Source organism: Diprion similis, chromosome 14 (assembly GCF_021155765.1).
Source record: "Diprion similis isolate iyDipSimi1 chromosome 14, iyDipSimi1.1, whole genome shotgun sequence".
NCBI classification, from domain to species: Eukaryota; Metazoa; Arthropoda; class Insecta; order Hymenoptera; family Diprionidae; genus Diprion; species Diprion similis.
The window spans coordinates 9,369,660-9,441,748 of record NC_060118.1 but is presented as its reverse complement, the minus strand read 5'-3'; the positions used below and the strand labels follow the sequence as shown (position 1 = coordinate 9,441,748).

General features: G+C 38.5%; 1 protein-coding gene across 1 annotated transcript; it reads right to left on the bottom strand.

Moving 5' to 3' along the window:
• Positions 1 to 24,340: 24,340 nt before the first annotated feature.
• Positions 24,341 to 62,559, bottom strand: LOC124414784. Its single transcript, XM_046895858.1, has 15 exons — positions 62,034 to 62,559; positions 60,409 to 60,558; positions 48,446 to 48,785; positions 39,942 to 39,995; positions 37,505 to 37,633; positions 30,770 to 30,904; positions 29,389 to 29,517; positions 28,115 to 28,299; positions 27,938 to 28,046; positions 27,289 to 27,489; positions 26,194 to 26,414; positions 25,882 to 26,089; positions 25,224 to 25,410; positions 25,056 to 25,158; positions 24,341 to 24,865 (listed from the first exon to the last, which is right to left on the bottom strand). Exons 1-15 carry the CDS (start codon positions 62,292 to 62,294, stop codon positions 24,698 to 24,700), a joined length of 2,580 nt encoding a protein of 859 aa, XP_046751814.1. The 5' UTR covers positions 62,295 to 62,559; the 3' UTR covers positions 24,341 to 24,697.
• Positions 62,560 to 72,089: the final 9,530 nt, after the last annotated feature.

Sequence of the window (72,089 nt, the reverse complement as noted above, 5' to 3'; positions counted from 1 at the left end):
ACTGCAGATTTCCATCGTCATTTCTCCGCTGCTGGTCCTAGGCTATTTTTAATGTGTTTTCTGAGTTCCTGGGCGTCGAATTAGTCTGAAAAGCGTCATACGGATCGATTCCCAGACAAAAGATTTTTCGGCCAAAAAAAATCCAAGGCTAACCCCTTTGCATTTTTGGCGAAAATTTCGACGACTTTGAAAAGTGCTGCAATTAATTCTTTGGGGTACTATTCCGACGTGATTTTGCGAGAGGAATCGATTAATCGCAGTCCCGATACGCTGCGAGCAACACCTGCAAAGTTACAGCCGAAAAACTGCAGATTTTCATCGTCATTTCTCCGCTGCTGGTCCTAGGCTATTTTTCATGTGTTTTCTGAGTTCCTGGGCGTCGAATTAGTCTAAAAAGCGTCATACGGATCGATTCCCAGACAAAAGATTTTTCGGCCAAAAAAAATCCAAGGCTAACCCCTTTGCATTTTTGGCGAAAATTTCGACGACTTTGAAAAGTGCTGCAATTAATTCTTTGGGGTACTATTCCGACGTGATTTTGCGAGAGGAATCGATTAATCGCAGTCCCGATACGCTGCGAGCAACACCTGCAAAGTTACAGCCGAAAAACTGCAGATTTTCATCGTCATTTCTCCGCTGCTGGTCCTAGGCTATTTTTCATGTGTTTTCTGAGTTCCTGGGCGTCGAATTAGTCTAAAAAGCGTCATACGGATCGATTCCCAGACAAAAGATTTTTCGGCCAAAAAAAATCCAAGGCTAACCCCTTTGCATTTTTGGCGAAAATTTCGACGACTTTGAAAAGTGCTGCAATTAATTCTTTGGGGTACTATTCCGACGTGATTTTGCGAGAGGAATCGATTAATCGCAGTCCCGATACGCTGCGAGCAACACCTGCAAAGTTACAGCCGAAAAACTGCAGATTTTCATCGTCATTTCTCCGCTGCTGGTCCTAGGCTATTTTTCATGTGTTTTCTGAGTTCCTGGGCGTCGAATTAGTCTAAAAAGCGTCATACGGATCGATTCCCAGACAAAAGATTTTTCGGCCAAAAAAAATCCAAGGCTAACCCCTTTGCATTTTTGGCGAAAATTTCGACGACTTTGAAAAGTGCTGCAATTAATTCTTTGGGGTACTATTCCGACGTGATTTTGCGAGAGGAATCGATTAATCGCAGTCCCGATACGCTGCGAGCAACACCTGCAAAGTTACAGCCGAAAAACTGCAGATTTTCATCGTCATTTCTCCGCTGCTGGTCCTAGGCTATTTTTCATGTGTTTTCTGAGTTCCTGGGCGTCGAATTAGTCTAAAAAGCGTCATACGGATCGATTCCCAGACAAAAGATTTTTCGGCCAAAAAAAATCCAAGGCTAACCCCTTTGCATTTTTGGCGAAAATTTCGACGACTTTGAAAAGTGCTGCAATTAATTCTTTGGGGTACTATTCCGACGTGATTTTGCGAGAGGAATCGATTAATCGCAGTCCCGATACGCTGCGAGCAACACCTGCAAAGTTACAGCCGAAAAACTGCAGATTTTCATCGTCATTTCTCCGCTGCTGGTCCTAGGCTATTTTTCATGTGTTTTCTGAGTTCCTGGGCGTCGAATTAGTCTAAAAAGCGTCATACGGATCGATTCCCCGACAAAAGATTTTTCGGCCAAAAAAAATCCAAGGCTAACCCCTTTGCATTTTTGGCGAAAATTTCGACGACTTTGAAAAGTGCTGCAATTAATTCTTTGGGGTACTATTCCGACGCGATTTTGCGAGAGGAATCGATTAATCGCGGTCACGATACGCTGCGAGCAACACCTGCAAAGTTACAGCCGAAAAACTGCAGATTTTCATCGTCATTTCTCCGCTGCTGGTCCTAGGCTATTTTTCATGTGTTTTCTGAGTTCCTGGGCGTCGAATTAGTCTAAAAAGCGTCATACGGATCGATTCCCAGACAAAAGATTTTTCGGCCAAAAAAAATCCAAGGCTTTGCATTTTTGGCGAAAATTTCGACGACTTTGAAAAGTGCTGCAATTAATTCTTTGGGGTACTATTCCGACGTGATTTTGCGAGAGGAATCGATTAATCGCAGTCCTGATACGCTGCGAGCAACACCTGCAAAGTTACAGCCGAAAAACTGCAGATTTTCATCGTCATTTCTCCGCTGCTGGTCCTAGGCTATTTTTCATGTGTTTTCTGAGTTCCTGGGCGTCGAATTAGTCTAAAAAGCGTCATACGGATCGATTCCCAGACAAAAGATTTTTCGGCCAAAAAAAATCCAAGGCTAACCCCTTTGCATTTTTGGCGAAAATTTCGACGACTTTGAAAAGTGCTGCAATTAATTCTTTGGGGTACTATTCCGACGTGATTTTGCGAGAGGAATCGATTAATCGCAGTCCCGATACGCTGCGAGCAACACCTGCAAAGTTACAGCCGAAAAACTGCAGATTTTCATCGTCATTTCTCCGCTGCTGGTCCTAGGCTATTTTTCATGTGTTTTCTGAGTTCCTGGGCGTCGAATTAGTCTAAAAAGCGTCATACGGATCGATTCCCAGACAAAAGATTTTTCGGCCAAAAAAAATCCAAGGCTAACCCCTTTGCATTTTTGGCGAAAATTTCGACGACTTTGAAAAGTGCTGCAATTAATTCTTTGGGGTACTATTCCGACGTGATTTTGCGAGAGGAATCGATTAATCGCAGTCCCGATACGCTGCGAGCAACACCTGCAAAGTTACAGCCGAAAAACTGCAGATTTTCATCGTCATTTCTCCGCTGCTGGTCCTAGGCTATTTTTCATGTGTTTTCTGAGTTCCTGGGCGTCGAATTAGTCTAAAAAGCGTCATACGGATCGATTCCCAGACAAAAGATTTTTCGGCCAAAAAAAATCCAAGGCTAACCCCTTTGCATTTTTGGCGAAAATTTCGACGACTTTGAAAAGTGCTGCAATTAATTTTTTGGGGTACTATTCCGACGCGATTTTGCGAGAGGAATCGATTCATCGCGGTCACGATACGCTGCGAGCAACACCTGCAAAGTTACAGCCGAAAAACTGCAGATTTTCATCGTCATTTCTCCGCTGCTGGTCCTAGGCTATTTTTCATGTGTTTTCTGAGTTCCTGGGCGTCGAATTAGTCTAAAAAGCGTCATACGGATCGATTCCCAGACAAAAGATTTTTCGGCCAAAAAAAATCCAAGGCTAACCCCTTTGCATTTTTGGCGAAAATTTCGACGACTTTGAAAAGTGCTGCAATTAATTCTTTGGGGTACTATTCCGACGTGATTTTGCGAGAGGAATCGATTAATCGCAGTCCCGATACGCTGCGAGCAACACCTGCAAAGTTACAGCCGAAAAACTGCAGATTTTCACCGTCATTTCTCCGCTGCTGGTCCTAGGCTATTTTTCATGTGTTTTCTGAGTTCCTGGGCGTCGAATTAGTCTAAAAAGCGGCATACGGATCGATTCCCAGACAAAAGATTTTTCGGCCAAAAAAAATCCAAGGCTAACCCCTTTGCATTTTTGGCGAAAATTTCGACGACTTTGAAAAGTGCTGCAATTAATTCTTTGGGGTACTATTCCGACGTAATTTTGCGAGAGGAATCGATTGATCGCAGTCCCGATACGCTGCGAGCAACACCTGCAAAGTTACAGCCGAAAAACTGCAGATTTTCATCGTCATTTCTCCGCTGCTGGTCCTAGGCTATTTTTCATGTGTTTTCTGAGTTCCTGGGCGTCAAATTAGTCTAAAAAGCGTCATACGGATCGATTCCCAGACAAAAGATTTTTCGGCCAAAAAAAATCCAAGGCTAACCCCTTTGCATTTTTGGCGAAAATTTCGACGACTTTGAAAAGTGCTGCAATTAATTCTTTGGGGTACTATTCCGACGTGATTTTGCGAGAGGAATCGATTAATCGCAGTCCCGATACGCTGCGAGCAACACCTGCAAAGTTACAGCCGAAAAACTGCAGATTTTCATCGTCATTTCTCCGCTGCTGGTCCTAGGCTATTTTTCATGTGTTTTCTGAGTTCCTGGGCGTCGAATTAGTCTAAAAAGCGTCATACGGATCGATTCCCAGACAAAAGATTTTTCGGCCAAAAAAAATCCAAGGCTAACCCCTTTGCATTTTTGGCGAAAATTTCGACGACTTTGAAAAGTGCTGCAATTAATTCTTTGGGGTACTATTCCGACGTGATTTTGCGAGAGGAATCGATTAATCGCAGTCCCGATACGCTGCGAGCAACACCTGCAAAGTTACAGCCGAAAAACTGCAGATTTTCATCGTCATTTCTCCGCTGCTGGTCCTAGGCTATTTTTCATGTGTTTTCTGAGTTCCTGGGCGTCGAATTAGTCTAAAAAGCGTCATACGGATCGATTCCCAGACAAAAGATTTTTCGGCCAAAAAAAATCCAAGGCTAACCCCTTTGCATTTTTGGCGAAAATTTCGACGACTTTGAAAAGTGCTGCAATTAATTCTTTGGGGTACTATTCCGACGCGATTTTGCGAGAGGAATCGATTAATCGCGGTCACGATACGCTGCGAGCAACACCTGCAAAGTTACAGCCGAAAAACTGCAGATTTTCATCGTCATTTCTCCGCTGCTGGTCCTAGGCTATTTTTCATGTGTTTTCTGAGTTCCTGGGCGTCGAATTAGTCTAAAAAGCGTCATACGGATCGATTCCCAGACAAAAGATTTTTCGGCCAAAAAAAATCCAAGGCTAACCCCTTTGCATTTTTGGCGAAAATTTCGACGACTTTGAAAAGTGCTGCAATTAATTCTTTGGGGTACTATTCCGACGTGATTTTGCGAGAGGAATCGATTAATCGCAGTCCTGATACGCTGCGAGCAACACCTGCAAAGTTACAGCCGAAAAACTGCAGATTTTCATCGTCATTTCTCCGCTGCTGGTCCTAGGCTATTTTTCATGTGTTTTCTGAGTTCCTGGGCGTCGAATTAGTCTAAAAAGCGTCATACGGATCGATTCCCAGACAAAAGATTTTTCGGCCAAAAAAAATCCAAGGCTAACCCCTTTGCATTTTTGGCGAAAATTTCGACGACTTTGAAAAGTGCTGCAATTAATTCTTTGGGGTACTATTCCGACGTGATTTTGCGAGAGGAATCGATTAATCGCAGTCCCGATACGCTGCGAGCAACACCTGCAAAGTTACAGCCGAAAAACTGCAGATTTTCATCGTCATTTCTCCGCTGCTGGTCCTAGGCTATTTTTCATGTGTTTTCTGAGTTCCTGGGCGTCGAATTAGTCTAAAAAGCGTCATACGGATCGATTCCCAGACAAAAGATTTTTCGGCCAAAAAAAATCCAAGGCTAACCCCTTTGCATTTTTGGCGAAAATTTCGACGACTTTGAAAAGTGCTGCAATTAATTCTTTGGGGTACTATTCCGACGTGATTTTGCGAGAGGAATCGATTAATCGCAGTCCCGATACGCTGCGAGCAACACCTGCAAAGTTACAGCCGAAAAACTGCAGATTTTCATCGTCATTTCTCCGCTGCTGGTCCTAGGCTATTTTTCATGTGTTTTCTGAGTTCCTGGGCGTCGAATTAGTCTAAAAAGCGTCATACGGATCGATTCCCAGACAAAAGATTTTTCGGCCAAAAAAAATCCAAGGCTAACCCCTTTGCATTTTTGGCGAGAATTTCGACGACTTTGAAAAGTGCTGCAATTAATTCTTTGGGGTACTATTCCGACGTGATTTTGCGAGAGGAATCGATTAATCGCAGTCCCGATACGCTGCGAGCAACACCTGCAAAGTTACAGCCGAAAAACTGCAGATTTTCATCGTCATTTCTCCGCTGCTGGTCCTAGGCTATTTTTCATGTGTTTTCTGAGTTCCTGGGCGTTGAATTAGTCTAAAAAGCGTCATACGGATCGATTCCCAGACAAAAGATTTTTCGGCCAAAAAAAATCCAAGGCTAACCCCTTTGCATTTTTGGCGAAAATTTCGACCACTTTGAAAAGTGCTGCAATTAATTCTTTGGGGTACTATTCCGACGTGATTTTGCGAGAGGAATCGATTAATCGCAGTCCCGATACGCTGCGAGCAACACCTGCAAAGTTACAGCCGAAAAACTGCAGATTTTCATCGTCATTTCTCCGCTGCTGGTCCTAGGCTATTTTTCATGTGTTTTCTGAGTTCCTGGGCGTCGAATTAGTCTAAAAAGCGTCATACGGATCGATTCCCAGACAAAAGATTTTTCGGCCAAAAAAAATCCAAGGCTAACCCCTTTGCATTTTTGGCGAGAATTTCGACGACTTTGAAAAGTGCTGCAATTAATTCTTTGGGGTACTATTCCGACGTGATTTTGCGAGAGGAATCGATTAATCGCAGTCCCGATACGCTGCGAGCAACACCTGCAAAGTTACAGCCGAAAAACTGCAGATTTTCATCGTCATTTCTCCGCTGCTGGTCCTAGGCTATTTTTCATGTGTTTTCTGAGTTCCTGGGCGTTGAATTAGTCTAAAAAGCGTCATACGGATCGATTCCCAGACAAAAGATTTTTCGGCCAAAAAAAATCCAAGGCTAACCCCTTTGCATTTTTGGCGAAAATTTCGACGACTTTGAAAAGTGCTGCAATTAATTCTTTGGGGTACTATTCCGACGTGATTTTGCGAGAGGAATCGATTAATCGCAGTCCCGATACGCTGCGAGCAACACCTGCAAAGTTACAGCCGAAAAACTGCAGATTTTCATCGTCATTTCTCCGCTGCTGGTCCTAGGCTATTTTTCATGTGTTTTCTGAGTTCCTGGGCGTCGAATTAGTCTAAAAAGCGTCATACGGATCGATTCCCAGACAAAAGATTTTTCGGCCAAAAAAAATCCAAGGCTAACCCCTTTGCATTTTTGGCGAAAATTTCGACGACTTTGAAAAGTGCTGCAATTAATTCTTTGGGGTACTATTCCGACGCGATTTTGCGAGAGGAATCGATTCATCGCGGTCACGATACGCTGCGAGCAACACCTGCAAAGTTACAGCCGAAAAACTGCAGATTTTCATCGTCATTTCTCCGCTGCTGGTCCTAGGCTATTTTTCATGTGTTTTCTGAGTTCCTGGGCGTCGAATTAGTCTAAAAAGCGTCATACGGATCGATTCCCAGACAAAAGATTTTTCGGCCAAAAAAAATCCAAGGCTAACCCCTTTGCATTTTTGGCGAAAATTTCGACGACTTTGAAAAGTGCTGCAATTAATTCTTTGGGGTACTATTCCGACGTGATTTTGCGAGAGGAATCGATTAATCGCAGTCCCGATACGCTGCGAGCAACACCTGCAAAGTTACAGCCGAAAAACTGCAGATTTTCATCGTCATTTCTCCGCTGCTGGTCCTAGGCTATTTTTCATGTGTTTTCTGAGTTCCTGGGCGTCGAATTAGTCTAAAAAGCGGCATACGGATCGATTCCCAGACAAAAGATTTTTCGGCCAAAAAAAATCCAAGGCTAACCCCTTTGCATTTTTGGCGAAAATTTCGACGACTTTGAAAAGTGCTGCAATTAATTCTTTGGGGTACTATTCCGACGTAATTTTGCGAGAGGAATCGATTGATCGCAGTCCCGATACGCTGCGAGCAACACCTGCAAAGTTACAGCCGAAAAACTGCAGATTTTCATCGTCATTTCTCCGCTGCTGGTCCTAGGCTATTTTTCATGTGTTTTCTGAGTTCCTGGGCGTCGAATTAGTCTAAAAAGCGTCATACGGATCGATTCCCAGACAAAAGATTTTTCGGCCAAAAAAAATCCAAGGCTAACCCCTTTGCATTTTTGGCGAAAATTTCGACGACTTTGAAAAGTGCTGCAATTAATTCTTTGGGGTGCTATTCCGACGTGATTTTGCGAGAGGAATCGATTAATCGCAGTCCCGATACGCTGCGAGCAACACCTGCAAAGTTACAGCCGAAAAACTGCAGATTTTCATCGTCATTTCTCCGCTGCTGGTCCTAGGCTATTTTTCATGTGTTTTCTGAGTTCCTGGGCGTCGAATTAGTCTAAAAAGCGTCATACGGATCGATTCCCAGACAAAAGATTTTTCGGCCAAAAAAAATCCAAGGCTAACCCCTTTGCATTTTTGGCGAAAATTTCGACGACTTTGAAAAGTGCTGCAATTAATTCTTTGGGGTACTATTCCGACGTAATTTTGCGAGAGGAATCGATTGATCGCAGTCCCGATACGCTGCGAGCAACACCTGCAAAGTTACAGCCGAAAAACTGCAGATTTTCATCGTCATTTCTCCGCTGCTGGTCCTAGGCTATTTTTCATGTGTTTTCTGAGTTCCTGGGCGTCGAATTAGTCTAAAAAGCGTCATACGGATCGATTCCCAGACAAAAGATTTTTCGGCCAAAAAAAATCCAAGGCTAACCCCTTTGCATTCTTGGCGAAAATTTCGACGACTTTGAAAAGTGCTGCAATTAATTCTTTGGGGTACTATTCCAACGTGATTTTGCGAGAGGAATCGATTAATCGCAGTCCCGATACGCTGCGAGCAACACCTGCAAAGTTACAGCCGAAAAACTGCAGATTTTCATCGTCATTTCTCCGCTGCTGGTCCTAGGCTATTTTTCATGTGTTTTCTGAGTTCCTGGGCGTCGAATTAGTCTAAAAAGCGTCATACGGATCGATTCCCAGACAAAAGATTTTTCGGCCAAAAAAAATCCAAGGCTAACCCCTTTGCATTTTTGGCGAAAATTTCGACGACTTTGAAAAGTGCTGCAATTAATTCTTTGGGGTACTATTCCGACGTGATTTTGCGAGAGGAATCGATTAATCGCAGTCCCGATACGCTGCGAGCAACACCTGCAAAGTTACAGCCGAAAAACTGCAGATTTTCATCGTCATTTCTCCGCTGCTGGTCCTAGGCTATTTTTCATGTGTTTTCTGAGTTCCTGGTCGTCGAATTAGTCTAAAAAGCGTCATACGGATCGATTCCCAGACAAAAGATTTTTCGGCCAAAAAAAATCCAAGGCTAACCCCTTTGCATTTTTGGCGAAAATTTCGACGACTTTGAAAAGTGCTGCAATTAATTCTTTGGGGTACTATTCCGACGTGATTTTGCGAGAGGAATCGATTAATCGCAGTCCCGATACGCTGCGAGCAACACCTGCAAAGTTACAGCCGAAAAACTGCAGATTTTCATCGTCATTTCTCCGCTGCTGGTCCTAGGCTATTTTTCATGTGTTTTCTGAGTTCCTGGGCGTCGAATTAGTCTAAAAAGCGTCATACGGATCGATTCCCAGACAAAAGATTTTTCGGCCAAAAAAAATCCAAGGCTAACCCCTTTGCATTTTTGGCGAAAATTTCGACGACTTTGAAAAGTGCTGCAATTAATTCTTTGGGGTACTATTCCGACGTGATTTTGCGAGAGGAATCGATTAATCGCAGTCCCGATACGCTGCGAGCAACACCTGCAAAGTTACAGCCGAAAAACTGCAGATTTTCATCGTCATTTCTCCGCTGCTGGTCCTAGGCTATTTTTCATGTGTTTTCTGAGTTCCTGGGCGTCGAATTAGTCTAAAAAGCGTCATACGGATCGATTCCCAGACAAAAGATTTTTCGGCCAAAAAAAATCCAAGGCTAACCCCTTTGCATTTTTGGCGAAAATTTCGACGACTTTGAAAAGTGCTGCAATTAATTCTTTGGGGTACTATTCCGACGTGATTTTGCGAGAGGAATCGATTAATCGCAGTCCCGATACGCTGCGAGCAACACCTGCAAAGTTACAGCCGAAAAACTGCAGATTTTCATCGTCATTTCTCCGCTGCTGGTCCTAGGCTATTTTTCATGTGTTTTCTGAGTTCCTGGGCGTCGAATTAGTCTAAAAAGCGTCATACGGATCGATTCCCAGACAAAAGATTTTTCGGCCAAAAAAAATCCAAGGCTAACCCCGTCTCATTTTTGGTGAAAATTTCGACGACTTTGAAGAGTGCTTCCAATGATTCTGTTGGGCACTATTTCGACGTGATTTTGCGAGAGAAATCGATAGAGCGAATCCATTTTCATTACGCTGCAAGCAACGGTGCGAGATTCACAATTCAGAAAAACATCAGTTTCGCCTTCAGTTTTTGAAGTGAAGTGGACGGAAAACATAAACACATACCCATGAGAATCCAGTCACATTTTAGTGTTAGTTTATTGAGGAAGACCTAACCCTAGTACAAGTGTTTGATTCTCAGTACATACTTATCTCATAAGCCGCTCAATAGTGCGGAATCCAAAGATCAAACGAAATACAAAATTATGTCCGAAAATAACATAATCCATTTCAGGAGGCAACGGAAATTCAATATACACAACTTGACGCAGAGCATACAAAATTTGATTCGAACTAGGTACTTCAAATTAAAACTCATCAAAGCGTCAAAGTAGTCGGTTATCGTATTTTCAGATTTTACATGCTCTCACTAGTATGACTTCTTGTTTTTTTCATGTTATATAATATCTTTCAAAGAATAAACAAATGCATTCTATCACACTCTTTCTACAATTCTTCAACGTTGATCCAACGATGCTCTGAATGTCTTCACCGCAGTCCTTGTGGTCGAATTGGTTTAGAAAAACTCGTTTGTCTCGGATCTGAGATGAAAAGATTCTCACACGCAATAAACGATGATTATTAGATACGAATTTTTCTATTTCACCTCTGGTGGACTCAATTGAAAAAACATTCTATTTTCTGACAGGTTTTTCATACATCCATTTATCCATTCATTCATCAGTCATTTTTAGTCATTCTCAACAGCTGTTCCGATGATTCTTTTCAGGCCTATCCTGCAATCGTTGCGGTTCAAGTAGTCCGATAAGGGTCCTCCGAATCAATTCTATGAGGACAAATTCTTGGCTCAGAAAATCATCCAAAAAGCGATTTTGTCCTTCTTGGACTTCTCAGTCGGGATTTGTCCGGTTTTAAATACTTTACAATTTATTTTTTTCATACAGTACATTACCGTTATTTTGCAAACTGATCTGATTGCGGAATCTAAGGATCAAAAGTAACAGATGAAAAATAAGAAATATTCCGGTATTTTTTTCGTATCTTCCTAGTCGTTAATTCCCTGATGTTCTATACATCTTTTTCAACTTACTGATGGTCTCATTAGATTCATAATGGAAGGTCCTTTGATTCCGTTTCAAGAGGTTAAACCTTTCACTTTCAAAATCGCACGACAAGCAGGGCTTAACCCTTTCGGATTCTCCATCTCCGTAAATGCAATTCACCATTTCATTCAAACTGTATTTCACAAATATTGTTTGTTGCATTCATTGATACATCCATCCTTACAATAGCTTCAAAAATCCGACTCATACAATTTAAACAACTATGTACTTGGTAAGTCAATCATTTTTGTCAGATCAATCATTTTCGGATGATTTCATCATCGCGCGGGGTCACAAAGTAACTATCAATCACAATCGAGGATCAATCGATCAGCTATTCCCGTATTTAAAGTTAGCTCATCAAACCGCATGACGAATGTTAACAGAGACTTTTATCGAGATGAAAATACTTTCGCAATATCCGGGTCACCTTCGAATCGGCATCTCATTAATAAAGTTTTTAGTTAAGGAATATTGGTTAACAGGAAAAGAATTTAATATTCCAAAACTCGAGAATTTCTGCAAATCCAATTAACGCCTTTCTCATCCCCTCATGCGCTCAGGGCTTACTTCGTCAAGTCTTTATCTCCCTTCTCCGCTTTCTGCGAAGAATGAAAATTATAAGTATGAGACAATTTCACGGACAGCGTCTCCAACTCATAATTTCATAAGATTAAAAGTTTTCTCAGCAATTTGAGTGAGCCATTTCCCAAACAAAATATCACCCCGTTTTTACTTACCGACGATTTTCTTCAGCAACGTCGAAAACACAGTTGCATTAGCAACATTTTCAAAGAATCCAGATTCCCGATTCAGTCACATTTCATAAAAATCCGCACCGTACCTCGCTTTCTAAAACAAAAATCTACTCATTTTATCGGCTATTTTTCACACTCAGATTTGACATCATGTCTGACCAAATCTGGCTATCACACCTATGCTGGTATTTGATCTTAAACAGTCTTTAGATCTCTCTGTGATAAAATCTTTAATGACAAAATGGCGGCATGACGTATATAAGTAGCAAACGATATGCCCCATGCCGTAATTTTGCTATAAATTTGTACGAAAAAAATTCTAAAATATTTTTCAATCCATAAATAATAAAGCCCTCAACTTAAAATTGCTCTTTGTGTTTTCATTTCCTTAAAATAACAAAATAAATAAAAAAAAATACTCCTGAAAACAGCTATATCTTAGACCGTCCAAGCTGCCCCCTCCCTTAAAAAATTATTCTTACTATATTTTCATTAAGGAGCATGAGATATATTATAACTATACATGATAATAAAAAGTAGAAGTGAAAAAAAAATTTTTTTTTTTCCATAATAGTCTTACTAGTCCAGAGATTCTCGCTTGGAGAAATCAGAATCGAAACTAGGCAAGCCGCGTGGCATACAAACCCATACCGACCACTAAGCTCAGCGATGCCCGCAAAATCGTTCATTAGATTACAGGCCACGTTTATTCTGGTTTCTCGAGTAGGTATCTACCTGCTTTACCGTGAGGAAGAGAGAGACAGAACGAGCTAGAGAGGGGTGGGGGGAGGGTTTCCGAGCCATCTCCCGTTTCTTGCGGTCCTCAGGGATCCGGGGCGATCCCATCCCCTAGCAATTATTTGCCCTGGACGAGGTTCACCCAGGCATTGGTAATGGCGAAGGCGGCAGTGCATCCATACAAGGGTGAGGAGGGAAATTCATTTCAATGATGAATCGAGCTGCAGATAAGCGTGGCTTGGCCTTTTGGGGAGTCATAGATTAAACAGTATTAAACACTGTAATGAGCTTGTTACTTTACTAAAGTAATGCGCGTAAAAAGTGATTCATATTATTCACATTCCTCTGTGATAATTATTTATTTATTTATTTCGCATCAATTTTCTCCCCTCATAATTCATGTAACAATTTATTATATTTCATTATCTTAAGATTTACTACAATATTATTGAAATACTAAATTACTACAGTTATATTAAGAACTTATTTTAGATCGAGATGGGGTTAAAAATGGCTAAAATCGTTCTTACGTAATTAACTAATACTTCGATCTTTCCATTCTTGATAAAATACATTCCCTAAAGAGTTTGTTTTTATTTTCTCATCTTTTTTTTCATCTCTCATCCCCCGCCCGTGTGACGGTATGCGTGATGCGAATGAAACCCTCGGAAATGAATTTGTAACGAGGTTCTCAGATCCCCGCATCAAACTTGGATATTTTTCCCCGCTTCACTAGCCCATTCATACAAAATCCATGCCTTTCAGAGCGTGGCCATCACTTTAGCTCAGAATCATCCCTCGCCTTGAGAACCTCGAGCAATACCTCATCCATCCTCAACGGTTTATGCCTACATATCCTCTCTCCCTACGCTTTTTATCCACATGGTGAAAAAAAAAATCCGCTTAATGCGATTTACGATTTCAGTACAACCGGATCATCAAGGAGATCAGAGAAAACTGCTTGTATTCGACTCAATGTTTTCACTTCAAAATAAGTGAGAAATAATAAGTTTCATGTCTTAAAATTTACTCACCCCTAAGTGCATACGTCTGAGAATTTCACCCCCACTGCTCAATACAATTTCACGTAAGCACCCCGTGTTCGGGGTGTCGAAAGAATCCCTTATTTACAGACTAGACGTCGAAACCTGACCACCCTTGTAATATTTATTTGAATTTATAAATCAAATTCAAAGGTGAAATGAAAAAAAATATAACATACAAGTATTATATGTCATGAAATTGAAAAATGAAATTTGTTTTATTTATTTGAGTCTACGATCATCTGGTCAATTTAACTTGTGACGTTATAAACTCATTCATCCATCCGCTCGCTCATTCGTTCATTCGATACAAATTGTATATAATAAAACGTATGTAAATATAAAATTGTTGTACATGTGTAAATCGTTTTCTCGTGTATAAATTATAAATTTGAAAATGTCTTTATCCAACTAAGGGAATTCTTATGAATTGTCGCTCGTTTCTCAAATTATCAATTTCTATATAGTTTTCAATTATCGTTGCTCTCAATCACAAAATTTATCTATTAATTTTCTTGTCTTTTAAATGTTCTTCTATTTTCACCAGCGTGTCGATTACATATATTTTATATTTTGAAGCGCAATTCTGTCGAAGGTTTTTAATAGCTACACGCCCGTTGTATCATAGATTTCCAATTTAATCGTGATGAAATTTTATTATTTTAAACGTATAATTCTTCTTGATTCGTATAGTTTTGGTTGAACTTCGTTGCATAAATGTTATTTATCCGACAAATTCGGGTAGATTACTTACATAGTAATAATAAAAATTTAACAGAACGTGGAAACTTGTAGACGAACACTTAAAAAATATTGTTCCAACGAAAGGTGAGTGACGAGAGAGAGCTAAACGGATTAACTTTCTGGATTAACGAGCCGATAGTAGTTTTTGAGCAGATACCCATCATTCGTTGATACCCATCACGTGACACACTGCTGGTCAAATCCGTTCTATGGTTCTTATTTTGGTTTTTATTTCTGGGAGATTTGAACCGTTACACCCTCCTGCAGTCGGCATCCACATCCACATCCACGCCACCCTTAATCCATGATCCAACTTCGATGCAATTTGCATTTCTATCTATGATCCCCAGCGTATATCTTTCACCCAGTGAAAATCCCGCATGGAACCAACCGGATTTCTGAATCTATCGTTTCGTCCTTCGCACGAGAGCTCAGGTGCCGAATGGTGATGTGTTTCGATTTAACTTTGAGACGCGCATCATTTTCCTTTATTTCTTCTCAGCAAGTCCCTTTCTTTCAAAAATTATTCACTTTCAGAGGCATTTTCTTTTCTTCTGTTTATTTTTTCTTTCTTTTTCTCTTTGCCATTACTTTCGGTCTCTGCTCGAAGGTGACAGTTCGGAATGAATAAAGCGGTCGATTTACCCCCTGATATCTCATTCCAACCCTTTTTTCTTGCTGCTTTGAACTCCACGGATGAAAGATTTCTGTTTCCATTTTTACTTGGGAAAAATTTTGTCAATAGTAGAAAAATTCTATTGCATATAATGTCGTTGGTGTTGTTGTTGTTGCTGTTGAATCTTGTTCGTTGAATCTCTTGCCAATGTATGTGGAAGAAAAAAAATTCGTATAGCATCGATTCGAAGGAATTCGAAAGGGTTTGCTGGTAAATAGTTTTTAACATCTACTATAAAAAATTGTTACAATAATAGGACTGTTGTGGGTGAAATTCGCGCATTTCTAACTTAGTTACAGGTTATGAAAATATTAGTGAATGTAGACTAGCGGGCTGTGTGATTGATCGATTGATCAGCCTGTTCATTTAATCGTTTTTTTTTTATTATTTGATTAGCAGGCCCTTTCAGAGATACGTTTCGTGAAACATTTTAGGATTCGATTATGTAATAAGGCATTTCAAAAATCATTTTTTCTACCAATCAATTCGAATCCACCCTTTGAATTAATAATTCTTTTTGTTAGATCGATTTATTTTAGATGCAATTAATGGAAGTCTGCGATAAATCAATTAACCGTAAAGCCCTGATTTAGACCTGATTAGATAGCCTTGAGTTAAGATCTTCTGACCCAGATTCTGACAGGTTTTTGTCCCGATAGTATAGAAGGCATTCCACACCAAACCGACCTACGCGTGACTTGAATCATCGGCGATTTATTTTACTTTCAAGTATGATGTGGAGTGTAAGAAAAAACATCTTTCAACGAGTTTCAGATTGTTTAAACCACGGGTTTGATTTTTGTTGTTCCTAAAATTGTGTAAACCTAATTTTCGAATGATTAGCCCCGATTGATTTCCTTGAAACTTTTCTCATAAATTCTTTGGTGAAAAAGAAAAAAAAACCTGTTTACCCTGTACTAGCTTCTAAACCAAAAGCCTGCCAACTTCCATCTTGGTCTGAAAATTTTCGCTTTTCAACCAAGATTCTATGAGAAAAATTTAAAGCCAATCTATCAGGATTATTCAATAAAAAATTGGGTTTTCGTGTTTCCAGGAGCAGTAGAAGTCAAACTTGTGGTCAAAAAAATCTAAAACTCAGTAAAAGACGATTTTTTTCTATACACTCTACACCATACCTAAAAATTAATAATATTGCCGATGGTGAGGGACAGAGGTGGGTCGGTTTGGGGCAGGATTTCGAGCGAAATGACAACCCCATAAACGTTCTGCCGACTCGGAATCTGGCCCAGTTGTACATCTGACAAGGCGTCATGGCGATGATTAGAAATTTAGCCAACTCGGGCGAAGCGGCGTCGAGTCAAGGGATCGCGAGATGAGCGAGGAGAGGAGAGGAGAGGAGAGGAGAGGAGAGGATATGTGCCTGTTGTAGGTGACAGGGTACATCCATCATCGCCGAACCCGGACCCCGTCTCATATCCCGCTCGTGCAGTCCGTTAGCCCGAATTCCCCGGATTCAAATGAACCGTTCGAAATCCGTTTCGCACCCCTTCGAGCGCATTCAGACTGCACGTACAGAAATGGATCGCGGAATACGTAGAGAAGATAGATGTATAGTACCTACAGGATATTGAAATTCATGAGTTATGGTTCTCCACCTGGCCGATTTGGACAGGCAGGTAAAAACCGCCCGGAATTGTCCCGCTCCTTTTCTAATGCCCCGGAAAATTAAGGGGCTGAGAATTTTTTTTTAATTATCGAAATTTCAATGAAAAACTGGAAAAAAATTATCAAATTCGATCGGTGTGTGTGACTGTCTTTTTATTTCTTTGTTTGTTGCTTCTTCTTTTTTTTTTTTTTTTTTTCTTTTTATTCAAAAATACGTAGACCGAACCTGGTCAGAATATACATTATTTTTTGTTTATTTATTTATTTTTTTTTTTCAAATTAAAACATTTTATTAATTATAAAGATATTTTAAATTAATTTATTTTGCTCGATCAGATATTTTTGCAGCGATAAAGATGTATCACAAAAACAGAGAAAATTCTTGTATCGTTTGTCCTCTTTGTCACGACCAGAACTGATTGTTTTTCTACTTTTTTTTACTTCTCGTTTTTTATGTATGTATACAATATACATGTATGTGCGAAAAAAAACAATCTAAAAATATTCAGATCTTGGTAGAAATTAGTAGGCAAAAGTTTTTTGGGTCACCGATAACAATCTCGAGGTCAATATTTTGTTTCAAAATTTCAAAATTTGCAATAGTGGATCCATTATAGTGGTTCAAAATAAAAAATCATAATATTTTCATACAATATGGTATCCACGGGTTTTGAATCCTTAATCACGAATCTGAATTTTGAAGTTTGAAATTCGAATAGAATATTAAAATTTTTCTATGTTCCTTGAACTTGGAACCATGCGGTGTAAAAACGTGAAGTTTATGGGCTGGCTCATAATAGCTTGTTTTTCATCGCATTCAATTTACCGTCGAGAAAATTTACCACTTATTTATTTAATTAACAAAAAAAAAAATATGATAGTTGTAGTCATAAAACAAAAAAAAAAACAGCGTCATATATACTTTCCAAAAATATTGTTCTTCCCACTCACTGTTCCCATCAGCCATTGCGTCTTGCGGTTACATAAACGTCCCGGTGGTGCATAAAGAGGACTGCAAAGCTTTTAACAACGAGGATATCGACAGGGATGAGAAAGGAGAGAGTAAATCAGTTTCTCCTCTCGAAGCTCTACATCGCCGAGTTAACGCAGTATCATCGACCGGAAACGTCACTCGGTTATGTATATCCGGAAAATGGAGAGGAGCTGAACGCTGCTCAACTCGGTTTGCAAATGTATACCACAACCTACTGGAAACGCAATTTATTATGCAAAGTTACGTTTCAACCGCATCTGAATGCGCGTATTCATCTCGAGCAAAAACGTCAAGAGAGAGAGAGACGTGAGAAGTACGGAAAATGGGTGCTATGGAAACGGCAATTTTGTTCTCCAGATGCGCACCAGCGTTAATTGAAATTGTTGTCACGAATGAAACCATTGTAATGATATGTAAACAACTGATTTTGCAACTCACCCGATTGTCCACCTGCGAGGTGAGGAACATTAAATGAAACCGTTTCAGATCCGTTTCACCTTCCCACAGTGTCTCGCCGGATGAAAAAAGGGCGGAATTTCCAAAATCCGTTTCAGATTCGTAATCAGCGATCGTAAAAACTTACGACTTATGTAAAACATGTATATATATGGAAATGAATTATTCCTAAAATTTTCACGATTGATATTTTTTTTTTCTTTTCTTCAATCAATTTCTTTTCAACAATAATAATTTACATTGTATCGTAATAATAACTCTCGAGTATTGAAAACCTACTTAACTATACTGTCAGAAATAGCGGAAGAAGCGCGAAGAAATATGTATTCGAAGTTCTCTGAAGGTACAAAAAATGGATATAAAATAGGTGGTAAGAATACTTACGAATGTGGGGGTTACGACAAAGGGGGTCGAATTTATAAATCGGCAACATGAAATTATTTTCATTAAAAACTTACCTAAAACGAGAGCTTTTCTTGTGAGTAAAATTGGCTTCATCATCTTCAGGAATAATTTTGAATCCCCTAATTGAATCAATGAAGCCAATCACAGTCGACAGACTGATCATTAATTTGATAATCAAGAAAGGGATGCTTGATATAATATCTTCGGGATATTCGAGTCGATTCACCGCAAGATTTCCAAAGTGCTATAAAAAAATTTCCATTTTTTTTTTTTTTTTGTTTTTTGTTTTTTGTACACGATGCGTGGGCGCATCGCCGGGCATATTGAGTGGCTATTATGGCGATATTTATCGAAAGGTTTTCGGGGGTACGTTTATGGGGACGTGAAGAGGTTGGCGTGATGGGTAGAAGATCCGACACTCGAAAGCCGAGGGGAACAGAGAGAGAGAAAGAGAGAGGGAGGGAGGGAGGGAAAATCTTTTTTCCTCCCTTTAAAAATCATATAACCTCCCGGTAGTCCGAAGAAGAAGAATCTGCGGAGGGTGGGAAATGGGGTGGTTAAACGGAAGGAGAGGGGACGTTGCGGGTCATGAAGAGCGGCGTTTCCTTTTTTCCTTCCTTCTTTCTTTCTTTCATTTTTTTTTGTTTTTCTCTTTTCCTTTTCTCCTTATTCTTTCGTGCTGATGGGAAATACGATGAATAATGTATCCGTGCGGAACGGTAAACTGTTTCCTTTTTCGCAAACTCGTTCGCGAAGCGATTTAGGTAGAGAAAAAAGTAAAATAAACAACAACGAGAGGAAACCAAAAAAAAATAACAATAATAAAAACAAAAAAAAAGAAAAATAACTTCTCAAAATATGAGTATAAATCAAGCGGCTAACGGAACTCCAACACTCGAAACTCTTTACACTTCCTCGGATTTCGACTCGCAGCTGCTGCGCCATGGTGTCCCATGCACTCGAGCTACCCCGATCAAACGGGGGTTGTGAAACGAGCTGCGAAAACATTTCGATAAACGTCGCGCTTCTGATATTCTTTTTTTTTTTTTCCTTGACCTAAACGTATGCAGAGATAAAAATGTATAAATATAAATGTATAGAGTGCATGTCGGGTTGGTAAAAATTGAGGGTATGAAATGGGGATACGTGTGTATTTTTCCCAACATTCAACAGCATATATGTACGGGGCTTCGATTTATTTTTTGCGTTGTGCGGTATTAGCTGTCGGCAACAGATTCCGCATCACCGGCTCTCTAGACTGCAAATAATGGTGCATAGACGACGGATGCATCTCTCTATCTGCACAAGCTCCCCCCTTTTGGAAAATGAAAAAAGTCAGGGGTGGTAAAAAACGTGGGAAGTATCGGAGAATAGGGAGAGAGTGAGAGAGAGAGAGAGAGAGTAGGAATGTCGAATCTTCAGTCTTACGGATTTTAGAAATTTATAAACTTGAAATTTGGAAAGACGTGATATTTTACAAACGACAGAATTATCAAGAGTAGATACAGCAGAAATTTCGATATCTTTAGTTTCGTTTTGTCTATTATATTCTGTGAAATTTTTGAAAATCGGACACCCTGTAGATGATAAACGGAATTATGGATTTGATCACATTAATCTCCGTCAAAGGTTCGTTCATAAAATGAGATGATATCCAAAGTTTGTAATTATTCAAATACGTTATACCTAATTTGGTATTTGTGGTGACGGATGGGAGTCTAAATAAGAAAAAACGGTCATAAATTAGAAGCTGGTTCATGATAATGAATTTGAAAATACGCAGGAACGTGGTTAAAAAAATTCAGAGAATGTCAAAAATCCAACGATTCCATGAATGCTTCGGATTTTTGTATTCCATACTACGAGTTACGAAGTTTCTTTCACTAAAACCATCACGAGAATAACAAGCTTAAGAATAACCAAAAATAAAAAAATTTCTCTCCACCATTAAACAGTCCGCCAGAATAAAATTTCCCCAAAAATCGATCCACCCTCGTCGCAAGATTCTGTTGTAATCGAGAGCTTGAGCTTTCGATTTAAACCAGATCGTATCTCGCGGTTTCGCGAGCGAGTTTCTTATTTATCGTGACTTTGGGAGAGGAAGCTTCGCGGTCAGTTCCGGCGCCATTTCTCTCGCCACTAATGCACCATAGAATTCCAGAGAAATCATTCGGATCCCGAAGCGTTCCCGGAGCTTTCAACCAGGTATGCCCTATACATATATGGGAAGGTATCACGTAACGAAGAAAGCTTTGAATCGATGTATCCACGCTCGTTCCTCCCGAATCGACTAAGTCCCGAGGGAGCGATACAATCGAAGGCCATCCCCAATCCAAAGGGGTGAACAAATGACCCCACTCGACTGCTACGTCTTTCTCGATCTGTCAAGCACCATTCTGATATATAAAACAAATGACGGGTCGCTCGGTAACAAATCGGGAAAACTTTTGAACTGGAAACTACTATCCATTCTCTCCCCCACCCCTAAAAGCTAATCGGGTTACGCTAGCGTGATTTTCCCAATGAAATATAGGGAGGTTTGATCGATTTTCTTATTTCATAATACATGCGAGTGTTTCTATGGTTTCGATAAATCTAGTTAATTCTGATCATCTGCGTTTCGTATTTCATTTGAAAAATTTCATTCGTTATTATCTCGCTTAAATTGCATAATATATTTATTGTTATTACATAGATTTTGTAAGGAAAATAATAAAAATACAACCTATATTAATTGTGTTGAAAAATATACTAAAATTCGGAATCCTTTGAAAAATTTTATTTATATCGTGGTTTTTCAACGTTGTATTTCAATCTTGTTAATGAGAAGTAGAAAAAAAAAAAAAAAAAAGAATCACCAGTTTTCACCCCCGCTTCGAAACGGTTAGGTATTAAATTTATTTCGCAATGTCTAAACGATCATTTCCGATGTTGAATACATAATTTTTTTATCCTGCACGAAGTATCAGTTTCTTCCTCGCCGTTCCTTTTTTTTTTTTTTACTTTACTTTCACTCTAAAACGCGAATTGAGACAGCGAGGAAACGGGAGAAAAATAAATTGCTGGGGGGGAAAACGATCGTAAACGCTTGGTAGAAGTAACGAAAGCAACGAATAAAAGGCGTCGAGGGTTGATCATTCGCGGGAACAACAAAAAAAAAAAACACACACACACACACTCAATCAATCCATATCTCCCTTATTTTTCTTCACCTAATTTATTCACAGTTCGTATTTTCTCTTCATGGACTCGTAATCGTAGTGAATACCGAAAAGTTTATCGGAGAATCCTTCCTCCTCGTCCTTATTCGAGGGATGACTCGCGTCGTACGCCATTCTAGCCTGATTCAACATCAGTTCGTGAGAATCATCCGGCTTCTCTCGATACTCGTAAGGGTACGGAATTGTGCCGAAGGGTGCTTGAACCAGGCCAAAGGTCTCGTCCTTCTCACCTGACTTTGGCATGCATTTACTCAGGATCCCGTGATTTTTTACCATCAAGTAACCAAGGACGAATCCCCCCAGAAATACCTGCCGTGTTGAAAACGGAATTCAGAGGAAATGACAAAATAAGGAAATAGAAAAAAATCCTCCCCCTCCCTTTCTTTTTTTCTTGTTTTGTTTTTTTATTTTTTATTTATCAATTGACCTACCTTCTGCGGATGAGTTACGCAGAAAAACTTTTCCTTAGGCATGCACATATTATTTGGACAGATTCGAGGTTAATTTGATCAGGCATTAAAGTCTTTTTATTCTTTAGTTATTGATATCAGCGAAATTGATTTTAAATTTTGTTAAATAATTCATGATAAATTGTACATTTTTTTTTTTTTTGTTTTTCTTGTTATGGTATGAAAATTAGAAGAATAATTTTGACCGCATGATTGCGGAATTTTTTAATAAATTTCTCATTACATATCCGAAATGGTTGACTGACGTGAAAAACAAAAACGGAAGGATGAGGTTCCGTTGGGGAATCGTGCTGCTCACTTCTAGTGGATAATTGTGTAAAGTGTAAAGATCGATCGAGTCAATTTAGGTGATTGACTTTTAATTTTTTTTTCTTTTTTTTTCGAGACAAAAATGACGATCGAGTGTCGAATGAATCCTCGGACTGATTTGATAAATCAATTAATAGATCGCTAATGAGCGTGGTACACGTATAAGGATATTAATTAATTATAATTTACATGTCTCGATACACTTCTGGATTCCCATTAGCGTTGAAAATTGGTCGGAACACCAATTCTCCCCTCGGTTTCTGGGAGGCTATTACCGTTGTCTCCCGAGTTAACGAAGTGCCCAACCCACCCTCTGCACCGCACCCCACCGCCAGCTATAATTTATTAAAAGAGTTTCGAAAGCCGGTGTTCTCGCAGCGGCGATATTATAGATACGATTGTATTCCGCGAAAGAGACTCGACGACGAGCCCTTCTCGTCTTGATAACGAGTGAAAAGGGAAGGGTGGAGGGTAAGAAACAAACCCGTTTCGCAACGGGGAACAATTTTATGCAATTTTGTCGCGGTTCGTTTAAATGATTATCAGAAGAATTGAACGGAATTCGCTTTTCGCAAAGGATACAGTAAATGGCGAGGGTTGATACGCGGAATCGATGATTCGCGTGTCGCGTAAATAAAGGGGTGCGGGTTATAAAAATTCTAGTTTTGATTACTCAGGGTCGCCACGCGTGTGGAAAATCTGGAAGACATGGAAATGTCAGGGAATCTTAACGGGGCAATAAAAACCTGGAATTATCCGGGGATTTTTAATTTCGTTGTGGAAACAACTGAATTTATCAGTTTTTCTAGGCATTTCATGGATTTTTTTTCCCCAAAAATTTGCCACGAAAAAAATTTTGTCATTCGCTTTGACCAAAATGGAGATTATTTTAACTTGAAATTCGATCATTTGTAGAAAAAATTAAGCAACTTTAGTATTTGATTAACAAAAAGAAAAGAGAAGAAATAAATGATATGTTAATTGAAAGAAAATTTAAACCATCTAATGGCTGAAATTATTGCCAACAAAAATGCTTCTTGTTAATTTATTCTACAAAAAAAAAAAAATACGTACCACATTTTTTGTAATGCTAACAATATTCAAATACCATTGTCACATAGAAAACACAGCGTAGTGAATACTTCGAACTTCCTTATTAGTCCTGGAAATCCTGGACTTTCTCTCCCTTTCTCTGTGATAGTCTCGATTTCAAGTGAAGTCAATCGAGCTGCGCGTTATTTTTTCTTCCCCTTTTTACGTTCGTTTTTCATATAAAACCCATCCGAGAGTGGCTAATTATTGCTGCCAATTTCTAGCAGCGATATTTCCTCTTTGACGTCGACTAATTGGCCACGAGAACGCTGGTCTTGAGAAGAGTTCTTGCTTCGCCGAAATACGAGGGGAGAATTTCTTCTTCAACAATTCTCCCCTGTTCCAATTTCAAGGGTTTCTGCTAGCGGGGATCCGGCAAAAGGTTAAATTATAGAAGAGCGAAGGTGTTCATTTGGATTGCTGATCAATTCTCAATGTGAGAGAAAATAAGAGAAAAAAAACCCGCACAAATTTCACCATCATATTCAGTCTCATTTGGTTTGTTAATTTCGTTTCTTTTTTTATTTTATTTTATATACAATTTAGAATTAGTATTACATTTTTAATATCGATCTTACGGACAGATCTCTTTAATGGCGGATATAGAAAACGGTGCATTTGCCTTAAAAATCAATCTTACATCACTATTATTATCATTATTGTTGTTGTTATTATTACTATTATATATTACTGTGACCATTAAATGCTATGATACATTGTTATTTATACATAATTATACATATAGGCGACAGTACATCGTCGCATTTCTCATATATACATGTATATATATATATATATATATATATATATGAGATATGTATATTATATACACGTTTAATAAAATAATATCTTTCTTTAGTACAAAATTATCCTCACGATGAATAGATTACATAGAATCATTATACTGCATATATCGATATAGATAGATATTTTATATTATTTTATGGATGTGCAGACGACGATATATAATAACAACGACTTAGCTGCACAATTTATACCACGAGATCCTGCGATTCGTGGTGCACGAGTACAAAATTCCCGTTCGATAATGTAGGTACCTATATCACCTCGAGCTATGTTCAGGAAGCATAATAATCGGATTGGGGTTTATCTTTCCACCCCTCGTACGCGGTGCGTCTCTCTGCCAAGGGTTTGTCCTTGATTTCCTCACTGGCAACGGTGGACCCGAGTTCATGGTACCTTATGGGATAGGTCAGTTGGTTCCCCTTATCCCACGTGAAGAGTTCCTGAAACGTTGAGCAACGGCGTTAGTCACTGAAAAATTCTCTAAAACTTAGTAGATATCGTTAAAAAATTTCGTACAATCAAAAGTTGAATCAAACGTCATAAAAAGAAAATAAAAAAAAATGAGAAAAACTGAAAACCATCAATCGGAAGTTAGATACTCTCGGTGATGGAATTTGAAAACCGGATTACCTTATTCCTGTGATTGTAACCGATCATCGTTGTCTTTCGGAAGGGATTCGTAAAGGCGAGATTTACGTCCAACGTCTCGTTCTTGTAGAGATCCAAGGCGAGGCTGATATTAAGGAAGGAAAAGATGAGGCATTGATTCTCGACTCTGAAATTATTCCAACCGCTTACCTTATCTTGGTTGACCTCTCGGTCACACTTTTCACCCCGTAAAGAACACCGCAGACGATGAACATCTCGCCGAAAGTGTGGTGGTCGACGGTGATGTTCCAAGAATGCTGGGGCTTCATTGTCTGGGCTTCTACCTTCATGACAATCGTGTTGTTCGATGATCGACAGGCGTATATCACCCACAGACCTGATTAGGAAATGATCGATCATCGGTCGAAGGAGGTTTCGTGGATGTTTTTCAAGTGTGTTCGAGGTGAAAAATCACTTCGGCAATGACTTTTTCTTGACTTTTCGTCAATTCGAACCCGGTTAATTAACGACGAGTGAAAATGGTATTATAGTGTATCCTGTGATACGATAACCACTCATTCTTTTATCGTCTAGGCGATGCTGTACTTGGCGTATCGTCAGATGCGAGTAAATTAGTTGTTTGGAAAAAGTTTTCCAGTACTCGGGTGGAGAAAGAATTTTAAAACTTCTTGAGGCACGTCGTGTCTCGACTTGGGGATAATTAAAAAAGTGAGAGAGAGAGAGAGAGAGAGAGAGAGAGAAAGAATGGAATGAAAAGAAAACAGAAAAATTAACAAACTAGCTAAAACCGTCGAGGAAAACCGTTGTACAAGTTTATAATTCCACGTGAATATAAAATCTGACTCACCGTTGTCGTCGACGTTGAAATCGACGTAATTGTGACTGTAGTTCGGAGTGTACAGGTAGTTTGTACTGTTGTAATCCAGACCCGGAAGTTCCATTTCCATAAGTTTAGTCTGCCTCGATTTATCCGCTGGTATCTCGAACCGCATTATCGTCGATCGTCCCACCGGATGGTAGAAGAACCAGCCGTTGAACACCACTTGTGCATTGCCCTGCGGGTTTTCGGTTTCGTTAGATCACGATCAAGTTATTCATCTTCCCGTGAGCGGCGTGAAAGAACGTATCGGGGATAAACGAGAAGTAAAGAAGATCTCACTTGGAATTCGTGGGGTAGAACGATCGGCCTGCCATTGTTCTTCCTGAATATCGTCTTGTTGTCAAACTCGTAAAGGTACTTATTTCCCTGGTCTTTGGTCACCCAGAACTTTTCACCCGCGGCCTCAGACGTCGGAGACGCATCCCTCATCCAACAACCGTGCAACGTGTCGTCAGTGTATCTGTGGTACACCGGTTTTCCAATCGCATACAATACGCAGTCTGAAACCGGTGATAAATCGGTTAAATTATCTTGGTCCTAGTAATAAGAGAATTTCCATTTTTCAACCATAAAGGATTTCACATCATGTCAAATCAAATTGAATTTTTAGGTCTCGCAATATTTGACTAAACATAGTTAGCAGGTACACGAGAGTTCTGGACATAGATTCCTGCATCGACATAGTTACCGACACTTAGTCAAGACACAAACCCCGCTATAGAATGTTCGAGAGTGAGGGAAATCCGCACTCTGATTGACTTTATCGAAATCTTGAATTTTTTCCCGATCAGAGTTGAAACTATGGTAAGGCAGAGCAGATTACCAATAGAGTGAGGTAACTAAATGATCCAGCAATCAATAAAGTTAATCAGAGTGGGGAGATTCGTCACTCTCGAAGGTTTTAGACAAAGGTTTGTGTCTTGACTAAGTGTCGGTAACTGTATCGGTGTAGAAACCTGCATCCTGAACTCTCTTCGTATATCTACTAGAGTCAAATTTTATAGACATATCGATCAAGTTGTGTGTAATTAGATACAATCAGAGGTTTATTGGCTTGGCTAACAAAAAGAGGTCACGTAATGGGAAAGCCGATTTCAACAAAAAAAATATCGACCCAATCTTTGGCTAAAACGAGGAGACCCGTGTCTCGGCGTTTTAGTGAATTGGCATTTATTTGTGAGAAAAAAAAACTTAAAACTTGTCTTCTTGAAGATAATATCGACCACAAGTTTGAGGTATTTTTTCTCCTTAACAAATGCTCATTCGCTACATTCGAGCATGATTTCAGATACAATGATTTTGTCAGACCATTTTTGTTCCGGTTAATCAAATTTGATAGTTTCTAACCAGGAAACTGACTGATTTCTCACTCACCCAACACCCTCGGCGGGAAGTTCGTGTACTTTATGGGGTAATTGATCGGTTCTATTTCGTAGACAGATGAACACTTTGCACAGGGATCACATCCGGGGGATGGGGGGCATAGGTCGTCGAGATCCTTCTTGGGAGGTGGTCTCGCACCATAAACGGCGATCTGCTCTTTCCCAAGGTTCGACGGTGGTTTGCCGTTGGTATCTGACGAGAAATGACATGGTAATGTGGGATAGTTTCGAGAACGTGAAATCACAAGTGCAGTTTACGAGTACACAGAGAGAATCGAAGAAGCTCTTCTTTAACAGCGAAGATCGATTTTCGGCGTGCAGAAAGAGAAAGATAAAGAGAGATAGAGAAATGATTACGCGGAAAACCGAGCCAAGATTTCTCTGGGAACGAAATCGTTAATTACTACGGTATATAAGTCAGTACCCTAAAGCGTTAATTAATTACTCGGTATATCATTACCCGGGATTATCGTCATCGTTTCGATATTCGTATAGGTATAATTCCCCAGGTACACCTGGGGTTTCGCAATTTACCGTTGGAATTGCCGACGCGGAAGAGAATTATACAGAACGGAATGATTTAAAAGGTGACATTTTCACTCAGTCGTCAATCATGCAAATGAGTCTCGCAATTTACTCACCGTAAAGAGTCAAGAGACCGCGAGTGATTCCAACTTCATTTTTGGCAATGCACTGGTACAAGCTATGATCGGAACTCGATATCCTTGTGATATTCAACCGCATTTTGGCCTGGGAATTTTCAAGGCTTGATTAAGAATCATGTTTAACAGAGAACGAAACGACGAAGCAATTCCTACCATGTATCCTGCCTTCTTGTCCACCACGTCTATCCTGTACTTGTCAGAATTTTCTAGGAGCTGACCGTCTCCGCGTTCCCAGTAGGTCACCGGTTCGGGAAAGGCTTCAATTTCACACTCCAAGTAAGCGATTCCTCCCAGCCCGGCACCAACAATCTCATTTCGTATACGTATAAGCGGCGAAACTGAAATTGCAATTGTGAAAAGTTATTAATGGATTGCAAATCTTGTTAAGCTCGTCCAGACTTCGGGCTCTCTTTTTGCAGGATGTGACACAATTACCAGAGACGGGATCGAATGACCGGTTCCAGCAAAGAGCCGACAGCATTCGAAACTCCCGTAGGGAAGTGCAGAAGTGTCGTTAAAAAGTTTGCTGCACAATACTATGAAAACAAAAGGAACTGTTTCGGTTTGTTGAATCGTTCCCTCCGTGGCACATTGTAAGTTCACGTATTCAACGAGAGCTGAAGAGAGTTTCATGCGATGCAAATGAAACTATCGTGTCGGAGTGCGGAAAACGCTGACTTCCATATTTACATGAAAAGAGAAAAACACTCTCTACGATGAATGTGTTGCCGTCGTTTCAATGGTACAGGGGCGACGAAATATGCTGGGAAGATTATGTCTTTCGTGAGGTAATAAATCGGCGGAAACGCGATGCGGAGGATGATCCACCGCTCGTCAATTAAACACAATTTATCGTTCATAGACTTGTGCTCTTGAAGAGGTGATTCACGACCTGTCGTCACCGTCTCGCGTAGAATCGATAAGCTAATTTTACACAAGTGTCGCAAATTTCCGTTAGGAAATGTCAGGGTCTACTGCTCAACGTCTGAAGTTCGTTATTACCGAAGAACATTCCGACCGGTTATGCCAGTAAATGTCGAGTCTCATTGGATCATCATCTCGTTTCCGCAGACCGTGTCTAATATGGGGAACAAATGGCGATCGTAGAAGAAGAATTCTACACTGCTAAATTAACGTTCCAGCCTTTTTTATTTAATTAAGATTCCAAAGAGCAAAGCAATCCAAAGTTCAACATCTGCATGATAACTGTTTCCTCGTGGTCTTCAACAGCTTTTGGAATTACGCAAGAGAATAAAGTGACAGTACCGAATTGAGGTGATTAGATTTATATAACTTAATTGAACTTCAACAATTTAAGCGACTTGATTCAATCATAAAATTTCCAAAGTATTGGAAATCCTTTGGACAACAGGTTTCACGTTACAGGCATTGATCGGAAGGAGATGAAGAAGAGAGATTCTACTCACAGTACACTTCGAGCTTGTACGTCTGCCTCGCTCTGGGTGGAATTCCGTTGTCTGCAGTGCACAAGTACTTCCCCATGTGTATCCTGTTGACTACGGTGATATTGAGCGTGTGACCGGTGACCGAAGACACTGGGAAAAGCAGAGAATACAAAGAAAATTGAGAAAATAGAAGAACGACGAGACGAAGCGAAGCTTGTGGAAAGTTCGTTCACGGCAACAAAAATCGAATTTGGAACTGCAGTTTCCATTTCTTACTGGTAAAATGAACATCACGGTGAAAGTTGAGACCTTGTTATAAACTCCTTCGCAAGCACCTATGTGTGCGTGTGTGTGTGTGTAGTTAGTTGTTGGAAATTTCAAAAAGAGAGACTCTACAACTGCAAGGGTTGTTCGTGAAATTCTCTATGAGATACGTTTCTCCCTTGGGGGTAAGAAACCGAGCGAATCACCCAACTAGCACTATCGGCACGCTGGTTATGCTCTCTTCGAGGCCTATTTTACCCCGATTTCATCTCGTTGCCTCAGCTGCGTTAAAAGCACAGACCATTAACTCCGTATCACAGTATCAGTCTTCGTTCAGCAAGCCGATTTTCACCGACAGCCGTCTTGCAACCGCCGCATGCCTCATTTAACCTTTTCGTCTCTGGGTCTAACTGAGGATCCACGTACTCTGGCCATATCTGCTTTCCGGTTTCTACTGACTCTAAATTGTCTCCAGTAGAAAACTGCAAACGTGTCTCTCTCTACCAGAAACAGAAATAACTTCGGTCTGCTGTTTCGACAGGTCAGTTTTCTTGAAACTCGAATCAGAATTTCCACTTAATCCTTGGTTAGAAAAATCATTTTTTATGACTCGACGACTAGCATCAGTAGTGATACAAGGAGAGTTCTGCGTATAGATTCCTGTTACCGACACTTACCGACATCTTCCCCAGACTCAAACCCTTTTCCCTCGATGACGTTACATTCCGCTGTATCGACCGAAGATCAAAATGGCGCTACCTATTCATCGACCGAAGGTTCGACCTTACCGACAGTGTTATCAGCCGAAGGTCAAAATCTTGCTGCTTTATTACCACAGTACCATTTATGGTCACATTTATAAAACTCTCTGCTCACTATAGTTAGACTTTTGACCTCTTCAATTACTCGATTAATCACTAAAATCCAACATTGAGCAAGTTATGATTAAAAGCGTTTCCATCGCTTGCCACGCTCTGCAAATATTGGTCTTCACGTAGGCCAAACTACATCCATACAACCATTAGCGGTCACAACTGGTACCTCTATAAGTTATACCAAACCCCTAACCTGTCGTCGATTTCGCTTCCATAACATCCGAGGAAGTTAAAAATTGTGCCATTACAAGTGATAAACTCACGTGTCCAATTGCCTAGCTCGATGCTGGTGTCCTTGGACCAGGAAATAACCGGAGGAGGATAGCCACTGGCGGGACAACGTAATCGGACATTTGATCCCTCCGCGACGGGGATGACTTGATAGGACTTGGCCTCACCTGAAACAGAGGGTCAATTTTTAGTCTCAGCCTCGAGTCTGCCGTTGGGATTCACTTTTTTTGAAATCCTCGCTGCATCAGGTGCATGCGAAAATCGACAATCACACAGCGATTAGTTTAGCATGAAACTCGACGCTTGGTGCTTCGGCGACAAACTGGAAGCACTCGGAGCACGGTGTGATAATTATTATTCTCCAACAGCAGCAGCGGCAGCAGTAGGAGGAGGAGGAGTCGAGAAACGTGACAATGACGCACTTTCGTGCTCGGATAACAAATAACGTCCTGGCACAGCATCCTGCAAACTATGTCTCGGAAAATCGCGACAAGTTTGAACTTTCGAGAGGCTGCTTCTGCGACTACTGCACGTTTGGTGTATGTACCATTCTCTATATAGTGCGTGCAGAATTGTATCTGGGAAAATAAATCATTGAAACATCGACGCTGTATGAAATGTACGCTTTTTACTCGCTCGCTCTTTCATCCCTTTGATGCAATCACACACACACATACACACGGGCATAAAGAGAAGACGGTTTCAGGAAGATGCGAGGCGTGAAGAGTGTTATATTTCTGTACGTTAACCCTTCTTTGACACGCTTATTTCTGGACATGATTTTGACACATAGGTTCAATTTGACCCGGTTTTTAGTTAAAAAAATTCAGGGATATACTTTGAACATTTCTTGATATGTCTGAAAAATTGAAATTCGTATCATATATAAGATTAAGTTTTCTTGAAAAATTATTGAAAATGTTTGATAATGGAAAAGTGAGCATGCAATTTAAAAATTCCTTTTTAACCGAAGGTGCGAACGAAGGGTTAACAATCCAGTCATAGATAACTTCAGCTTATACAAAAAGTTGTTTGAAAAAATGTCATACGTTGCAAAATACCAGAATTAATGATCTTTATTTACATTGTCAAGTAATCCGCTTCGAGGATATTTTTTAATATAAATCTATGTACGGGCAAAATATTGTAAATTGGATTTTCATCTACAGTTTCATCGTTGAAATCTGCAGTTTTCAGAATCGATTTACCATAGTTGATCGATTTTCATTATTCAATGAAATTCAATTACATAAACTTCGGTTATAATTCACATTTCACAATATATCTTGAGATGATAATTTCTATTCCATGCAGCAACACATCCATACATTTCACACGTGTATTACTCATGTATAATATATCTTGAGGAAACTTTAACGTGACATAGATTCTCTCAGGTCCATAGAGAATCGCGAATAACATAACATTATGTAGATGCTCGGAGTATTTAATAGCAAGGGGCGGTAGGCCGGGTCATTGCAGGGTTGAGGGATGAGTTTCGTATATGAATTTCAAATATTATCACGAACCCGAAAAGTGGGAAGAATAAGAGAGGAAGAGAGGGAGAGTGAAAGGGAGACAGAGAGAGAGAGAGAGATAGGGAGCAGAGTCAGTTCCAAGAGCACGCAAGTCCCGGGCCAAAAGCCCGAGGGATGCGGCGGTAGTGGAATTCAATTAAAATGAAAAGCTGAAGAGGGAAGATTGAACAGGCGCTCAACCAAACGGTTATCAACTCCGCGCTACGCTGTGGTCTGAAAACCAAAGCTCAAAGCTTTTGTTTCCTCCTTTCATTTGTCGGTGAAAATAAACAGAGACTCGAGTCAATAGGCCGGTTCATAACATGAGTGAGATTGAAATTTCCAAAAACCGTTTGGTCATTAAGAGGATAGTGCGTGAAGAAAAAAAAAAAACATGCGATAAAAAGAGAAGTATTTTGAATTTCAAATTCAAAACCAAAATTAATATTTCACGAAGGGTTCACATTTATTATCGTTACAATTTCACGGAACGTGACTTCGCGTTGTAATTCAAAGACTCGACGGTGAAAATTGCGAGAGAATACAAGGCGGCGAAGGGAAAAAGGGAAAGTTAGTTAGCAATGGAGGTAAATTATTCGTTTCAGAGCTTTCAGGAACTGCCTGCCTGCCTGCCTGTCTGTCTGTCTGTCCACCCGGCTGGCATGTCGCGGGTTACACGAAGCTAATCTCGACGTCGAATATCGAGTCGAGGCATCAAAGTTAGGTGTATAACCTGAAGGGTTGAACAACGTGGGTACCAGACATTGGTCCAGGCAATGAAATCCGCGTCAATTACGCCGCTTTTTCGAGCAAGTATTTAGTAAGAGGAAATAAGAAAAAAAAACAAAAAAAAAACCAAAAAAAAAAAACGAAGGGGCGAACTTCATACTCCATGTTTTATTTGGTTTCTTTTTTCCACGTCAACTTTCGGTGAAGAATTTCTGTATTCGACAGGAATTGTTCTTTTTTCAACGTTCATCATGCCTTTTACTCTTTTTCATTGGAGGATTTTTACGTTCAATGTTGTTACAACCGATACACGACGATGTATTTGCCACTATGAATATATGACGTGGGGGAGGGGAGGGCAAAATGGAGTACCCTTAAAATTTTGTTTTTCACAATGTTTTTTAAATAGTCAAAAATGACTTCTTTACAAATTATTGAGCATTATTACAAATTTCCAAAAACTTTTTCATCCCTGACATCTGAAAATCATTTTTATATTCTATGGTTAAAGTTAAAGAAAAAATTTTTGATTCCTGACATCTGAAAATCATTTTTGTTTTCTATAGTTACGATTAAAAAAAAAGCTTCAGCGTTTTTGAGTCCTTGAAAACTAAGTATTTCCTCAAGTACCCCGTATTGCCCCCCGCCCTCTCCCTATAGCTTTTCCAGGAGCGATATTAACTCTGCGGTTCAGTGACGATTGTGAAAACCAATAATTTTCATTGCAGTGGTCGTTGAGAATAATCGACACGCTAATTCTTTGATGCTCTTCGTGCTTTCCCTCAGGGAACATAAAATGGAATGAAAAAAAATATACGGTTTCTAATTAATGCCAATTGTTTATAAAAATTTCCTCGATGTGACGGAGAAATTTTTTTTATTAAACAAATCGTTGGTTTAGCGTATAAACTAGACGGGTTCAATTGAAAATTTAAGCAAGGGACGGGAAGAGAGGCAGAGATGATGGACGGCGAGAACTTGAAACGGTTGAATTTAGAACTAATCGATTCGGACGCCACTTAGTAAAACTCAGATTCCTCTATAGAAATGCTTCCTTACCCACGATGTATCAGTCTCTTTGTTAGAGGGAAGTTTTTCTCCGACAACTGATGTAATTGTTATACAATGTGGAAAATAATCAGACAGTATAATTGGTGCTGAGAATATTTTACAGTCAAATTTTTGCAGGAAACAGTTCGTATGATCAGCCTAATAAAAACTACCCGTTCCATAAAATCTGTTGGAATTACGAACTCCTATCAACAACAATGAAGTAATAGACAGTTAAAAACTACGATCTGCAGTAATAATATTCTTGTGAAAAAAATGTTCACTTTTGTTTTCGCATTCGTTATATAATTGTACTAGCAATTCCGGCTACGCGTTGCTGGGATTCAGTTCAAAATAATGTTACGCAAAAATTAAAAAACACATCGTTTATCTCGTATATCTCTGGAACACGTGTAACGTGGGATAAATTGCAGCATCATGGAAACATTTGTAATTGAAAAACTGTCCCATCTATTGAATACTTACACAACCTAGATAACAAATGATGTTTTAGTGTGCTGCTAAATGCTTAATACAGATGTCAATAGATTAACTCACACAGCCATCTATTAGAAGCTATCTATGGAACTTATAATAGTTATTTATGTGGCATGCCCGTAAACCGCCTGTTTTTTTTGGCAAGGATCAAGATTTCAGGACGAGCTGAAGGCGAGCCGGAAGCGAGCCGGAAGCGAGTACTGAAATTATCCGAGCCAAAAAACGGTTTACTGGCATGCCACATACAATATTTTTTACGGTATGGGCATTGAGAAGCAAAACGAAGAGTGAGGTCTTGTCGCGATCTGTTCGACGAAGCTACTTTATTCGACAGTTTGGGATGCGCACTTCGAACTGCGCATCAAAACTGCGGAATAAAGACTTTATTCCGCAACTTTGTTCGCTGCCGTCTAAAGTGTCACTTTACGGAACGAAAACTGCCACAAAAAGTGGACTTTTCAATGCCCATGCCGTAAAAACGAATTACAACCCTTTTTTCTATAAACACTCCTTAAATTTGCAATAAAAAATATGGAGGGTCATTTACCGGGATAAAAATCTCTTAAGGTGGACCAAGCAATACACATTTGCAAAATTTCGTTCAAATTTGTTGAGCGGTTTCGGAGATTAGCATAAACGAACATCGTGACACAGGATTTTTAGGCACAAAGATTATAGTCGTACACAATTTTATCGTTATAAAAACACCACATTCCGCGGTTTTCGAGATCGCGACGTGACTCGATGTCGGAAAATTTCACCCACCGAGCTGTTAATCGGTCCTCGAGGCACGCGAGAGTAATCAAATTACAAAACCATTTCCACGGAATGGAATTAACCAGCGCTTGGCTCCGATACCCAATCTCCGTACAGTTTTCACGATGAATATATGCCGATTTTTTCGTCAAATTGAAATTTCCGCGATAATTCGCGAATTCTAATTCACCTCCAATCGTTTTTCCTTCCTTCGTCATAAATCATCATCTACGTTCCTGGAGGAAAATTTTTTTCACCTCTCGTTAAAATGCTTTCGTGCAAAAAAAAATTTCGCTAACTAAAATCTGAATAATTTTTCCGCAAATTTATATCCAGACTGTACCATTTTCTTTTGTTCATCAACTCGAGCGATATTATTGCAAAATATTGAGAGCGTTCGTAAAATTTCACAGAATAATCAGTACGAAAACGTCTTCAGAGGAAAACTTTTTCGCCTCTTTTATTTGTTGAAATGCGAGCGAGGATCTTCGGGGGAAAAAGTTTCCACGCCCTGAAAATTCTCGACGAAAACACTGCGGCCTGATTGAGTATTCAAAATCAATCCACCCTCGGCCAATCAACTTTTGATTTTCGTAGTGCTTGAACAAACCTCGAAGAATAAACGGGGGATGTTTATCCGTTCCTCCCTCTTTTCCTGTTTGATTATGCTGTATTGACACGGTTCGCTAGTTTATCTACAGCTCGAATTCACTCAGACACGGTTATTTTCACGTCTAGACATGTCACCCTGCAATATTCATCCACTAGCCGATAGAGCTGCAGGGATGGAATGAAAAATGTGAAGAGGGGATGAGGGAGTGTGAAAGGATTCGCGAGTATATTAACGTGGAAATAAATAATTCCTGAGAATCCTAAAAAATTAATTTGTACAGAAAAAAATGTGTAGGGGTGGAAATTTTTGCTATATAGGGGTGGATGGGGCAAAGTGAAATTTTTGGAGTAATTCTGTTTTCCGAATAATTCATATTCAATAAAAAGTTCGGGTGATTAATTTTATATCTTGATATTTAACAAATTTTATGGGGCCCACTTTGCCCCAAAATTTTTTCAGATATGAAAAATATTGAGGGGCCCACTTTGCCCCGCCCTCCTCTACATTATACATGAATACCGCGTTTCATGCTTGGAACTATACAATATTCCATACCCTGTTTGCATCAGGTTCATGAAAAGCTCGTCAAGCGAATGCAAGAGCAACGACGGAATTAGAAATGCAAAGCGAAGTGATGGAAGAATTAAGCCTGGGGTGGAGGATTCTACGGAGGGGATTTACAACCCTCGTTAAAATAAGACTACAAGGGTGATATTCCATCACATAATCGGAAGCGTGGATCAGACAGTTTCAAAGCGATACAGAATTTCCATTGTTATAAATAATCATCCGATGAAAAGACTGCAGTTCATCTATTCTTCATCTCACGATCAGTACGGCCAGAAATGTCTGCACCCTCTTGAAAAATGGGGTTGATTTATATACATTTTTTTTACATCTTCGCTTCGAAATCGTTGCAACGTGTCAGTTTGTGCGCGTACCTAAAGTTTAAGGGTGATTACATTGTCTCGCGGTGTTCAATATCGCCTTGATTATAATCCACCCTCTCGAGTTTAAACGGATCATCGAATCTCTTCGGGGTTAATATCGGCTCCTGTTACACTCCTTAATTAAATAGTTTACAATTTGAAGCCCAGATCGTCGACGGTGAGTTAAGAAAATATATCAACTGGTTAGCTCAAAATTAATAGATTGTCGACCATTGAGTATTTTCTATTTTTTTTTTTTTTAAGATAAAACGAAAACCCAATATTAAAATTATAACTAAGTGAGGTTAAACCTCGATTTTTCATTTCAAATCACTTTAAAATTGTTGAAAACAAGCGATCAGTAAAATGAGATAATAAAAAAAGTGAAAAATACCGAGATTGTAGAAAAGACAGTATTTCGAATAAAATCAACCATCGTATACTCGCGTTTGCAAAAAATTTACACTTTTGGAAAAAAAATCACCGTCTACTTCCACCGTTAAATTGATGGATATCGAAAGTTTCTTTTCTTTTTTCTAAATAAAAAAAAGGTAAGAATAATATCGGACTCTTGACTGACCAACCCCCATGAAAAGGATTTTGAAATTCGAAAGAAATAGACAAAAGTTAATAAACTAAATTGACATGAGTGTAAATCGAAGGCATCAAACTTACCCAAAATTGATGGCGGTATCAGTAGTCTGTTGCTGTCTGTACCGTTGGCTAATTTCACCTGGTAGGCAGTGACTCCCGGGTTTCCATGGGAGCCTGGCTTTCCCTTGGGACCTCGGGGTCCAGTATCACCTGAAAGTTGAGTCAAAACTTAGAGAAATAGTGAAATGCTCCTAATTTCTAATCAGGTTTCGTCCAAGTCTTCAGGTAATTATCGTCGTAAAAAAAATTTCAATCACTTTATAATAATAATATTACACGAAGATTAGTGCGAATGACTTGGAGAATTTAGCTCAACGAGTTTCCAGACGTTGTAGTTAGGCGTAAATTTAATCCGTGAAATATAATGTCTAACATGGCGGGTTGAACGCGACGTCGGCATGATTGGAAGATCGTTACCATTCAATTACCGTCCCGTTTAATCATCCGTAAGGCACCGAAGGATAACCTGCAGAGGCACCCTTATAGTCATTGAATATCAGTAATCGAAGGGAAAATTGGAAAATTGAAAGCTCCGCGTGGTTGTAAATTTTACAAGACAATGACGACTTAACGAAGTTAAGAATGTGATTCTCACACTAATAAAATTACTTCATTTTCTTTCATTATCTTTATAGCTATTTATGTGGCATGCCCGTAAACTGCCTGTTTTTTGGCAAGGATAAAGATTTCAGGACGAGCTGAAGGCGAGTCGGAAGCGAGTACTGAAATTATGCGAGCCAAAAAACGGTTTACGGGCATGCCACATACAATATTTCTTACGGTATGGGCATTGAAAAGCAAAACGAAGAGTGAGGTTATGTCGCGATCTGTTCGACGAAGCCACTTTATTCGCCAGTTTGGGATGCGCACTTCGAACTGCGCATCAAAACTGCGGAATAAAGACTTTATTCCGCAACTTTGTTCGCTGCCGTATAAAGCGTCACTTTACGGAACGAAAACTGCCACAAAAAATGGACTTTTCAATGCCCATGCCGTAAAAACATAATTCTGGGTACGGAATGAAAATGGATTTTTTTATTAGCTTTAGCCAAAAAATCTAATCTGATGCGTTACTGTCACACTTTCGTTCACAGTTACTATATTATCATATTTTTTTGTCACTATTGCGATAACTTGACGTTTGTCCGTGACAAATATACGAATTGCCGCGAAGATATATACTTTTGAAAAAGAAAATCTTAATTTACGTGTATTTCAGACGATAAACCTTTTCACTCTAAGGAAAAATACTTAATATTAGATTTGAGGGCTGTAACTTTGAGGGAATTTTTATTTTGACAAGATTTTTGATTGATAATGAAGAAAAAAAAATAAAATCAAAAATTCGTCTCAAACGGAGCACCCTACTATATAGCTGCAAATTATATCAATTTTTATATGATTTTTCTTTTTTATTTCCAACAATATTTTGTTTAACCGCTATATTATGACGATAATCGTTTTACTACAAGTTTCTACAGTAAGTGTATAAAAAATGAAACTTTACTTGTCAGTGCATCAATCTTCTTTCTTTCTTTCTTTCTTTTTCTCGTCGTTCATTCGCGCGCGAGAGCGTGTGAAAAAAGGATAATAAAAAGTAAGAAATAAATTACTAATAAGTGGATAGGGGAAAAATGCGAAGTAGCTCGATGCATTGGCTCGGAATAAACGCGTTTTGACTTACTCTGCAGAGCTGATAGAGTAGCTGACATAATTCCGCTGTACCAGCGTTCCGTAAAATAGCTACATGTATGTACCTATATATACATATATATATATATATATATACGTATAGAACGACTGCAGCTGCAACAGCAAATTCGCGTCATCATCGTTCTTTCCTTATACAGAGGAATTGAAATCGTTGGCGTATCAGATCGTATAAACTCCCCGATGCAAGCAATGTATTTCGATATAGTTATATACATATATATATATATATGTATATATATATATACATAGAAGGTAGATATATATGTAAAATATTTTTCTTCGCAAACAGTGTTGTATAGAATACTGTATGGAATCCGGATTTATGCCCCCATAAAAGGGTAGCAAACCGAAAAGAATACTGGCAACCTCGCAGGATTGATTTAAAGAATTTTTGAAGCACAGAAAGATGAAGAATAAAAAAATCAATTCGTAAAAAGGTATAGAAATGAAATATAGAGCACCATTTTCGGTTTAAGATTTTGATCCGCTTAAAATTTGGCTACATTAATGTACAATGAAATACAAAAATCTTGAAATTCTTAAGCTTCCGAGTCTATTACCGTTTACAAAAACAAAAAAAGAAAAAAAAAAACACCTTGACTAATTTTAACTGCACATTTTCGAAATGCACTCTTCTCATCAAACTTTCAGCCCTAATTCAAGTCTTTGAATAAAAAAAGTTAAGATCCAACGTGTTCTCTGTGCAAATGAAATTCGGAAGTTTTGGTGATCGATGCTTACTCACCCTTAGGTCCTGGAGGTCCACGGGGTCCCGGAGGTCCTTGATCTCCCGGTCTTCCTGTGCAGCAAAAAAGAAAGGATGATAAATAAACAAATAGCATCGTTTGGTTATCTAAAGTTTTTTTTCCCTGTAAATTAAACCATTGTTCAAACGGTTTAAAAATTTCCAATTCCCAATTTTTAATAATTATTCGGAAATTTTGAAAAATATTCAAAGTCCTGAAATAAAATGAAAAGAAAATCGGCCGGGTCTTAAAATCTTTGTAACAAAAAATGAGGTTTTTGAATATTAAAAAAAAAAAAAAAAAAAAAAAAAAAAATTCCTTTCAAAGATCACTTCAAGTATATAATAATTTATAAAAAATGTGAAAATATTCAGAGTAAGAGAATTCAGAGAAATTTTTAAGCAAAATCAGATATTGCAAGGGTCAGACGTTGGTCGGTTTCGCTTGCTGAAATTCGTGGACATAAAACGGAGGGAAAAATTCCGGGATTAATCGTGCGGCGTGTTCAAGGGTGGTTTATGAGTGGCGCCGAGCTGATTGCAGGGGTGTTGAACCGGCGGATTATCACCACTGCAGCATCCTGCAACCCCCCGAGGTAAGTGCGCGAGTATGGGAAAGTAATTACGAAACAACAACGGCACGCAACGCTCCTCGAGCCTCCCTCCACCCCTTTCGTCAGCCTGCACCCTTGCCTGCAGAATGTGTACATACCGGCTCCCGTGACCCACAAAAGGACTCTCCATTGTGTGAGCCGTGATTAAATACCCGCGCGAAGTGGATTTCCTCCATCCTAAAGCGAGTACCTACTGCAGATGTCATGGCGGTTGACGAGGTGAACAATATCACCATTTTTCCAAAATATTCTGTGTCCCTTAAGGGTGCACATCCGAGTGAAATATTTAAAAAATTCATATTCTTTTTATTCCCGTTTCTGAAAGTTTCTGGAGTATGAGAGAATATTGTGTCGAAATTGCACGACGAAATTCGAAGAATTGTAGAAGTTGCCGCTGATTCGTCGAACTTTAAACTCGATTATCTTGAAACTACGTTTCCGAGTCCGTGGCTAGCTTTTCTCAAAAATGACAAGACCAATTTTTAACCAAATTTGGACACAATGTTTTTGTACATTTTGTTTCGTTTGCTGCCTATGGGGTTTTTTTTTGTTTTTGGTTTTGTATGGTCCAAAAACGGTGTTAAATTTAGGCCGGAAAATGAACGTTAGAAAAAAATAACTATGCAGCGAACGGGTCAATATATTATATTTCAAAATCCCATGAGAATTTTTTATTATAGATCAACCGACTGTCCTAAATCCTAGGGCACCGCAAACCGTGTGAAAATAACCCATAGAAAAATAATCTGACATGAATAGGGCATTTGAAAAAAATTGATAAGAAATTCAATTATATTACGATAAATAAAGTTATTTTTTTATTAAATTTTACATGTTTTATTTTTGTTTGGGTTATAATTTTTCGAGTTGTTTCGTCCTGGGACCGGGAAAAAATTTTCATCAATATCACGGAGCCAGAAATTCACGGAACTGAAAATCTTGGATCATTCAAAATTCTGATCTTACAGATTCTTAAATTTTTTTTGATTTTCGTACTTTTGGTACTTTGCACTTTTTCCGAACTTTGACGTTTCGTCGAAGTTTTATTTCTTGACTTGAAATTTCGCCGGGAATAAAACCGTAATTCGGGGCTTCGGAGCCTCTCAAATTCGGGATTTCAACCCCGTCCCCTGCCAAGAGCGTCACCTAACAGATGGTCTTACTTTTTAGTCGTCGACCAGAGCTGCGGCGGCGTATATCCTTCGAAATTGGAAAATTCGTTGACCCTGCAGAGCTTAGGTGAAATACGATGGCAGAGTTGGTGAAATAGGTGGCTGGCTGCAGACTGTTGAGGAATAGAGGGGCTGGAGGTATCCTGATCCGCGTAATTTTCCCCGAGATCTCGTTTTACGTTTCTCTCTCTCTCACTCTCTCCTCTCAAATGAAACGCTTCCAATATTTCACAGCGCGTGCAGATTCGATTCGCGATAAAACGCGTATAAGGCACTCTGTGCTTGATGGGGAAAAAAGAAGCTCGGAGACGAAGGATAAGGCGTGAATAAATAAAAAATGGAATCACATAAACAAATTTTCTCTCAAAAAAAGGGAGTATTTTATATCTACATGTAGGTTTAAATTTCTCAACCTTTATTACTACCAAACTGATGCTCGTCAATCTTCGAATGAAAATAAGAATGATATTCTCGAACTCTGAATTCTCAAGCACACACAACTAAACTCTTATTCGTTTGATATAAAATACGCCAGGCTAATAAAAATGGTCGATGAAAATTTGCTTATATCAGTCGAAGAGAGAAATGCAAGATTTACGAGTTTGTTATTTTACCACCAAAATTTTTCCATCCGAAAATCGTGACGGAATGAAGATTGATTGCACGAAGCGAAGTGTATCGTACAGTGCTTCGATTCCTTCGTATATTTTTTTTTCGCCTAAGTATCTACCGTCTCACCAATTTGGCCGATATTCCTTCAGGATTAGTGGAAAATAAATCTCAAAAGGACCGTCGACTCGGATGAATTGTAAAATAAATTGAAAAAAAAAAAAAAAAAAAAAAAAAAAAAAAAAAAAAAAAACTTTTTATAAATATTCTAGTGACAATTCACTGGAGCCGTAACTTTTTCTTTCACTTTTATAATTATCGTTAGTAAAGTCAGTGAAACGTTTATTCCAGTTCTTTGAAGTGATAATTACCAAATTTCATTCACAGCCGAAATATGAGTTACCTTATATCGATTGGATCGATATTTATTTACCACGGAACAAATACTCCTGGATTTAAATGTTTCAAAATCTAATATTTCTAATGCGAGAGAACAAGAGGAAGAAAATTGCCACGAAGAAAGCTTCAATCAGACACCGTCGAGGTGCGAAACTGAGTTTAGCGTCTTTTTCCTCGAGGGAGAGGTGATGAATCACGTCACACAGACGAGCGCTGAGTAAAGATAAATCAGATGTCGAGTATTTTTCGGAGTGCGTATACAAATTTGTTAGGAGATTTGGTAAATCGCCTTATCGAGTATAAATTTTTCAACAGAGAAGTCCAATTTCACCGAATAACCTAGCAAAAATTTATACTTATAATCACTCGCAAATTGTATCAATTTTTTACAATAACCGAAAAGTTTCATTTTCATCAAAAAACGAGAAAAAGAGTTGTTTCTTTTTTTTGTATTTCAACCATTACTGAATTATAAACAATATCTATTTGACTAGAATTTTCTACTAACTGTTGACGAATATACATATGTATACATATATTTTTTTTTTTTTTTCATCAGTCACCATGAAAGTATCGTTTAAGGCGTCGAAAAAAAAATTCTGTAAAATTTTCAGCTGTTAATACTAGTATTAAGAAGTGTCTATTTCCGATTTGACATTTACCGTTGAAATAACATGGGAAACTTTTTTTTCTTTTGGAATTTTATTACTCACGGTGACTAACAAAAAAAAAAATTGTCACTTTTATGGCCCATTCTAATATATATACTATATACCTATATATATATATACTATATACCTATATATATATATTATATAATCGCAGGAGCAGAGTTATGAAATTCATATCCTTCGACCACCGACGACGTACAGAATATAGGTCGGAAAAAGGGGGATAAAAAAAGGAAAGAAAAAATTATGTATTCAGGGAAAAGAGCGTTCAATTCCAGCAAAAGATACCAGCAATCTCGGAGTACTTCGCATGGATCAGGAACTCGGCATGGATGCAGTGTGGATATATATATATATATGTGTATATGTACACGTATATATAGGTTATAACGGCGACTCGTCGCTTAATGGGAACGTAAACGTATGAATGTCCCACTTAGCCAAACCGTCGAGCATGTTTACCCAGCTTTTAAGCTCTCGTTGATTTTTTAAGCAGGGGTTGAATGAATGAAAATGAATTTAAAAGGGATAAGATCCTCCCGGATAATGCGCATTTATAATTAGGATTTAAATTAAAAATTACGATGAATCAAAACGCAATCGTATGCTTCCTGCGATAAAGTTTTCAGGATTAGAATTAAGCCTCGTCAATGAGGAATCGATTGACGGAAGAATATTGGAAAAAAATCTACTATAAATCGGCTGTGCATATTCATTTGACTTTCTATCCGATTCAATGCAAAGCATAAAAACTCTGATTTCTAGACCTTCGATCTTCGTTCTTTCGAATTATCGCGTATCCCTATAAATTTGAAAAGCACTATTTTAAGAATGAAAAATTCATTATAAATCCCGATCCTGTTGTCTATGATTTTGAGTATCTATAAAGAACATTGTCGAAGCAGGGTGAAAGAAAAAACAATAACAATAATAATAACAATAATAATAACAACGGCTCTTAATACATGAAATCTATAACGGTGATAATACAATTTCACGCATTACCGTATAAAAAATGATAATTTTTTCCAAGACCTTTTATTGAAGTTAAAAATAAGGAAAATTTAATCAGTCATTAAAAATTTTAGGTTAATACTTTAAAATTCGAAATTTGAGTTTACTCATAAAATCGAAAGAACGAAAGAATTTCTTCCAAAAAAAATTTCCCACATGAAAACTCATCACCGTTAAAAGACTTCCAGTTTTTCCAAGCGAATTGGCTACCCTTACGGTCTATACTTTGTACACCATGCTTCGCGTAACTTCGCGAAGACCGGGACCCTTTCGCAAATCTTGGCGTTTTACACTGCGACGAGGCGGGGGGGACGAGGATGGGGATGAGGGGGGATGGGGATGGGGAATTAGTTTCACTCGTAGAACATCTGGCAGGGTGCGATATCGCACCCGGTGCTCTCGCCGCCGCTGAGCTCCGTTATAAATACAATACACCCTGCAGTGACACGTATAGCCGAGCCTTAATCGTAATTTACATGGCGCCAGCTCGCTAAAATGTTTCGGGGTTATATGGCCCCGACTTTATGAATTAAACCGATCGACTCGCCTTCCGCGAAAATCGGAGCCTCGACTACAGCTCGCACGAAAAGGCGCGGACTTCCGGTGCCAAAGGTGATAGTCAAAAATGTGGAAAGGAGCCATTCGTTAATTACGTTATAAGGATCCCAAGGGTAGGGGGAGGGGGGGGGGGGGGTCTAAAAAATCTATATATGATCTTATCTCTGGGGAAGAAGGAGGGGGAGAGTAGAAGTCATTTTTAGGTAATATTTTACAAGTCGGAATATGGATTGTAGAAATTTTACATTGATTATGAGACAAAATGTTCGTACCTACAGCAAGCAATGTCTCAGGAAACAAAAATCGCAGAGAAAATTAAATGGCATTTTCGGCATGCAGGTATGATCGATGTTTCAAAATCTAGAATATCTTATCCAAGAATTTGAAAATCGTATGATAAACTGATTTCCAAAGTTGATAAAAAATCATTCGTTAATTCGGTATTTATGGGTGATAAAACCCTCGTTTCTAGTGTACAAAAGAGGCTGAATTTGTTTTAACTGTTTAAATTGATCGGTCGATTGGAATTGAATTGAAATTTACTTGCTGAAATTTATAACCATTTTTCATTACCATCGCGTGAAAATCGCATGAAACCGTTTCAATTTGTTATTTTAAAATAATTTATTAATCGCTTATAGTCGACTTGGAATCGCTTAAAACCATTTTGAAGTCGTTTCAAATTCCTTGTAATAGGTTTGAAACCGCTTGAAATTACTTTACAATTACTTAAAATTTCTTGCAATGATTTTGAAACCATTCATAATCACTTGTAAATAATTTCGAACTCCTTGAAACTAGTTTGAAGCAGTTTGTTATAATTTTGAAATCGCTCTGAATAACGTTAAGCTACTTTTAAATCAGTGAAATTTGAAATTGGTTTTACACAGTTCGAAATCATTTTAAAATCGCTTGAAGCCGTTCGAAACTTAATCCATAAATGAATAGCCGCTGGGATATTTACAATGTCTTGAAACTGTTCCCAAAATTTTACATTTTCTTGCAAAATTATCGCATAAAAATGATTCATCAACGATCAAGAATCATGAAAATCGAAATGCAATCATGAAATTTCTTGTACCGCAATTTTTTCTCGATTCGTCAACGTTCCGTTAACTCTGATAAGTAGAAGAAAAAAAACTATTCAAACCCCACCAGCGAGATCTTACGACATTTCGAGTGATTGTGAATCGAGTTTCGACTTCCGAATGTAAATATCGTGTGCGGTGATCGTTTTGCAAGTGCGATAAATAGCTGCGCGGGCTATTTATCGCACAGGTAAAATACGTTTCGTATATCTATAAATGCGTACGTTTGCATGTGTACAGAGGCGTTAAGCCTGCAATTCTCTACAACGATTCGTCATTCTGGACTTGTGGTTATTTATCTTACGCCGCGTTTTTCGCGTGTAACTGTTTATATACTTTAGGCTCTCACGTGTCGATAGCCAGTGATTGATTTTTTGCCACCAGGATTTAATCCTGCTATACCGTGTGTCCATGAGGGAAGTGTGCACCTTATGCGCGTGCGTCAAGTCGTTCGAATTTTATTGGCAGACAGTTACCGCCTGATTGACCAACCAGCGCAATACCAATCGTGACTGACAGAAAATGTCCCTAGGAGCCCACCGTTAGATGTCTATCAGAAAATGTCCCTAGGATATCACTTTTAATTGTCTGTCAGAAAATGTCCCTAGGAGCCCACATCTAACAGTAAGATCCTAGGGACATTTTCTGATAGACAGCTAACGGTGTATAATTGTATATACAGCCCGAGAAAAAAAAAATATATATATATATATACACACAAGTTTTTTTCTATTCGTAAAGACGGCGTTTTATTTCTCGGGTGTAATAAGGCGACGAACGTAGCAGGGATTAAAATAAATAACGAAACCGAGAAGGATGTAACGGACCCTTTTACTCCCTCATTTTTCCAGAATCCAATAATCGTCCGAGGCATAAAAGGCGACGACTTTAATCGTCTATAAAATCAACCGAGATCACGAAGAAAGGCCTGCTACATAACTCGTCGAGATTCGAAGGTCGCTAAAAGAGCCCCTGGTCGTCATTAAACAGCGCCTGGTCGTCATTAAATTCTCAAACGTCGCACAAGTGTACAGGCTAAGATTCAATACCAATAACCTCGAGCAGGCTCAAAAAATACCGCGATAAAATATCTCGGATATTCCGAATTCAGACGAGACGATATTATTTGTGCGCCATTTTTTATTTTTCGCACAGATGAGGATGTAACACACGGCATTAAACATTTAACGTTTTTAAATTAATAAGAATAAGAAGATTCTTTGATTTTCTAACTCTCGTGCAGTTACTTCGCTGACTTTTTACTCTCTTTCTATTTCACAACGAGTATTGCAAGAATATAGAATTCGCCAATCGACTGTCAAATCGGAGCTGCGATGGCCAGATCAATATGGCGTCGTAACTGAGTTTACAGCTGATCGTTTTAGCTTAATTACAAGGGTATAAATAAAAGAGACAGAAAACTCCGTGGAAGTGATTCAACTTCTGTTTAAAGACGCTGAGTTAATACCAAGTGAAATATACGATGAATAGGGACTTTTTTAATTAAATACGAGATGCGATTAACGTAAAATATTTTTCGCCACTAGATGGCATCGTCCGATATTTCGAATCCCAATTACGTGCACTGAGAGAATTTTCTAATTACGCTTACCGTGCATGATTACGAATAGAAAATCAAAGTGACTTTGGTATAGTCGTGACCAAAAAACCTGGTATAAATTACCTTTATTTTTTTTTTCTCGTTATGATCGTTCATATGATATTTAATGTCAAAGCTTTTTCAAACTCAAAAAACGCAGTAAACTAAACAAGCAAGTCAATTATTAAGAAAGTCTGAAAATGTTTTACAATTAATAACTGCAATTACACTGTCAATATTTAAATTTACTGAGTGTTTCCAAGTAAACGCCGCAATATGTTTGGTTGCCTAGCTCGAAGGGGGACAAATGTCGGTAACACAGATCTACCGGGTCATAATCACTATATTCAAGTCAAGTCATATCATCACTTCAATGTGCCTCCGGGACGCGATCACTGAATGCTCATAGGTTGTATGCAACGAAACAACTGCTAGGCTGATCCACACAACTTGGCAGTAAAAGCAGTTCTACTTCACTCGCAAGAATCGCGAGGCCCTTAAACACGCTATTTTATACCGATAACTCAGTAGCTCTGTATTACCGATATTTGTTCCCCTCAGTGGTAGGCAACCCAACATACCGCCACGTTTGCTTGAAAATGCCAAATTTTCGAATAATATACAAAACATTATAATTGTAACGATATTCATTTCACTAGAATTTCCTAGTGACAATAAAAATTACACGATTTCCCTCAGCGCACGTTTTCGAAAAATTAACGCCAGCCATCTTTCGACTTTTGAAAAACATTATGCCGTTCTTGGCTAGCACTACTCACCGTCTGTTCCATTACGTCCTGAACGTCCCGGAATCCCGTTAAGTCCTGGGGTCCCATTGGCCCCCGGCTTCCCGTCGGATCCACTGCGACCAGGCAGACCATCAAGTCCCGGTTCCCCCGGGATTCCGTTCCGCCCGTCAAGTCCAGGTTCTCCTCGGTCTCCCTTTGGCCCTGGCGATCCTTGATGTCCCGGCAATCCGGTGAGTCCCGGAGGGCCCACAGGCCCAGCAATTCCGGGCAAACCGCGGTCACCCTTCTCGCCCGGGGTCCCAGGGATCCCCGGAAGTCCCGGGGAGCAATAGTCCCTGAAATTCCGACAGAAGTTCTCCATGACGTCGGTCTAGAAAATAGATGAAATATAATGAGCAAAGATTCAAGCTCTAGTTTTCTTTCAAGTTTAACTCGCGAAATTTTAACACTTCTGGTGGGTCTGAGATTCTTTGAAAAGTGTCACGTCATAAGTTGCTAACTTTGTCAATGTATAAAATTCATCTCAATCAATATAAATAAAATTCTTTGAAAATCTTTGTATCGTTATTAATAACTCGACGAATTTTTTTGTTTTGTTTTTTTTTTTTTGTATCAAAAATATTCGAAATTAAATTTTCGATATACATGACAAATGAAAGAGAATGATTTATGATTTCCTGATAAATTTTTTTCACTCATATCGTTCCATTTCTGTAATTATCATACAGATGATAATATCTTTCTGAAATTCTCTGGAAAAACATTTTTTAAATCACCAAAAATGTTTCAATTTCGTTATCTATACTGCACTGCAGTGTAAAATTGTCGAGATGAAAAATCTCTTCGATAATTGTTTTTTTTTTTTTAACGAATATACAATATACATATTTGTGCGAAAGTCATATCGCGTACGTGTACAGATGGTGATAATTTTTAAATAATTTTATATCACCGTCTGCTTTTCCCTTCGTTCACGTTTAATTTCTTGTATCAGGGAAACGCGTATAACGAAGAATTTATTACAGAACGAAACTCGCGGTTTAATGAATTATTAATTAAAACAAGATTAAACTTCGCCCTGCGACTCTTTGCCGGCTCTCAGATGGCCTCGTGCGAACAAGTTTTACGGTTATGCTGCGCAGTGGCAGCAGTTTGAATTATTAACGACAAGAACCGGATATTATGTCCGCCCCAGACCTCCACTGGCTTTACTATGTAGCGTTTTGAACCCCTGAATCGTCCAAAGAAAAGTTGTATCCTTGGTCTGATGTGTCACTCACGTTTTTTCTATGTCTTCATATATATATAATAGTCTGTTTCTGTTTCAGATTAGAATAACATTTTTTTTAAAGGATTTCAAGTTCCACAAAAACTAAATTCAAATGTTATTCCATAGCAAAAAAAAAAAAAAAAAAAAAACAACAGAAAACAAAAACACTCAACAAAATTTATACGTTGATTGTTTGCAAAAAGTAAATTTACCTCGTTCAAATATTTTTAATATCAATTTTTTTTCATATTCCATATTGTGAAATATTTCAAATCAAATTTGATCATCGATCGATAAATCTAAACGCGTTAATTGTCGCAAAGCCATGGCAAAAGTAGAATAATTAATTACCATGATATCGAAAGTTTTCTGAGTAGCACATTGTGATTAAATTATGATAGAGAATGAAATTTCAACGCTGATGAAGTGTCAGAAAACCGCATTAACGAGACGCTCAAAGGGGGAAAATTAAGACGGTAATATCATATTTTATCCCAAGAGATTTGTCCGTAATTAGCTTAATTCGTGTTTCAAGAAAATTATCCGGGAACATTCAGCCCTGGATGACAGAAATGACACGGATAGTCGTTAGGGGTGATCGTCGTTCGTCGCTGAGAGCCTGATTCTACGTTCGCAGCAAAGCTTGAGAGGATTTACCCCGCATCCCCTAATTTTCATCCTACGTTGCCTTTTTCACCCTTCACTGTAACTCGTAGTATCTAATATCTGCTCCTTCGCGACTTGGCAATAATGTCTGCGCTTTTGACCCCAACAAGCGCGACGAAAATAGCACGTTATTCTATCCTAACGCATTTATGGGAAATATGAGGCCACATTTCCCGCATTTGCGCGGGCAGTAAACTTAAACATTATAGATAAATAAATTGAGCGTGTTCTAAAAAAATGAGAGAACGATTATAGAGACGATTTCGAAGCAGTTTCAACTCACTCGCGAGAATTAGCTATCTTATACCGATAACTCAGTAGGTCTGTATTATCGATAAGTCGATGGGTCTGTATTACCGATATTTGTTCCCCTCAGTGGTAGGCAACCCAACATACTACGGCACTTACTTGAAAATACCTGGTATAACCAAATTTTCGAATAATATACAAACAATTATAATTGTAACGATACTCATTTCACTGGAATTTTCTAGTTTTCTAAAAAAATGAGGTAACGATTATAGAGGCGATAAGGAATGGTTGGAAGATCGAAAACTATGGAGGATGTCAAACGAGGCCCGGAAATGCGAAGACCCAATTTCGCGGAAGGAAGCAGCTCGCAAAAATTCCCAACAATCTAATCTCACGAGAAATAATAAAATGCCCGTATATATTTTGCCCCCAGTGTGAATTGAAATGGAAGAACGAAGACAAGACGAAGAGAAGAGCTGTGCAAAGTATATACAGTAGGGTGGCGCAAAAAAACCGACTGTTTTTTTTTTTCGGGTCTCATGTGACAAAATGTTAGTTTTTGATGTTTTAAGAGCCCACTCTAAAGGACAGTTTAAAAAAAAAATTTTTAAGAGGTCGGTCCACATTTTTTAAAACGTCAGAAATCGTCAAAAATCGATTTTCTTTTTTTTTTTTTAATTTTTTCTCGTTACGATATATTTTTATAGACCTAAAAAAAATTAGTTTCCGAAAGTGTCAGTTCAAAATTTGAATTTTGAAAGGTCGCTCATAATTTTTTTTCAATTTTTTGGTGCATTTCTTTAGATCTTTTCGAGCGACGTTTTAATATTCATATTCAAATTTCATAAATTTTTTTTCTTAAATTTAGTAAGAAAGAATCGATAACAATACACCACGATATGAATCAAAAATCAAACAAAATACTGAAAATATAATTTTTTTTATTTAATTTTTTGACGATTTTTGACATTTATAAAAATTTGGAGCGACATCTTAAAAATTTTTTTTTTTTCGAGCTGTCCTTTGGAGTGGGCTCTTAATACATCAAAAACTAACGTTTTGTCACACAAGACTCAGAAAAAAAATAAATAAATAGTCGGTTTTTTTGCGCCACCCTGATATACAGGTATGGAAAAAAATGGAGCGAAAAAAAACTGCGGACCTTCAGGATAAAAATTATTATGTATTCAGATGTCATTTGGAAGGAGCATGAAACATTTCCGTGGGTAATTTAATCTCGCTCCCTTTCAAGACGACGTAGTTGCAGGTATAACGCCCAGCGTAAAACGTAACAAGTTTAGCATTTCCGAGCGAAAAGAAACGGCGGCGACTTCATACTTTTAACCCTTTACCTACTTTCATCCTTCGAGCCGAATTTTTCAACTTAATTTTTTTTTGTTTTTCTACCCAAAACTGAAACAAACAATAAGAAGGTGAAAAAACGAGTCGTAAACGGATTATAAAGGTCGAAAATCAGATTTTTGAGAATGCGATTTCCAGGCGGTGATTTTTTTTTTTTTTCATGGATCATGGGGTCAAAGCCCGAACCTGGCCTGGGAGAACGGAATGTTTTCTCGGCATATCTAACACATTATAATGAATCCGCACAGCATGGTGGCTTTCTATGACGAGGGTTTCCCGCAACCGCAGATTTACCGCAAAACTTCACCGTCGATTGGACCGAATAAAGCGCGCAGTGATCCTCGAGGGGATGAATGTTATGTATAGTTTGGTGAAAAATTTAATAAAATTATATACAGTGCGACTGGAATCGATCGAGGAACGTAGTTTTGATCAAAATCAATTTTTCATAACAAACTTGAACCTGTGTTTCATCGTTTTTATACGCTTAGCTTACTCGATGAAGATAATTTATATGGATCTAAAATGAGGCGAAAAATTTCTGTTGATTCACTCGAGTAATATTTGGTAAGAAGCTTCTGTTAGGATTTTTATACGAATATTAAAAAGGTTGGAATAACCTCGAGTAAATCCTCATTATTGGATGAGTTGATGACTTTTTTTTTTTGAATCGAGAAAGTTACGTTTCTTTCACAATGAAATTATTGAAACGTTACGAGATGTAGAAATAACTTCAAGACTTTCAGAAAATTTTTGTCGTAATCTATAAATAATTTTTGCAATAATTTGGAAATACAACGTTTTCAAAATCTGATTAGCAAAACACTGCTTGAAAATATTTTTGAAGAGATATTGTACAGCCAAGAATTTTTTGAATTTTTCTCGATACTTTTCTAAAATGCTTTTGTTATATATAAAAGTGTTAAAATTTTTTTGTGAACTTCAGAAAGACCGTGTTACTCCATGAAAATTCATAAAAATTTTCCAACTCAAGGATCCAATTGAAAAAATAATTTTTTCACTTGGTATACTTTGAATATGGCTCGTAAATTTTCAACTTCGGATAAAATTCACGCCGTTCAGCCGAATTTCTGTGCGAAATGCGGCAGCTTTACACAGTTCATGTATTCCGATCAACATCCAGACTCCGTTTTTCGGGACGAAATGAAGCCGGTTCTCACCAAGAGTCGAAAGCCTTTCGAATATTTTTCCGCACATTACTGTCAAGAGTGACGAATTGCGGTTGTTCTGAGGCCGCGTGTCTCAGTTAGAAAAAATTCGACGACTCGGGATTGAGCGTTACATCGTTACTAGCGCACTCCTTCGGCTATCAATAACTCTTTCCCACATATTACTTGTCATTCAGTGCTGTTCGCTGCCTCGCACGTGCCCGGATCATACGGAGATCCTAGTTTGCCGCGGATTATCCTTGAAGAAGAATAAAAAAGAGGAAGGAGTTCGCTCATTTTTATATTTTCAACGATCTGCGCACGACGTCAATTTTCAGAAGCTTAAGGGTGAATTCTGGTCTAGAGGCCTAAATTTTAGGCATCTTTCTAAGTGAGATAATAAAGAAATAAAAAATATTTTTACCATCCATTTTTTACAAGACCTTTATTGACGTTTCAAGATTACAAAAAAAATTCATCGAAAAACAAATCAAAAATGCAAAAAAGTTACGGGGTGGTAAAGCGGGGGCTATACAAAAAAAGAAAAAGGCACGTCCTGGTCGACATGGTTTTGACTCTTTTCGAAATTCCTTATACATAAAGACCTCTCAATAGTCCGGAGCACGTATAGGGAAAAAAAATTTACAAAATAACTGTAACTCTGAAATTAATTAGAATTTCCAAAAATCCTCTTACAGTCTTATTCTTAAAGGGCTAAACTTTGAAAATGTGAAGAAAATAAAACGTTTTTTTTCAAATTTCTATACCAGAATACCCACTTTATCGCGGGGCTTGGTTAACCAAAAAATGATTTTATTTGCGTTGGGTACAATTTGTCAACTTATATACAAATAGAAAAAAAAAACAAATAACCGGAGTATAAACAAAATATTGCATCGTTAGATGTCAACGCTTCATTTTAAATCACTTAAGGGGGGAAAAAGGCTTAGAACTACGTTCTTTTAGTGATTTAAAAGAATGTATATTTAACTTATTGAAATTTTATACATATATTTAAACAAATGTTGTCATATTTAAAAAAATTTTTTTCCAAAAATATGAAAGATATCATCATCATCATCATCATCAGAGGTAGTTTTTTGTGTATATTCAGAAGGCCACAGTTGTTATCTGAAATCAATAAGGCTTTAAATTTACATTAAGGACACGTGTTTTGTCTATATGAACCTAATTTCTCTTAAAAAAATTTGAAAATTGTATTTTTTACAGGCTTTTAAACAAGTCCTTAAAGTAAATTTAAAACCGAATTGATTTCAGGTGAAATCTATGGCATACACAGTCTAACGATAACTTTCTATGGGTAACAGTTAATATATTTTACATTTTTCGAAGAAATGCTAAAAAAAAAATGACAATTTTTATTTCAATACGTCTATAGAAAATGTTCTCAAACTTTCAATAAATTACATAGATTTTTTTCTCGTAAGAAAAAAAAAAAAAAAAAATTCATGTAAATCCTTGAAAGGAATCGTAGTCCTAAACCTATTTTTCCCCTTAAAAACGCTCGTGTTTATAGTCCACGAAAGAAATACGGCTTCAAGGGTTCGTTAAAAACTGGTTTCGAAGAGCCAAGAAGGAGGGGGGGCAAAGAGGAGGGTTAAGGTATGAAGGTGAAGTAAAAGGCCGAGTATTAGACCGTGGGGAGAACTTTGGCTCGATTTATTCGGTGGCTGTCCGTGGGTGGATTCCGGGCTGCAGATATGTATGGATTCGACGGGGATCCTGACGTTTAACGGCGTCGTGTAAGCACCTGGACGTCGGTTTACTTAACCGCAACGATCTCGCATTGAATAATTGATATCCACCATGGCGGCGGCGTGGGCTTTGAAAAATGACTGCGGAAAAGGAAATTGGACGCGGAGATAATTCGTAGACACGAGACTCGACGGATTTCTAATTTCAGTCGGCGTGAGGAACGGAAACGAAACAGGAACGAAAAGAATTTTCACCACTTTTCCGCTAATGGTTTTCGCGAAGATAGAAATGTCGATTTTTTGGACAGCCAAGAGTGCTTTCGGTTTTTTTTTTCTTCAACCAGATATCGGGGGACTGCTTCACCGAAATCTGACACTCTTCATTCTCTTCGTTATTGTTTTTAAGGAGTACAAAAGTTTTCGAAAATACTCAAATTATCAACGAAAGCTTTGGCATCGATGATTCGTTTCAAACGACTTAAAAACGGTAAAAGTTTCGTTAATTCGATCGATTTCATTACACAATGATTCGTTTTATTCGGAATAGTATTTTCAACAAATACACTCAAGAAAAATCTGTTTCAGTAAATTTTTATGATAAAATAGTCTTCCGAATAAATATATTCATCGTGAAAACTTTGGTTAAGGGATTATGTACAGTCAAGAGGCCCAAAAAATGAATGCATTTTTTGTAAAAAATTTAGGCCTTGAATTCTTTACAAAATGAAAAATAGCTATCGATGAGTAAAAACCTTCGATTCATTACTAAAAAATATACTTAAAAAGCTTGTGTTAAAATTTGAAACTGATTGGTTGAGCCGTTTCCGAAAAATCTTGCTCACCAACTTTAAAAACAAGGTTTCAGAAGCAATTTACATGTAGCAAAAATTTATTTTCCTTTCAACTTACATGGAGTTGTCAATATTTGTCGGATTGGCAAGAAATTTTCTCTCTATGTTCTTAAATATACGTACATTACGAAATTAAAAGTTGAAAGTAAAAAGAAAAACGTTTTTTTTTTCGATATTTTAACTGTATATAAACCCTTAAAATAACATCACTTTCTGTTTTTATATTTTTGAATAGACCTTCGAGTATAATAATTGGATAAATCCTCAAGGTCCGACTATATCTGGTATAATAAAATGAATAAAAAGTATCGATTTACGGTCAAACGTGTTTGTACAAAAGCCTGACGGCTCTTCGTGTAGATATGAAAAAAAAAAAAATTTTATTCTCTATTTTGAATACTAAATTATCGTAGCATTTTTCAAATCCTCGTTATTCCCTCGCTACGCACGCGTATAATAAACTTCCCACATCGAGCTGTTAGATAAAAAAAAATATCAGCCCCAAACTGGTTGCATGTTAATAAAACTAACGCACGTAAAAACGATTCGGAAGATAAGCGCTGAGCGAGCGAGTAGGTACGTACCTACAGTTTGGGGAAATATGTAGGGCATGGTTTCGAGGTGCAGACCTGAGCACTCATTCGTAAAATATAATAAAGCCGCTCGATGCAAAGGGCGAGCATTTCTATAAAACGTCGCGCCCCCAACGGTGGAATTGCGCTTTCTGCGATACCCCAACCACACACATATGATTATTGTATTCCCGATCTAGATCCAACGATTCGCCCCCCGGTGATCCATAAACTCCCATTTAATAACATATCCGAGGTTAAAATCAGACGCACGTAAAATATATTTCTTTTATACACACACGCGCGCTGTTTATTTTTTCTCACTATATTTTGGGATGAAAAATTATGTATACCAAGAGAAAAATTTTCTTTTACGCGGATATAATAGCACAGAGTTTATAATACGAGTGGATACTGTAAATAAGAAATTAAATGATCTAAATATAAGACAATGCAACAGGAATGGCTAATCAAAATTTTTATCCATGATTATTGAATATATATTTTCAACCTCGAAAGCGATTTTTTTTAGAAAATTTGATCTTTTTTTAACAAGTAATAAAAAAAATCTTACAATTTACCAGAAAGGCTCTTTTGAGGGGTATTGAAAAATATAAAAAAATAGAGAAACTCAAAAATCAAAATTTTTCAAACCATTCGATTTGGCGTGAAATTGAAATTCAAAATTTTTCGAACCTTTTTAATTTTTATTCACTCAATTTCTTAATATTTTTCCAACTCTGAAATAATATTCTGAATTTCTCTTTCACATTTTTTGTTCAACTAATTAATTATTTATAACTATTGAGAGTGATTTTTACAAGTATCTTCTTTAAAATTTTCGAGAAATTCTCAAAAAAAGATGCCCATGTTGGGCCGATCTTTTTTCTACTTTCTTTAGCACTTCTAATTTTTCTTTTGGTCGGCAAAAACATTGTTTGAACCGTTTGAAAATTCTTGAAAAATTCTTAAAACACCTATACATCACTTGAATGAACGATTTTTGTCTATTTTTTTTTTTTCTCAGACATTCAACTTTTTCTTTCATCAACTTCATAATGAAACCAGTCTAGAAATGTACTTGGAAAAAATTTTTTTAAGAATTTTCAGAAGGTTTAAGCAATGTTTGGAATAGAAAATAAGGTGTCTGAGAATTAAAAAAAAAAGATCCTCTTTAAACTCAGTTTAAATATTTATGAATAATTGAGCAGTTGAATAAGAAGTCTGAAAAAATTCAGGGTACTGTTCCAAAGTTGAGAAAGTTGCAGAAGATTAAGAAGAAAAAAAAAATCAAAAATTGCGATGGTCGGACGTTGGTCGAGTTCGCGTGGAATTTCCTATATGTAACTATGAGTCGGAAGATCTCTGGTCTTTTCGGGTTCGCCGGCGAGAACTTCCTGCCGATAAAGAGCGCGGTTTTTCCGCTTATACGTCGGATTATGTACACAGAGAGGCGAGATAAACGTGGGAGGGTACCGGGAAGGAAATTACCACAACGTAGCCAAGTCGTTGCGGAGCTTCGTCGACGACCTAAATCGTCTCTCGCATTAACTTAGCCATGCTGAGTGACGTCGAGGCTAAGTAAGGATGCTGGCAATGGGATAAGCGGCAGTCTCAATGGCTAACGGTGAGCAAACCGAGCGCCTAAAATGGCGATAGGAAATGTAGGTGAGGGTGGGGCAAAGTGGGCCCCTTAAGAAAGTAATGCCTCAAATCAGAATAAAATGTTTAGAGTAATTATGATTCCTGAATAATTCATATTGAATTAAAAGTTCAGATGGTTGATTTTATATCTTGTTATTTAAAAAACTGCGGGGGGCCCACTTTGCCCCAAAATTTTTTGTGATATCAAAAATATCGATGTGCCCACTTTGCCCCCAAATTTTTTGAGACATAAAAAATTTTGAGGTGCCCACTTTGCCCCCAGGGGCCCACTTTGCCCCAAACTTTTTGAGGTATCAAAAATATCGATGTGCCCACTTTGCCCGCAAATTTTTTGAGGTGTAAAAAATTTTGAGGTGCCCACTTTGCCCCCAAATTTTTTAAGATGTGAAAAATTCAGAGGTACCCACTTTGCCCCCAGGCGCCCACTTTGCACCACCCTCCCCTGAATACTGAAAGAGGGAAGTTAGACGGCGGGATGATATTACAGGAAACTCGACGGGGGTCGCTTGCAATTAGTTGGAAATTGGATGAATGAATGATTCGAATTCGACCACATCGATTTTGGGTGATTTCTGACTTTTTCCCAGTCATTTTTAATCCTCATGTACCGTTTTAATCACTTAACATATACAAAACCTATGAATCATTCCAAGGCCATTAACATGCTGAATCTAAAGCCGTTCAATTTTTTGATTCCAGGTTAACAATCTCGGCGAAATCATCAACACCGCCTGACCTACCTTTTTTCAAACTGATTTTTAACTACGATTTTCGTGTACAAAAAGTGATTAGAATCAATAAAGTATTTTTTTTATGTAATTCGAAAGCCTGTATCAACATTTACAGTTAAAATTTATTAAAAATTTTTTTAAAAAACCCCTTTTTTTCTCGTCAGCTGGATAGACCCCTTAAGATAATCCAGCGCAGAAAGTTTCACGGAGGTTACTCAAATTAGCCTCGCTTCAAAATCAACCCTTAATTGACTGCTTCGATTTCAGCGTTAATTGGGGGCCAAAGTGTCGAGCAGCTTTTGCTGCCGAGGAACGAGAGCCACTCAAGAAGCGCCGTATTACGCAAGACAAATTACTTGCGTTGTGGCGGGTAGGTGCGCGGCTTACGTTGTAACAACTTGCAAGCTCCGCGAAAGCTTCGCCTTCGCGCTCTGAGCCGAGGTGCTGCGTGGTGACTGATTAAACCTCCCTTACTAATCGGATTTAAAGGGGCGCGTCCGGCACACGCTGTTGGACAAAACCAACCCCACAAGATTTAATGCTACCTACAGTAGGCCGTCTCAAATTCGAGCAAGATTTTCTTGCATTTTTTCTTTTCGTTAAGAAAGTCTAAACATTAGTTTTATTCCGTACAAAATAATCCTCCACAAAGTAAAAGATTTTTGGCTAAATTTTATAAGGAATGCCTAACGTCGTGTGATTTTTTAGTTTTTTTTTTCTATATATATATATATACAAAGAAAACATCTATGATATCAAAATATTTCAAATCTTTTAAAATACATGATTTGTGAGCACCTGGTACGTTTTTTCTATTTTCAAATAATTCACGCAGAAATTGCTAATTGGAGAATGGAAATTGAAAATTCCCTGACACAGTCGAAGCTTGTAAATATGATTTGAAGGTAATCGATTTCCACAAATCTCGATTCTACTTTGAATTATATCGCTAATGAAATGTTCATTAAACTCACGTTCAGTTCCAAGAAGAAAAGCGTTTCGTGGGGTAATAAATTATCTCTTGACAGAAAAAAAAAACAGATTAAAAAATAATAATAATAATAATAATAAAAAAACACGAACGCACAGAATTTTCACCCCATCCTCCACATCGCTTTATCGAAAACGATTTAAACATGATCGATTCTGGATGAGCGAATAAATGAAAATATAAAAAAACGCTGGCAACGCGGTGCAGATCGACACCCCTAATTGAGACCCCGTAAGCTGAATGATCCGAGGATGAAAAAAAATAAATGACGAACTCCCTATACTGCCATGACCCATATTTGATATCGGCATAGGATATTCAAGAAGGGTGCAGGACGAGGATGGTGGGGAGGGATTCGAAGCGTCTGAGAATAAGTTAATTGAATATAACGCGCGAACTGTTTGTAGAAGCTGACATCCACTGGTGGTCGCGTATATATGTATATATATAAAGAGGGTGAAAGTTTCTTTCACCTACCCGCCATCGTACCAGAAATCGTCATCTAGCTGCTGGGGATGATATTACGAAGGGTCAAAGGAATTTTTCCCCCTTGGGGTTCCAACTTTAGGCACGGATTTCGCCCCCTTTTCACCCCGCGAACTTCTTGGTGCCAATTGATTCTGAACACACCCCTAGGGATTTTAAAATCGACTCACAAGCTGCACCCTCATCCCCTGATCAGCCCGATCTCGACCCCAATCGACACTGATTTTCCCGCGGCTATGAGGACATTCTTATGTTATACTCACCGGAACCCGCGTCGCACCTGTTAGCCAGACCCAGTCCTGGAGGTCCGACGATGTTGGGGAATCCTCACTCCCTACAGGTGGACCCACCGGGACCGCAGTTGCAGTTTTTACATCCCTCTGCTGCTGCTGCGCTTCCCTCTCTTCCTGGTCCTGAAACATGTAAGTGTTTGTAATCGTCTCGTGGGGGGTGAGAGTGTTGAAGGATCGGAGAATATAAGGGTGAAAAGATCGAATTTTCGTAATTGCGGATATACATTTTGTAGAATTTTAGAATGTATAAAGAAGTTAGGGAGTTGAAGTATAAAAAAAAAACATAGAATTGTTAGCAGCGAAAAATGATAAGATTGAATTTTCAAAATCGCGAAGATCTATTTTGTCGTATTCGAAAATTAATGTGCAGAAATATGTAGAAAAGTCAAACCGCGGGGAGGTGAAGCAAAGAAAACCAAAATATATACTCTTTTAAAATTTTGACGATATTTAATTTGCTTTTTATGTTTATTGATCTTTCCACATTTTGGAACTTAATGAAATAGATTTTTGCGGATTTGGATGATTGATATTTTAATCCTTCTGTCAGATTAGTTTAAAATTACGCATTTTTTCCTGAAGAAAACTCTCATTCGTCATCTAAGCATTTATCGTTTTTTAAACGACTGTATATCACTAAAAAATTTCTAATCGTGTTTTCTAAATAATTCTCACCCTCCTTAATTTCTGTATTGTACCATAACCGGAAAATATAAGTTCTTGGTACAAATATAAAACTATCATTTTTGTAGCCCTAACTAAAAAATTTAGGACATAGTGACTATTGTGATAATTTGATGTTGACGCAATAATAAATTGAAATTAAAGTCTCATTTAACTAAAAAATATAATAAGCTTAGCAAACAGATTGAGTCTTGTAATAACCAAAAAATATTGGAAGAATTGTAATTACACTAAATAGTCTGTAGTCATATAATTGTACTAAATATTCTGGCGATTCCAACAATACTCAACACTTTCTTTCGACGATACCCATTTCACTAAAATTTTCTTTTAAATGTATGAAACAAAATTTTTCACAGTGCAAAATAATTGCGAAACCAAATTAATCGAGTTAGATTTAGAAAGAAAATGAATCGCTCAGTGAAGATAGTCCGCAAAATATTTGTGAAATTTTTTGTTGTGAAATAGATAACCAAATAAACTTAGAAAACAGCCTGCTATTTTTAACGAGGTTATTATATATCTTTATACAATTTCATATTAAACCAACCTTTTGTACCCAATTATCAATATAACGTTCTTAAAAAACTTTCCTTCAAGACTTGTAATCAACGACTTATTCAGAACGACGAAACCTCGGACAACGAGTCTAATCGTATAAACGTCTGACTGAATAAATAGTGATACGATTCCTGGTCACAAACTCGTCCTGCTTATTCATCCTCTACCAGTTCCGTAATTGGACCTACCCAGGGCTTTAAGTCATCGTCAAAACCTTCACTGCCTGATGATAATTCTGAGTTAAACTTGGAGGGTGGATTCGCGGTTCAAAGAGATCGGCCAGCTTGGCTGGGGGTGCTTTCGTACAATTGTCCGCAAGTCCTCAAGTCAAGGGTATTTAACACACATACCTTGAAGTTCTCGGAAACGGCGTTCTCCTCGAAGTTAACGCCGCTCCGTTTTTGGCGGGATATATCTACGCCCTGACCGAAGTCGTCGTTGATTTCGCATCGCGGACACTCTGCGACGCGAAGCTCGCCCTCAAGGCTAAGAAGCTGCAAGTAGAGGTAGGAAAAGGCCCCGATTTGGAGGAGGACCTGGGCCAGGACGAACCAGGTGAGCGTCCTGGACCGCGGGCAGGACCCGACACCCTTGGCCTCCGCTTCACCCATCGCTCAGGCCGCTTAACGTGGCTCCAGATTTGAATCAGGCGCCTAAGTTGGGCCGGAAGTCATGACGCGGCGAGCTTTGGGCCTTGCTGCACGGACGTAACACTCACTCGGCCGCTTCCCTGCTTTCCGCACCTGCTGCACTCCCGTTTGCACCGATTTTATCGCCGATGGGCATGCCGGCACTCGGCGTCCGACCACGCACGCTTTTTCCACTTCCGCTTGAGCGGTTGGCGTACACGATCGCGGCTGGCACTCTACTGCCAGTTTTCACTGCCGGACCGCGAGGTCTCGAGCTTCCGAAGCCAGCTGCGCGCGCAGCGCCGCTCGGACCTCTCGCGCTGGGTGCTTGCGGCGTCTACAGTGCAGCAGCAGCCTACTTGTCGTTCGGCGACGTTCAAACGCGACGTAAACCAGACGGGCCACTTAATCACGCGACAATTGTACTGCACGCTTCCGAGGACTGCCGGTCGGCACGACGCCGTCTTGATATTGAGCCGCTCGGAACAACGGGAGGGCAATTGAGGAAGGCATAAATTTGGGGGGCGTCGAAATTCCAAATTTCAAATGTTCTGAAAGCACTGAGTTCTAATTTTTTTGTCTGGAAATTTGGAGTAAGAAAAATTGGAATTGACGAAACATCAAACTTTCGAATAGTCACAAACTAGATATATAGTTCCGGAATTGTTCCGAAAGAACAAGGTTCCAAAAGTGAAAATTTCGAAACTGCGAACATGAAGAGATTTAAAAATCTGAAAGATTGGAATTTCGAATGATACAAGATTTTCATTTCTGTGTTTACCACTTTGATCAATCGATTGTTGACTTTTTGTTAATTTTTCGTACACACTCGTTGTTTATGAGTTTATTTTAATTTTCGGAATTTCGCTGTATCGGAACTTTACTTTTCGAAACTTTGCTCTATCGTAACTTGAATGTTGCATATCGGAACTTTTGGCCATCGGGTTTCAGGCCAATCGAAACTTTGTCGTCTCGTAAAAGTTTGATTTCTTTACTTCAAGTTTCACCATCAAATAATTCGAAATTAGGCGCTTTCACAACTTTCAAAATTCGAAACTTCAACCCTGCCCCATAAATTTAAGGATTGGAAATCCAATTTCCAATCAATGGAAATTTTTATGACTTGAATCTTTTTCTCTGAAACGTCGAGATTATACTGAAATCATTGAGAATGACTTGAAATCACGTTCGAAATTCGATGTTGAAGCGTCCGGAATCATACCGAATAATTTCGACTCGTTGACATCCTATTGATCTCCATCCGATAACGAGCTGTCCAAATGATCCAGACTGATTCCCAACGATTTCCCAGCGTTTGGTATAATTTCCTGTGATCGATCCTATCGAATGCAGAAATCATATAAAATCAGGGATGAGAATGAAACTCAATGTTTGTGAATAAGCATAATTTATTTCAACATTCTGAGCTCTGTTTCTACGCGAGTATTATCCGATCGGAAATTTGCAAGATCGAGGAAAGGAACAACAACTGGGGGCCTTTCGAAGCTTAATCAATAGGGTAATTTCTTTTCCGTTCGATTTTGTTCATTCCGCAAAGTCTCAACCCTCAAGACTGCATGTGTCGATATGTCCCCGTCAATTAAAAGAACAAAAGAATGAAGGGAAGAAAGAAGAGAAAAAAAATGTATTATAGACTTCCCAGACGGGGGTTTACGCTGCACCTGGACCACGACCCTTTTTTATGGTCGCCCTTTCCCGCCGCTCAATTATCAAGGCGAGGGAACAATGGAATTGTCTACAAAGCGGTTTGAAATTGTTTCATTGTTTTTGTTAACTCGTGTTGCCTTCTTTTTTTCTTTCTTTGTTTTTCTTCACTTTTCGCTATTCTCTCCGATCTTTTTCTATCTATATCACATTTCGCACCCTTCTTCACGAGGGTGAGAGAAAAGGCAACAACATAGGCTACACACAATACGTGACCGCACACCGAGCACTCAAATCCATTCCACCGAGTGCGATTTACCGCGCACATACGTGTGTGACTATCGCTTTTATTTATCCCTTCCCCCTTTTCTCTTTTTTACGTTTTATTTCGTCACCCCTCGCATCGCTACGCGTGATAAGCCTGAGGACCCCCAGTGGCCATTAATAACCCGATTCATTCGGGCGACTAGCTACTCTTGTATCATTTCGAGTGGGTCGAACATAAAAGACGACCAGAAAATCGAGCTTTATGGGCTCGTGCTTTAAAGGGCTCTGGAGAATCTCACACTAATAAAAAATTCGCCTCCTACAGTTACCGTAGAAGATTATATTGGATATAGTGGATCAGACGTACATCAGACGGAAATTTTATTTCAAGTGAATATTCATAGTGTCATATTTATCATAGCTGACAATACTACATTTTTTTTTTCACCTGACAAAAATTATCGGTACGAGTGATGATAATGAAAAAATTTTTTTTTTTTTTAATCAAAAAATAGCAAGACGAAACTTATTTTCAATTTTCTAACCAGAACTATATTTCTATGCTACAGTGAAGATGTGAGAATTCATTTTCATTCATTTATTTTTTCGCTGCATTCGTTAGTGCTCAACGGAAATTTTCAACCCTCGATTTACGGGGCGTGTAACCATAACGATCTGCGCCTGCATCTAACTTGAAGCAAATGCGTACCGACGACAGCTGAAATATCGACTATGTGCAGTGCTGTTCGTTTGTTTGAACAACGGTAACCGTTTACTATGTATAGTGCATTCTGTAATGTACTAGCGTTGCTGTTTAAATCGCTCGGTATCAACATGTGCTAAGCTTATCACGACCACCATCACGATTGTTTGTTATTATATTTTCGTTATGCTTGTACAGCGGCGCTGCACTACAGGTTGTGTGTACGTTATATACCCTGTCGAGGAAATTTCGTAATAGTGATTAATTTGAACTGGTAGCCTGCGCGATTCTAAGTCCTTGCGTATATGTATACATATTCTATATGTATATAATAATTAATGACAGCAAAACTTAATCAATTAATTACTGTTGCTTTAATTGAACCCCCTGTACAAATAATCTTCTAAACTTTTAAGGTATTAGAATTTCGATAATATGAAACGCTGTAAAAAAGGGGCAAAAAGAGTTTCTTTTCTTCAATTTTTCGAGAAAGGTTGCCGACTCATTGTCATTGTGGCTATCGAAGAGAGAGAGAGAGAAAGAGAGAGGAAGACAAAGAGCCACTTGAAATGCAATTATCGGGAATGGCGAACGTGAGAGAATTCGAACGAGTGTAAAATTGAAGGTAGAATAAACCAGAAGCGAGGATTCTCCAATTTTCGAAGGACAATTACCGTCGCATCGTAAGAACTGGATGAGTTATGGTCTCTGATCAGGACGAAGAAAAATCGAGACGGTTATAGAATTTGACGACATTTTTGAAACGTGCCTAAAGGTAAGGTATAAGGTATAAGGTATAAAGTACAAGGTATATTGTGATAGAGAGACACGAGGTAGACTGAAACAAATTGTTGTTATGAGGCGAGCAAAAAATGACGTCAACAATGAATAATGTTTTTCAAGTGAAGCAGCTCTCGCGGAACAAGGCACCGAAGTGGATGGACGGATCGAAGCAGGGAGCGTTTTGTGAACTCGGCTCGAGAAAAGATATTAATGATGATACAGCCACGCTGTACCGAAGCAGTATAATATACGAAGTAGATCAGGATCGACGCCGGAGGAAAAAAACCTGACGACAACTGGAGAGTTCTTTTTGCGAGTTAAATTAAAATTCACATCAATTAAAGGAGCCTTTTCTAAACTGATGGAAGTAACGAAATGTACATGTTTTTACCCGATTAAGCAATGTTCAGTTGTTCATAACTTGATAGTTTAGGGTCAGTAAGATGATTTTAACGAATCAGAACTGAATTTCTTAATTAATTTGTTTTTTTAATATCAAACCAACGCTGCGTTTTCGACATATCGAGATAATAATTTATGAAAAACGTTCTAACAGTATTAGATTATATATTAATAATCTGACTTGTAAGTAGTTTGAATTTTTTATCAATAAATTACTTTCTGTGTCAAGAAGATAGTGCTCAAATTAATTTCAACCTGACTAATAACCGAAGCCTTCGTCTCTGAGGATGTATGGAAGCCACAATTTATATCGTTATGACTAATACACCGTAATATATGTTTTTTAAGCATATTAGATAAATAAATGAACCCGAATATATTCAAATCAGATAAACAACACCAGAGTTTGATCATTATTACCATTTTATAAAATTTTTGATTATCTTATAAGGTATCGAGTCATTCGAGTTTGCTTAACTTTCGTTTCATAGTGACCATAGGGGTCTCCAACATCCCAAACCACAACCCTTCCGTCGTCCTCAAACTCCCAGATGGTTCCAAAAATCCCCAATCCATTCCCGTAACGACTCAATTGCAAACTGCAGAACGGTGCTACGGCGTGAAGTTTATCCACCGGTAGGTATATAATAATTTTCAATTCCCACGAGGAATCACGGCGTTCTCTTCACTTGGCCCGTTGATCCGAGGGAATATTTTGCCCCTCTAATACCGAGATGACTTCGTGCACCCAAAGGACCGAGTGTCGGATCGAGATGAGACGTTCGGCTGCGCATGGATGGCGTCTTTAATGACGGTACTGCTTCGATGTCGCGTTAATTCTGAAGCTGAATAGAACCGGGTCTTCATCTCGAGGACAGAAACACCCCCAAAGGAATATTTCAGAGGTGCTTTTCCGACGAGCTCCGAGCTCTGGCCCTGTTTATCGGATCCTTATTCCTCCTCCACCTGACCGTCTGATCCAGGATTTTTCCCCCCCGATAGTGCAGCCTCGTTAGTATATATAATACACAATAAGGAGATCTATATACAGATCCCGCTACCGACATTTTAGTCGCTTCACTGAAAAAAAAAATACAGATACCGATACCGACATATTACCGACATCGTAGTCGCGTCGGTGAAAAAAAAAAAATACAGATTCCGTTACCTACATATTACCGACATTCTAGTCACGTCATTAAAATAAAATGTCGGTAAGACGTCGGTATCGGGATCTGTACGCAGAACTTTCGTTATTATGCTACTCTCGTTCATTCGCTTCAGACAACTTCCGGCTCGCGAGAGGATGCAAATTGGACAAAAGTGACTGCAGGCACCGGCTAAGTTTACCTATTCATAAAGCATCGTTGGGTAAAGCAGCTCGAGCTTCTCGGCGACGATAAGGAGGGCAAACAATCAGCTCACTGGGCCGCCTAATTGCCTCGGTATTAATCATCCTTGGGCTGCAGGTTACGTATATATATAATGCACCTAGCCAATGGTTGATGGTCTTGATTTTGACTCGCTGTCACGCGTATAAAGCTCGACCAATTAGTAAGCGAGACGCGCTGCTGGTGGAGTCAGCTGGTTAACGCATTCCGAAAGTTCGTGTAGGTGTGTACCTACCACCTGCAGCCTCGCCGAGGCCAAAGACGAAACTTCGCCACTCTCCGCTCTACCGTTAATAATTAAGTACATTCGAATCTGCGAACTTTGTAATAACCGACCGCAAGCTCGATCCCGCTACTTGAGCAGACCAAGATGACACCGATGTTCTTCCACAATTCAATAATAATGGTAGTAGCAGACGTTTATTAGAAGGATGCTGAAAAAATGGGTGAATGTTTGGATGGTATTCAAGAATACTGTGTCGAAATTTGAAGTCAATCAGTTGATTCGTTTTCGAGATATCGTGGGGACAGTGAAACGCGTTATTGAGCGAAATGATTGGCGTTATTATCAATAGCAATTGTCTAGATTACTTAATTGTTTACTTTTAATGAAAATAATATGTAAATATAGCCCGATTTGTGTACTTTTGAATAGAATGAAGCCTAATCGAATTGAATAATTTGTTGTCGAGATATAGATTAGCAAACTTCACCCACTTTTTCAACCCTCAATTCCACTTAGGCTGCATACAATTTTTCAGTTCTTCAATCTCCATCGAAAATCCTCTTGACGCATCGCTCTACAGCCCCTGTTCAAGAAAAAAGACACAGTTCCGTCCTCTGACAGATGGTGCAAAATTGACGGTTACGTGCTCGCATTAGATTCTCAAATCTCCACTCGGCTATAAGGCTCTTGTGTTCCCGGTTCTCGAGGTTCGTTGAGCCGGAAATACTGCCAAGAGGGTGCAGTGAGCAATGGGTTTCAGTTTTCACCCCCGTCTCATCTTCTTCTTCTTCTTCTTGTTCTTCTTCTTCGATTGCAGATCGCATCACCAGGGGTGCAAAATGTAATTAAAAAAGTAGGGTATTCGAATAGTTATCTTTTTAAAAGTGATAATTTCATTTATCACTAGAGATTCCACCCTAGCTTAACTAGAAGTAAAACTACACCTGTCACCAGATTTTAGCGCGAGTATAATAATCGGGCCTCAGTTTCGAGTTTTCAGGCCTTCTTTAACCCTCTGTACTTATACGACTATTAAGGGTAAAGTTGGTCCACTGTGATCAAAACTAATGACGCGTCTGCCTGATGGTTTGTAATTATACGACATATGTTGCAAGAGAACGAGAGCTTTTTTCCACCCCGTGTACCATAAATGTCAAATAGGGAGGGTAATGGAAGGTGGTCGGTGATTTTCTTTTCCATTCCGCATCGGGTAGGGTAATAACGGCAGATTGATTCTTGATCCATTATCGAAGGAGGGAGGGTGAGACGCGAGTTTCAGATTTTTAAAACCATCGACCATCGCGCCAGTATGGATATTGAAAAAGTTGATTTCGAGTCACCGATCGAAGTTAATTTTGAGCCCATCGTAATTCCGGAGGCTTACCGCTACGGTATAAAATAATTTTCCGTCCCGGCACCTCGGCACTTGACCCCGGCTTGCCTGGCCCTTATATTCCAGGTGGAAATTTCACGCGAAGAATGATTTATCGGATAGCCTGGAGGGCGCAGGGCTGGCGTAACCCCTCGAGCCCTAAATCTACGCACGACTCAAGAGGAGGCTTGCTAAGCGATAAATGGTAAGCCGTAAATGATAAACGGTAAACGGTAAGCGTTCCGCGAAACACACCAGAAAACACCATTCGCGCTTTTCACCGCAAATAGACGGGGTAAATATAAAATACACAAACTCCCGTCTAAGGGGAGAAATTGGCTTTCGGTAAACACTGGCAAGCATTCAATTTTCGGGAAAATTACTCAGCGATGTTTTTCAACAAAAATTTCAACCGATTTTCAACAATTCAACTAGTAACGGTGCACGATTTTATTCGTCTTCAAACTACTTTGCGCAGCTTACAACGATTTTAATATTCGTCTCAAATTTTGCCGAACGATTTCAAACAATCTAACGAAAAATTTTCATTTTGGTTCAACCGATTTCTCAAACGATTTTAACCGATTTTTAAACACTTCAACTCTTGCTTCGGCAATGCTCTGAAGGATTTTCGACTGATTTGATTATGAACTGATTTTCATCAACTTACATTCTTACTCCAACCGATTTCAAATGAATTTAGGCAGTTCCCAATAATTTCAATATTGGCATCAGATAATACCAAACAACTTCAACCAATATAATAAAAACAAATGATTTTAATCGTGATTCAACCGATTTCTCAAACGATTTCAACCGGTTTTTAAACACTTCAACTCTTACTTCAGCAATGCTTTGAAGTATTTTTAACCGATTTTCATAAACTTACATTCTTACACCAACCAATTTAAAATGAATTTAGGCAATTCCCAATCATTTCAATATTGGTATCAAATAATTCCAAACAATTTTCACCGATCTAATAAAAAATTTAAATCTTATCTTAGCCGATTTCTCAAACGATTTAAAGCGATTTCTAAAGATCTTAACGTTTATTTTAGCCGACATAAAGTGGTTTTAACTGATTTAAAAAATATTTAAATCCTAATTTGATTCGATTTCCAATAGTTTTAACCAATTTTCAAAGATATGAATTATTATTTCAGCCGCTTTTAAATGTTTCAAACCGACGTTTAAAGACTTATGTCAACCGATTTCAAACGATTCCAAGTAATGCCAAGGGTTTCTAAACGATTGATAACGCTTTAAGTCACACTAAATTCGCAGCTCTCTAACACATTCCGAATAATTCTGTAACAATTGCTTAAAAATAATGTTTCTACTTTCAGTAAGCACTATACCTATAACAATACCACGTCAGGTTCGGTCTCATTGTAATTATTTTCCTTTCCCCATTCCTTAAAACATTTCAAGTCAAGGAAAGTAATCAGTGATACGGCCAAAGTTTCAGACTTTCCAAGCCTCGCTTATCAGCATCTGACACGAAACTCACACATCTGAAGAAAAGAAATATCTTTCCATTTAAATTGATATTGATACCAGATCGTTTGCCGATGGAGATTAGCAAAAATTGAAGGAAAAAATTAAAAAAGTCTGTGCCTAAGTGTCATTGGAAAAAAAAAATCCCCAGACGAACGCAAGCAATAGAAATAACTATTCAGTGAAAAATTAACAGTTTTTCTTTGTTTTTCTAATCCTTTTTTTCACATTTTTTGTAGATTGCGAGCACTTACAAAAAATTTTTTAACCAGAAGCAAACCAATGACTTCTGGTGAAAAAACGCAATGTTCCACAACGTTTCCACTCACGTATACGAGCGTAACTACATATGTAGGTAAGGAAATACCTGACACGTGTTGGCAAAAGACTCGGGGCTTATAGGCACGGAGCTTTTTTAGCCGGTTGTGCAAACTTGAAGCGAGAGAGATACGGTTGTAGGTCGTGTTGACGTTTCTCGTCTCGCAACCCTCCGCGAGTAGGATAACATCCATAGATATAAGCGACGGCCGCGTGGCGTGATGCCATGGCTGCGGCGTTAACTGGCACGATAGGATTCACCCTTGGAACAGGGGGCGCGTTTTCAACGGCTCAGTTTCTCTCCCCGGGATGGCATCGCATGACGGACACGGACACCTTCTAAGCGCAAGTCATTTCTCCTCGTGTGCCAGACGCGGATCCTTTTGTCTCACAATAACCACCCTGAAGACAGTGGCGATAAATAGGGGCGTCAGCGTTACGCTGAACAAAACGTCGCCGATCCTTCATTCACTCATTATTTTCAGTCTATGCAGGCAGAAAATTTTGCGATTCACTCAATGCCCTGATTTGCTGTTCTCTTGATAAAGCAAATTATTTAACCAGTCATTTTTTTTCTATTACGAAGAAGAAATTCTACTACGGCCTATAGATTTTACTCACACAAAATATTTTATTAGCGATTTTTGGAAAACAACTTTTGGGACAGGATTTGGTTGGAATTTTGTAATAACGTAAAGTATAATCGAAGAAATGCTGATAAATAATACTTTCACTCAAAAATTTATGCAAAGTTCATAAATTCATTTCATTTTTTCTATTGTTTATTACCAAGTTTTTGACATTTCAATTTGTGTTTTTTTTTTTTTTTTTTTTTTTTTTTTTTAACACAAACAACTTACATTCATGTTGAAGAGAAAAAACGCGTAAAACATACTTGCGTTGTATAAAGACTTTTTTTTTTATTAAGATCGTTATGTCTAGTTTAATGGAATTTGTTAATGCCGTCATTTTTCAATTTGGAAAAAAGAAAAAGCGAATTTTTATTACCTCAGATAAGCTATTGTAATTTTTCTGACCTTTCCCAAAATTTAGTCACTTTTATTCTTGTAGACGTTTCGACTAAATTCGAAGATAATTTTCTTTGGTAAAAGATTTGTCAAAGTAAAAATCTGTTCAAATTTTATTTTCG

What these genes read in the sequence shown, in the direction of transcription:
- LOC124414784 (XM_046895858.1), bottom strand. Translation starts at nt 62,294, where the DNA reads ATGGGTGAAGCGGAGGCCAAGGGTGTCGGGTCCTGCCCGCGGTCCAGG. An exon ending in GATACCGCCATCAATTTTGG is followed by an intron (nt 30,905 to 37,504) that starts GTAAGTTTGATG and finishes CCTCTGTTTCAG; the next exon opens with GTGAGGCCAAGTCCTATCAA. An exon ending in CGAGCTAGGCAATTGGACAC is followed by an intron (nt 29,518 to 30,769) that starts GTGAGTTTATCA and finishes TGCTTTTCCCAG; the next exon opens with TGTCTTCGGTCACCGGTCAC.